The 72,089-nt window shown below is 41.3% G+C and overlaps 1 protein-coding gene across 2 annotated transcripts; it reads right to left on the bottom strand.

The window, feature by feature from the left end:
- Positions 1-23,380: 23,380 nt before the first annotated feature.
- On the bottom strand, positions 23,381-63,687 carry LOC126416742 (dynein regulatory complex subunit 6-like). 2 transcript variants are annotated; one of them, XM_050084576.1, is made up of 3 exons: positions 63,607-63,687; positions 25,436-25,611; positions 23,381-25,284 (listed from the first exon to the last, which is right to left on the bottom strand). In XM_050084576.1, the coding sequence occupies exon 3, from the start codon at positions 25,261-25,263 to the stop codon at positions 23,953-23,955; it is 1,311 nt and encodes a 436-aa protein (XP_049940533.1). In that variant the 5' UTR covers positions 25,264-25,284; positions 25,436-25,611; positions 63,607-63,687; the 3' UTR covers positions 23,381-23,952. The 2 variants fall into 2 exon arrangements, with proteins under 2 accessions (XP_049940533.1, XP_049940532.1); XM_050084575.1 differs by lacking the exon at positions 63,607-63,687 and adding an exon at positions 63,389-63,594.
- Positions 63,688-72,089: the final 8,402 nt, after the last annotated feature.

The raw sequence follows: 72,089 nt of genomic DNA, 5'->3' as shown, positions 1-72,089 counted from the left end.
CCACTATGCCTCAGTACACGCGCACTCTTGTGTTTACATCGCGGCAGGCTGACCTGTATGAATGGTTGCAGAGGTGCTAGGGGCAAGCAGGCTGCAAGGGGAATTTGTACACCTCTGGTAGGTATATGTGGGGAGATAATGGAAGCTGACTGATAATTGGTTGTATAATTGGAAAAGTTAATTGGAAAGAATAGTTGAAAGAAATGTGAAGGTAATTTATGAATATATATATACAATCATGGGTGACCTTTAACTGATACCAATATCAACAGACCGTCAATATCAATACATTCAAGGTCAATAAATATAATTTATATTACATATGGTTTCATATTAATTCCATTGTGTTTAGTCATGATTGTGACAGTGTTGATGCAGGATTGCTCTTCTGGATTTCATTTGGATTCTTTTTATCAGCTCCGAACCTCTTGATGCAGGATCTCAGTGTAGAGTCAAATGATGAACAGATAGGAATGGATGTCTTAAATGTCGAAATAAATTTTGCTTTCTTAATAACTCTTTATGTCCTCCCCTCGTGGTCTCGCGGTAGCGTTCCCGGGCACGGGGTGCCGGGTTCGATTCCCGGCGGGGTCAGGGATATTTCCTGCCTCGAGATGACTGGTTGTTGTTATGTCATCTTCATCATCATTCATCCCCATTACGGTCGGAGGAAGGCAACGGCAAACCACCTCCATTAGGACCTTGCCTAGTAAGGCGGTGCGGGTCTCCCGCATCGTTTCCCTACGCTCTGTAAAGAAGCATGGGACTTCATTTCGTTTCAATAACTCTTTATAACACTTTTAATGTAGAGTTGAAATGCAGATTTTTAACAATGATACAAGCATACACCTATATGCTACCACTTGTCAAAACAAAAGGGTGATGTTACAGGAATTAATAAATTGAAGAGTGTGTTTCTTGTTTTGTTTCATACAGATTAAAAGATTATCCTTGCCACAAAATAAGTCATTAATTATCCTTGTCGGTGTCTATAATCCATTTAGTTTACATATAAGAAAAAAAAAACGAAAAACTAATGTGATTCAACACAGATTCCTCTATGAGATTTTGATAAAGTGTGAATTTGTGAAACTGGCACGAATCAATATTGATAATTTGAATAACATTAAGGTACAAGATGACAGACTAGAGACGCTAAATGTAATGTTTTATATAAAAAACTAATAAGACAAGTAGGTGTCCACTTTTCACAATTTAAACCTACAACAATGATCAAAACTAAGACACCACACAAACATTTAAACAAAATGTTCTAGAATTCAGTCTAAGGTGTGCCACGTTATGTACATGACATTTAATGCGTTCTAGTAGATTTTATTTACTAAGTCTAAACAGTTGATGTCCTTGTGGATGCTGATTATGGACCTATTCTTACATTCAAGTTTCTCATTATTATTTTGGAGAAAAAATATTGGCAATAACACTGGATATTAATAAATAGAAGTATATCTTGTGAAGCAGTTCTCAAAATGCTAGATGCTTTGAAGAAGTCTGCAGAGTGTTCTAGAAATGACTCCACTTATAATTCAGTATTCTGAAAATTCTCTGTAAGTTGAATTTCACCAAAAAGGTTATGCTGTAATTGTCTCATTAGTAAATTAAAATATGGCGAACAAACTTGTTTCATTATTTTTAAATTACCTGTAGAATAATAGCATAAACTGCATATGTAGCTGAACTAAAGCAGTCTTTCAATTCTAGGCAGTAGATTTTCCAGCTACGATTATGATGTATCTGTAGAGTCAAAAACTTAACCCTTTTTTGTATTTCATTGTTTGAGAAATCCATTTTTGTTTCTTATTTATGGCCATGAGGAGTACTGAACAGTATATACTGACTCTTCTATAATATGATGATAAAGTATTTTCCTTGAACCAAATCGTTGAAATATTGTGACAACATGATGCCATGACTCGGGTGATAACTTGAGAAGATTTCATCGATGCATGTGATTCGATTATTTGATTTCTGAATTGTATGATGTTATTATATATTTGAAAATTTCCTTTTTAATGTAAATATTTGTAATTATGAGAGAGAAAACCTTTCAAAACTTTGTTTTAAATAAAGGCAGAAAGAAATAGTATATTTCAAGAGGTTATCAGGCTACTTTAATCCTACTTAATTAGAGATTTTGGAAGAAGTTTTTTCAAGCAGGATACACACAGAATTGGTGTATGGATGTATTAAGATATAAGAAGATGACAGAAATTGACTGATATTATAGATGTAAATCACCAAGAGGGATGTATTAGAGAAGTATGTGGAACAGCAGTGTGAACATACATCATGCCACGAAAGACAGTCATAACCAATGATCATGTCCTCATCATCCTGTTATGTGCAGAAGGTTTGTCAATCAGAGAAGTTTCTCAGACATGAGCAGTAGAGTCAAAGTGATGTGGTGCGACATAGAACTGGTTCCAGTTGTCAGGTAATGCTGAGGACTTACATGACACCTGTTGTCCACATTCTACAGGTGCACAAAATGATCGATATCTATGACTTTCGAGTGAGAGGTTCAGAGGACTGAGAGCGCCAGAACTGAATCCGGCTTTTGAAGAGGCTACAGGTTAGCGTGCATCGCATCAAACTGTTAGGAGATGACAGCAAGATGCGTATCTCCATTCACGACGAACATTGAGAGCCTCGTGTTGTGCACAACAACATTATATTAGAGATGGGCAAAAAATCATGTAGAATGGATGCCCCGCGATTGGTATTGGGTGCTTTTTATGGACAAAACTCGGATCTCTTTGAACGCCGGTAATCACAGACATGTCTGAAGACAACTCAGTAATACTGTCGCAGAAGAAACTCTGTCGTACTGGCACTGTGGTGTAGCAGTTGTTATGCTAGACTGTTGCATAGAGAGTCGTGAGTTCAAAACCCACCTCAACTAAAAAATTTTAATTTCTATATTCGGTTCGAGGACGTTCTAAGAGTATCCACAAATACCAAGAGTCATGGTACTGGAATGTTCTGTAACTGTACATATACTGTATGTGCTCTGGCCAGAGGCAGTTCGCTCTGCGCTCTTGTATGGGCAAGTGCTGAATAAACCTTCGTTAAGTGAAGTTAGTGTTTGTCATTCATCTAATTACACCTTCTTCTGTGTGACATTATTCTGGTGGAGGCACCAGGTCTTGGAACTTGTGATAAAGCACATTAAAAATGGTTCAAATGGCTCTGAGCACTATGGGACTTAACATCTGAGGTCATCAGTCCCCTAGACTTAGAACTGCTTAAACCTAACTAACCTAAGGACATCACACATATCCATGCCCGAGACAGGATTCGAACCTGTGACCGTAGCAGCATCGCGGTTCCGGACTGAAGCGCCTAGAACCGCTCGAGCGTACATTATCGACGACGCAGTGGCTCCCATCAGGCCACGACAGAGCCGCCATTTACGTGGTGAGAAACGTGAGTTCAAACCATATCCAACAGGACGACTTGCCAAGTGTGCACCACGTCTTCAAGAGTATGAGATTACCATAGTGTACAAAAGTGTAAGAAAACACCAAGATGCCGACTGTCTCTCAAGAAACCCTGTGGGAGACCATCAAGACTTTGATGTAGATAATGACTATTTCGCTGCACTCCAGGATCTCTTTGCTGAGCAGAAGGACGCCAAGATATCTCAAATTATGCTTGCCTTAAATCGGTCAGAGGATGTGAAAGGACAATTTAAGGTAGATAATGGATTACTTTGCAAGAAAAGCTTTGATCCGTTTGGAAAGATGTGGCTACCAGTGATTCCTAAACACATGCACTTACAAGGGAACCTCCCCATCGCACCCCCCTCAGATTTAGTTATAAGTTGGCACAATGGATAGGTCTTGAAAAACTGAACACAGATCAAGCGAGAAAACAGGAACAAGTTGTGTGGAACTATGAAAAAAATCAAAATATACAAACTGAGTAGTCCATGAGCAAGATAGGCAACATAAAGGACAGGCTAAGCTTAGGAGCACCGTGGTTAGCGTGAGCAGCTGTGGAACGAGAGGTCCCTGGTTCAAGTATTCCCTCGAGTGAAAAGTTTACTTTCTTTATTTTCGCAAAGTTATGATCTGTCTGTTCGTTCATTGACTGTTCACTGTATACGTTTAGTATCTGTGTTTTGCGACCGCACCCTAAAACCGTGCGAGTAGTAGATGAAAGGACGTGTCTCTCCAATGGGAACCGAAAACATTTGGTCGCAAGGTCATAGGTCAACCGCTTCCTCCACAGGAAAACACGTCTGATATATTCTATACGACACTGGTGACGGCATGTGCGTCACATGACAGGAATATGTTGTCGACCTACCAAACTTGTACACTTGGCGAATGGGTAAAAAGATTCTTCTACCTTGCCCGATTTAGGTTTTCTTGTGAATGTGATAATCATTCCCAAAAAAGTGATGAAAACATAAGAGTTTGTCAAATAAACTGCAACAACGGACGGACGGATAGTAATTGTCTGAAAATAAAAAAATTAAATTATACGCTGGAGGGAAGACTTGAACCACGGACCTCTCACTCTGCAGCTGCTCACACTAACCACGGGACCATGACGCTCTGCACCTCATAATATTCTTGATGTTGCTTATATTGCACATGGACTACTAAGTTTGTATATTTTGCTTATTTTTTCATAGTTCCACACAACTTCTTCCTGTTTTCTCGATTGATCTGTGTTCAGTTTTTCAAGGCCTATCAACTGTGCCAACTTATAACTTAATATGAGGGGGGTACGATGGGAAGGTTCCCTTGTCAGATCTTCTACAGAAATTCCATGACACACCTGAGGCCGGACATTTAGGATTTATTAAGACATACGATAGAAACCGCAAGGGATTTTTCTGGCCAGGTTTATTTAGGAGTGTCCGTTGCACTGTCGAGTGTGCCAGAGGAGAAAGGCAGTTCTTCAGAAACCATCTGCCTGACTCATACCAATTCCACCAGCCAAAACGCCTTTCCAGCATGTTGGGATTGGCCTCCCCGGATGATTACCAACGTAGCTAGTGGCAAAAGATGGATTATTGTTTGCACTGATTATCTGACAAGCTTTGCTATTACAAAAGCCGTCAAACAGTTGAAGCACTCGAGGTAGCCAAATTCATCGTGGACGACATTGTATTAAAATACGGTGACCCAAGATCGTTAATTACAGATCGAGGGAAAGTTTTTCAATCGAAACTTGTGACCGAGATAAACCGTCGGTGCAACATTACTGATCACGTGACGACTGCCTAAGATTCACAAACTAACGGGCTTACTGAACGCCTTAATAAGACCTTGGCGGACATGCTATCAAGTTCATCAACATTGAGCAGAGCAACTGGGATGAGGTGCTACCTTTCGTGACGTTTGCCTACAACACTGCCAAATAAGACACCACAGGATTTACGCCATTTTTCCTGGTGCATTGGCGTGAAGCGACTACTACTACGGACACTGTGTTTCCGTTACATCCTGATGATGTGGACGACGAGTACATCGGCCAGGTGTTAACCAGAGATGAGGAAGCTCTGCAGATCGATCGAGTCCGCACGCTGCAGGCTCAAGAAAACGATCGCCGAAGGTATGACGTGAGCCACCGCTCTGTTGTCTACCAGCCTGGTGACCTAGTCTGGATCTTCACTCCTGTTCAGAAGGTTGGCCTCTCTGAGAAGCTCCTCAGGCGCCACTTTGGACCTTATAAGTTTGTCAGACAGTTGTCTGATGTTGAAGATTTCGACCCTGACAAAAGACGACGAAAGATCAGAGATATGGTCCACATCCTTCGAATTAAGCCCCATAAGGATCCTGCAACCCAGGGTAAATTCAAAGCCCCATCGACATGGCAACAAGCGGAAAAGTGATGAAGAGCGTAGTGACAAAGGAAGTTCTAAGAAGATCACCGCCAGGGCGAACATCAGTCATCGGGAGTTGGAGTATGCAGGACCGATGACCCGTTCCCGGAGAAGGAGAACGTAACACCGAGACGCTGTTCTCTTAAGGAGGGACAGTGAGATGACAGTGTGTAAGGATATGGCACATTAACATATGACACCACTCCTACATGCTTCTTTCACTGCTGTGTTGGCTGTTTCATTTCCCTGTATCCCGACACATCCAGGTACTCAGCAAAATATCACCTCGTTATCTCGGTGTGGTATCTGCTATAAGCTGTCATGGAGGATCTAAATCAACTGGTTTACTGGATACTGAGTAAGTCACAACAGACAAGAAACTTTGTACTGTGATGCCTTTGAATCCACTGCAGTACAATCATAATGCTGTGTAAATTTGCACCATAATTTGTAAATTGTTTCAGAAGCCTACTTTGATTGATTGATTTTTATTGTTGTAGAGACCTCAGAGATCATCTGAGGCATTACAAAAAAGTCAATATTACATAGTATAAATGTTACACAAATAATTACAAATACAAGAAAAATATTACACAATATAAATGTTACACAAATAATTATGGTACCCTCACACAAAAACAAAACAGAGAAACTTCTGGTACAAATTGATATTGCATAGTAAATTTAGCCAGTTACAGACTTACTCATATATAGAAGCATATAAAAACTGATCACAAAAACCCTATCTGAGAAAACAGCTGAGCAACTGGGTGCAGCCGGCCAGTGTGGCTGAGCAGTTCTAGGCGCTTCAGTCTGGAACAGTGCGACCGCTATGGTCGCAGGTTCGAATCCTGCCTTGGGCATGGATGTGTGTGATGTCCTTAGATTAGTTAGATTTAAGTAGTTCAAAGTTCTAGGGGACGTATGAACTCAGATGTTAAGTCCCATAGTAATCAGAGCCATTTGAACTGGGTGCATACTCTTGCTGGCCTCCATTTATACAATAAAACCTTGGCACATACTTAAAACTGAAGAAACTAATTTAAAAAAAAATGTAATCCACAGTACAAATTTTCTTGTTCTGCACCAAACATAAAATCACTTTGGGATTAAGAAGATGCCAAGGCAGCAATTTGTTCCATTCCAGACTGCATATTTGGAGGTCTGATATATGTGATGGTTATAATTAAACTTTTAGTATTTGAGAGGGCCCCCACAACAAGTGAGTGATATTGGGACCATGATACTTTGTGGAAACATGTGTAAGGACACACAGAAGAGAAATAATGAATAAATCATTGAAAGACACACATTTTAATTTCCACACGGTAGGGTAACATTTACTAATTGTGTAACACATTAATGTTCCAGATTACAAATGTTGCTCAATGTGATGATCATGTGCTTTTGCAACAGTCTGGAATTGCACTAGAGATTGCTCTACTTCTGCCTGAAACGACTATGGAACACGGAATGTTCAGCTGTCGTGACACAGCTCGTGCAGTGCTTTAAGATTGAACGTTGTGTACAGTGTTCTCAGCCATGGCAGCAATAGTGACTTCTCCAACAATTTGTGGTGGAATGGGCCAACAGCATGTCCCAGAAGCAATTCTCAAATTGACAGTTAAGTCAAACTACCGAACTGTGTTCTTCAACTCTGGTGTGGAAAGAGTGCCTCTCTGTATATCTTTAATGTGTCGATACTCATGAAGAGCAGCAGCTCTACTGCTGTTGTTTTTACAAAACAGCTTTATGAGTGAAGCCCTGCTTACCTTGTCCAGACCCTTGTTGACTGTCTGCAACTGCAATGCATACTGATGCTCATGTTTCAGCCCTATGTCACCGTTTCAGTACCAGTGCCTAATGGCAAGTCATGACACAACACTACTAACAATGCAAATCCTGCGGTGCACAGTCTGAACATCATTCCTATACAGCTGGGTACCCATCAGGTAAGTAGCTTTCCATCTAAACTTGTTCAAGTACAAAAAGTTTACTTATAACCACCCTGTATCCAGACCTGTGATGCAGTTGGCAGCGCAGATGCCAAAGGGCTTGACTGCATGGGGCCAATTCCTTAACAGCTGCTCAAAGCTGGGATGAACCACTGCATCAAATGCCCATCACTGAGGCAATGCTAAGATTTTCAGGGCCTGTAAAGTCAGGAGGAGGTTCCACTGAATCGGTAGTAGTTGTTCACATGGACTGAACTGGGCTGGGCAGATAGACTCCAGCTGATTTCTGAATTACCTCACGTCAGACAGTGTCTAACATCTTGAGGTAGGAAACATGTGCCGATCCATAAACCATGGTGCTGTAATCTAACCGTGATCTGATGTACGCCCTATAACACTGCAGGAATTGATACCTGTCACCTCCATATGTCTTTCTGCTAAGCCATTTCAAAATATTCAATAATTTGATGCTATCTGTACACAGCTTTTTGAGGTCTAGGGGCCAGATTAATTTTGCAACAAATAGTGGTCTCATAAAGTTCAAACTGTCCTTAAAATTTAAAATACTGTCCCCCATTGTGAGCTCTGGTTGGTCAAAACTTTGATGAGCATGATTAAAACTGACCCAGGTAGTCTTCTCTAGTGAAAATCTAAAACCAGTTTTATTGGCCCTGGTTACCAGCCTCCTTATGGTCAGCTGTAGTTTCCTCATTGTCACTGTAAAATCAGAGGAAAAGTAGATCATCTCAAAGTCATCCAGAAACAGAGGACTTTAGGGAGAGATTCTTACTGTAGAGGAAATATTAATATCTATGACAAACAGAGTGACAGTGAGTACACTGCCTTGGGGGTTCCCATTCTCCTGAACAAAGCAATCAGATAAGGTCTCAGCAATAAGATGGCAAAAGTGCCTATCTCCAATGAAGGCTCCAATAAGAAGCGTCCCCATTTATGAAGTTGGCGATGGATGTTGTACCTCCCAAGTGGTGGTGTGTGCCTTTTCAAGGTCAAAAAAATGCATTGACTAAATGGTTTTGATGTAAAAAAAGACTTCTGAATCACAATCTACTGTAGAAGTAACTTGTCAAGGTTGGAACGGTAGTACCTGAAACCACACTGGGAACAGTACAGATGACCTCAGCATCCGAAGAGCCAGACAAAGCAGTGGTTGACCATGTACTCGAGGATCTTACCCATGCAGATAGTAAGGGCTACACACTGTTAACTCTTAGGGTTGGTACAATCCTTGCCTGGTTTCCTTAAGGAAATAATATTGCCTCCTTCTGAGTGGTGCGATACTGTCCATCACATCAGAATTGATTGAAATAAAACAGGAGCTTGTCTTGGGTTTCACAGCACATGCAACAGAGCCTGGCATAATGAATCTGATCTAGTCGTGATATGGAAAGAGCTGATTCCAATTACCACACAGAGAATGTATGTGTGTAGGTCTCCTAATTACATGAGAAGAAGCGTAGTCATCTCCACAGGGCTATGAAATGTCAAACTCAGGAGATTGTCCAGATAATGCAGTGGCAGTAAAGTGTTCAGGTACAACCTCAGCTACATCGCTGGGCGTGTCCACCAAGATCCCATTACTCAACACGGTCATATGAGGAGGTGTACCACTCTTGCCTGAAATTGTCCTCATTGATTCCCAAACTCGTGTAGTGTTATTGGACCAATTAACTGAAGATTCAAACTCCTTCCAGAAGCTTCTCTTCCATTCTTTTACCACTCACCTTAATTGTGATCTTGGAGTCCTCAAGGTACACATATTTTCTGCAGCTGGATGGTGTTTGAAGTTCCTCAAAGCTGTGCACTGGCTCCAACTGCCAAGTGCTGTTCTTTGTTCCACCGATGAACAGACCATTGTCTGAGGTGGCTGTTGGACTGGGGAATAGTATTGGTGGCAACTAAATGGATGACACAAGTGATATGGTCCACCATCTCCATGGCAACCAATTTTCCCCCTTGTAGCACCCATCTTTGTGGTCTCCTGTTGATCACTGACCCAGTCAGCAGGTGGATCCATACCAGAATGTGGCCACAGGAATGTGTATCTGTGGCCACTTCCCACTGAACAGACTGTAAAAACTACAGATCATAAAAAAGGTCAATTGCTACAGGTGAACCTGTAGCTGTAGTTAAGTGTGTCACCCAACCAATTAAAGGTAGGTCCTCCCTGAATGGTGGAGGCCTCCAATAATTTGACCCCCAGGGCGTGTGATAGACGAGCCCCATAGCACATTGTGTGCAGTGAAATCACTGAGGGAGAATGGGCAGGGAAGTGCCTTTAAAAGCTCTGTCAGTGGATCTGTATTCAGCGGATCTTGAGGTGCAATGTATAAAGAACGTACTGATCGTAGCAGTCGAGAGAAATTCCACTGCAACTGCTTTTATAGCCATGGTAAGAGGGACAGGAGAGGAGTGTCATCTGTCATCAACAAAAACAGCCACTCCACAGCAGCCATTCACTCCATCAGCACATAGCACACCTTGCGGCTACGGTTATTCTAATTTTTTTCATCAATAAAAAATAGAGCCATGTGCCTTCCTTGCTGTCCACTCAGTGAAGCAAGGGCCCTACTTGCAGTAATATTGTCCTTCGTTTAGGGATGGCAGTCTGTTAATGCAGGTGTGTCAATGACTTTAAAATGTGTTATTTATAAGCACATGCAGAACAGTCTCTCCTGGACCAGAAGCTGCATTTCTTCCACATGTGATTAGTAGCCATTTAAGTTCCACTGCAATAGACATGTCCCTGTAGGATTCATTGATCAGTAATGTTTGTCCTTGCCCTTCTGCCTTGTAGTCAAGTCAGTGAAGGAAATTTTTTTTTATATAGTGATAGGAGACAGTGTCATGAACAACATACTAAAAATGCCTACCTGTGGGGTATGAGAATTGGGGTGGGGGGCATTTATATGCCACTTTTTTATGTTTTTCTTGAATAGCTCAAAAACCATAGCTTCTATCGAAAATATCTCACAGTACAAAAGTAAAGTACATTAAATTTTCTACAAAAAAGGCACAATTCATCTTTTCTCTAGCACTAATAGTTTCCACGTTACAGGGGATGGAAAAATCGCAAATTATTAATAATAGTTTTTTAATGTTATAAAATTGATTTTTAACGACCACTAAACTTATGAAAACAGAAAATTTACATTAGTTATTACAAAATAATATCTTATATTTAAAGGGTACATTTCAAAAATCAACATTTGTATCATCATCATCTTGCTGTTTGAGTAACAGTGCATCATTCGTACACGTTCCATGGCACGTGCCACAAACCATGGAATGTGTGATGTCCTCTTTTCAGCATTCAAATTGTGTGCTGACAACAACACAGTCCCCAGACTTCACTGCCTTTAAATGAGATAATGTCCTCGGAACTTATTCCTCAGGGCATCCACCTTTTCTAGGTATAGGTACTGAGCCTGTAAAGAACTTTTTATAGCAATCCTGTTGATATCTTGCATCTGCATTATGTAGATCTCCAGCAGAGTACACTGGCCTTTGGGTGGTGTCTCCTCATTCATCCTTCCTCTCCTCTGCATGAACTGTTATTGCATAATCGTAACTGAGGATCAAACACTGTAAACATTTCACCACCATTTTTGGGGTGTCTTCCACACAAAACAGAAAGCTAATTTTAAAATCAAATTTCGCTTCAGTTGAACGCAAATGTTTGACTCTAGCTGATGTTGAAGGCTGTTCCTCCGAAATAGCTTCTCTTAGAAATCTTTTAATTGACTTAGCTCCGGTACACTCTTTTCTGTAAAATGCATGAACAAAATGTTTTTTTGTTCATGAAACTATCAACTTTCCCATCTTTTCTCAAATAAATGGCATTTAGCGATCCACGTATTCCTTCCTCACTGACATTGCATGGGTCACTTGAGGGGTGGCAGGTAAATATCCAATGGTTCATACTTCGTTATGTCGTTATGAAAAGACACTTAAATTTTCTGTGTGTGCTTTCATACCTTCGCCATTTACAAGAGCCTGAAAATTATTTTTTGCGGTCAGTCAGAAAGCAATGGAGAAAATACTGAGCATAATTTCCAGTCTGCAAATCCACATTACTTTGTGCTCACTGAAAGAAAATGTTCCTACTTGCTATTTATTCAGCAGGATCAGGAACTATGACGATAAATAAAAGCTTTTGAGTTTTAACTGTTTGATGTATTCTGTAAAAGTTCAATGCACAAAGTTTAATACTATTCGTATTGGAAACAGCACTATTAACAGTTCAGAGGTGACCCCCGCAGACAGTACCAAGTAAAATGGTCTATCAATCTGATTCCTATTCACCAAAAGTTAATTGCTAGCCTTAAAAGTGGAAAATAATCTTGCCACTTGCCACATGGTTTCACCAACATAACAAGTGGCACATAAAAGGTTTCTTCCATGAAATTTAAGTGATCCAGGATGGTGTACAGCTCTTGTGTTGCGAGTGCACTTCCTACTTTAACTGAAAGTCGGCCTGTCCGCAGCTCATGGTCGCGTTCTCGCTTCCTGAGCATGGGGTCCCGGGTACGATTCTACGATTCCCGGTGGGGTCAGGGATTTTCACCTGCTTTGAGATGACTGTGTTGTTGTCCTCATGAAAGTGGCAAGACTGGGCTGAGCAAAGGTTGGGAATTTGTATGGGTGCTGATAACCGTGCAGTTGAGTGCCCCACAAACCAAATATCATCATCAAGTCTGCCTAGCTCTGACATCATCCGAGTCACTAAGCACACAGACATTTGACTGATATGAAGATTGATCTCTCTTCCCAACTGCCTCTCTTGCCATATTTATATAGGGGCGCAGTGGTCTGCCAAGCAGAACATCTGCTATCAACCATCCTAGGTAGAGGTAGCAGGATCTACATGGTGCCATTCTTGGACACACATTAATTAATAGCTCTGTTGTTTAAAAATTTACAGTCTTCTTAATTATTATATACACAGAGTTAAGTTTGATTTAGTTACTGAAAAACTTTTAGCTCTACTGCATTTAAACTTTGCGGGCTAGACTTCTTGAACAAAACTGGCTATAGAAAATGACCTCTGAACTGATTCTTTACTACTGCTTGTAACCCCTGTTATTTACAATACAGTCTTGAAACTTGGTACAGTTGTATTATTGCTTGAATGTAATCCAAGTGCCGTAATTAGAACTTTCTATTAAAAATACAAATGGTACTTAATGTATGATGAATAAGGACTTTTTTTATACCAAATTTGGTTTTTAGTAAATAACTTGAAAACTAATAGAGATAGCTTATTGGTGTGACATATTTAATGTTTTTACATCAAACTGAGTCTAAAGACCAATTCATCTTTTTGAGTGTAATATTTAATGCCTTCAGTTTTAAAAATGACACTTTTGAGCAAAATATTGTTCTTACCAATTTGAGACTTGTAACTTCTAATTGTGATATACATTTGCATATTCCAAATAATTTTTAGCTTTGTAGTCATGTTATTCAGTACCACTTATTTTTTTTTTCTTAAAATCATACATTTTGCCTGACATATTCACTTGATCATTCTGAGACTTTACGATGTTAGCATTTATATAGTTAGGCATACACTGACGGCACACTCGCTCACCTCTGTACATCTTACAATGATATAGCACTGGTTTCACTTCACACTGAGAACATCTCTCACACAGATTAAACATTTCTCAGCGATTATTTATTCATATTTTACATAAAAATTCTCTTAATTGTGGCAAATAAGTGCTCACTTCGTAAACTGGAAGTCACTCACTATTTAAACATGAGCACAGTGAAGTTACTTTGCCTGCTCACATACGAGAACTGGACAGGAAATGCTGGATAGTGTGTAGTCAACTATTCTGTGTGTAAACTGAAGAGCGAGTAGTTCTCATGGTTGGGGAACTGACCTCTATGACAACAATCAATTTTCCTACTAGCAGTACAAGGCAGTGTGCAGAGATTTATGTAGATTCTCTTCGTATGTGTAGCTTTATTACTAGCTAATACCTATATTCCACCTGGCATTAAAGCATTTTGTGGAAAATAAACACTCTCCAGGTGTGTTTGTGCCTTTTGTCATCAATAATTTGCAAAGTGTGTTATGAAAGGGTCAGTATGATTGTGGAACAGTGTGCAGTTGTTTTCAGTGACGTAGCGTGTAGAGAGAGTGGGGACTCACTTGCTCACCCTTCATTTCGCACACACAAAAAAAAAGTCAAGTAAGTGACCTCAAGCTGGTGACCTGCTTTCCTTCACACTTCTACCTTCCATCCCACTCCCTCCCACTGCCACCAATCAGTTCACTAGAACACGATTTATCCCTCAATATGGCTCTGCTGTGCTTAGATATGGCACAAAAATTTAATATTTGGTCTTAACCCACTTCATTTAACAAACATTATTTTTATACCACAGCAGAATATTGTCAAATGATCTTTCATAAAACCCAAAAAATATGTAAAAGCCATTAGTGGCATCACAGTTAGTGCCCAGTCTCATGAATAAGACAGTGATTAAAATTGAGGGTAGCAAAGCACGTTCCTTCACAAAGGAAAACACGGAGGAATTACCTCAGTTTAATTCTCTTACCACTGGAAAGACAAATGAAACGGATGTTAGTGTTGTATCACATATTGATTCCACCCCACTCATGTCACACAGTTGGTAGAGGCAACACAAGTTTCCATCAGATACCGATAGCGATCATATGGAATCTGGCAGACCCAATGGAGCATGCCCACTCAGCCTTGCCTCCAGCAGCTCCGTACCACAAACAGCTTCTGCTGTCGTGATGTAGGACAGCCGGTGGCAGCCATACAGCCACTCATACTTGGACCCTCTTCGCTACATGAAGCTACACCATTGTTCGAGCTTTGGTTCCGAGAGCTTCAGCCTTTTTGCTATTGTATTAACTGGACTCTATTTCTTGCTGCATTATTTGTAATGAGTTTTTGTACATTTGGAAAGATACAAGTTAAGTAAATCTTCTGTTAACTGTATTAACTTGTTTGCTAATTATTTCTGCTCCTGTCCAGCTTTCCTATGGCAACAGTTGCCACACCACTCTGTAGGCCACCTCTCCTTACTGTTGTGTCCAAAGTCGTACACGACATACCTGGTAATGAGCAGTCATTCCTGTGTGTAGCAGCCTTCAAGTTGACTGCTTCCTGTTCTGTCACCTTTTTGATTGGTTTTTGCTGTTACTGATTGTCTTCTGTGACCTCAGTATTTACCTTGATTTTGCTCTTTATGTTATAGGGTCCATGGTTGCTGCTTTTGCACCCCTTCCCTGTGTTTATTTGTCTTGTAATTTTGTGCTATGCTTAGTCACTACGGTTACTAAGCCGCACTCACTCAATTTCAGAGTCAACAAATGGCACAACTGATTGCAGTGATGAATCGCTTCTTGGTGATGCAGATGACTTCACACAAGATGCTGGACACAATGGCAGCTCCACCACCTGCATATGTACTGCCATTTCTTGAGATTGACAAGACAAAGGAAGACTGGACAAAGTACCTTGCACAGTTCAACACACACATCGCAGTGCATCACATACAAAGTACTGACAAACATTCTTATTTCCTGGGCATGGCAGGAGTGACTGTGTATAGCTTGTGTGTGATTTTGTTGCCCATGTCACAATGAAGGACAATGGACAGCCAAGTTTTATTAAAGATTGTCCTGTCCGTTAGGCTCTCCGAGAACAGGTGGCTCAGGAGTTTACTGCTCTGAAATACAGTGGGGTTGTAGCACTCATTACTACCAGTCAGTGGACTTCCCCTCTTGCTGTTATAAAAAAGCCGTCCAGCTGACTCTCGCTGTGTTCCTATTTTAAAAAAATTGTGAATATTCAGTCAGTACTTGACAACTGTCCCTTGCCGTGCACAGAGAGCTGATGGGTAAACTAGGTGCTGGTTGTTATTTTTCCAAAAGTTAAACTGCGCAATGCTTACTTGCAGATCCTTGTGGATAAGCAGTTGCAAGAGGTTTTTGTCAATTATACTCATCTGATCCCCTTCGAATTTTTAAAATTGCCATTTGGCACTGCTTCCACACACACAATATTTCAGCATTTTTTGCAGCAGCTGACTGCAAAAGTTCTTTTTTTGCTCAAATTATTTAGATGACATCGTCATCTCTGGTCCCACTCCTTATGAATACATTATCAGTCATCACACTCTGTTTCAAGTATTGTCTGCAGCTGGTCTCAAATGTAACAGAGACAAATGTGCGATCTTTCAGACTGAACCTGAGTACTTAGGAAATGTCATCAATAGATATGGTGTTAACCCATTGCAATCACATTTGCCTACTATCTGTGACCTACCACCCCATGCAATGTGCAGGAATTAGTCTGTGTTAAGGAATCTCACGTTTTACATCCAATTTATTCCTAGTACCAATCAAATTGCAGCTGCCTTGCATCACTTGCACAGGAAGAATGTTCCTTTTGTTTGGTCACAAGAGAACAGTGTCAGTCTGCTTTCCACAAGTTGGAAGATGCCTTGCTTAGTGATTGATGATTTATTCATTTTGATCCACCCAAACCTGTGGTCTTGGCTGTGGCTGCTTCATATTAAGGCATCAGTGCAGTTTTGTCGCATACATTTGGTGCTGTTGACAAAGCTCAATGTAATTATTTGCAAATTGGAAAGGAGGCTTTCACTATTGGCTTAAAGTGTCACTAAGTTTCAGCAGTATCTTTTTGGCAGAAAATTTTACTTGGTGACTAACCATAAACATCTACAATCTTTGTTTAGCCCTTCTCATTCAGTCCCAATTTGCCCAGTACAGAATCTGCAGTGGTGGGCTCTTCTTTTGTCAAATTTCCTCTGTGAATTGTGTATTGGCTCACTTCGAAGCATACTCACTTCTAAGCATACCAACACAGATGCTCTTTCTCGTCCCCTGGTGGCTCAGATTATGGATTTGATGAGGCTCTGCTTTTTGTTGCTGAACTGATGCACAAGACACTGATGCTTTGCATTGCTTTCTACTTAATTGCTGGAATACTTGCCCAGGCCACAGCAGCTGATCCTGATTTGCAGATTCTGTTGCACTACATCTGCAGCGGTGGGCCACATTCAACCATTGCCACATCGCTGCAGCTCACTAGGGTTGTCATTTTGCTTCACGCCAATAATGACCACTCATATGTTGTGGCTCTCCACCCTGAAGTGCTTCGTTTACTACACCAAGGTCACTGCAGACTCGTCCGCACCAAGCGGTTGGCGCGACGTCAGATGGTCTAGAAGCACAAATTGAACAGTTGAATCTCAGTGTCAAGCCTATGCTGAACATCAGTTAGCCCTGCCACATCAATTCTTTCAAGGGAACCTCCCCATCGCACCCCCCTCAGATTTAGTTATAACTTGGCACAGTGGATAGGCCTTGATAAACTGAACACAGATCAATTGAGAAAACAGGAAGAAGTTGTGTGGAACTAAGAAAAAATAAGCAAAATATACAAACTGAGTAGTCCATGGGGGACATAGGCAACATCAAGGAGGACGTGAGCTCAGGAGTGCTGTGGTCCCGTGGTAGCGTGAGCAGCTGTAGAAGTAGAGGTCCTTGGTTCAAGTCTTCCCCCTGGTGAAAATTTTACTTTCTTTATTTTTGCATAGTTATTATCTGTCCGTTAGTTCATTGACGTCTCTGTTCACTGTAATAAGTTTAGTGTCTGTGTTTTGCGACCGCATCGCAAAACCGTGCGATTAGTAGACGAAAGGACGTGCCTCTCCAATAGGAACCGAAAACATTTGATCGCAAGGTCATAGATCAACCGATTCCTCCACAGGAAAACACATCTGATATATTCTATACGACACTGGTGACGGCATGTGTGTCACATGACAGGAATATGTTGTCGACCTACCTAACTTGTACACTTGGCGAATGGGTAAAAAGATTCTTCTACCTTGCCCGATTTAGGTTTTCTTGTGGATGTGATAATCACTCCCAAAAAAGTGATGAAAACATAAGAGTTTGTCACATAAACTGAAAATAAAAAATTAAACTTTTCACTCGATGGAAGATTTGAACCAAGGACCTTTTGTCCCACAGCTCCTCACTTTACCACCAGACCACGGCGCTTCTGAGTTCCCAGTGTCCTAGATGTTGCTTATCTTCCCATGAACTACTCAGTTTGTATATTTTGCTTATTTTTTCATAGTTCCACACAACTTCTTCCTGTTTTCTCAATTGATCTGTGTTCAGTTTTTCAAGGCCTATCCACTGTGCCAACTTATAACTTGATCTGAGGGGGGTGCGATGGGGAGGTTCCCTTGTTTCTATGGCCCAAACCTCAGGCACCTTGGCAACATTTGCATTTTGATTTGAAATGTCTTTACTGGTATATACGTTAGCTTGTTGTTGTTGTTGCTTTCAGCAAATTTCCCTTCACATTTCCTGTGCACTCTAATATGGCTCATTCACAATACAGTCCTTGTTGATCTTTTGCCTCGAGGGATTGCCTGACGTGATTGTGACTGACAATGGACCTCAATTTGTTGCCACTGAGTGAACAGTTTGCGCTCTCTCGGCTCTTGTCCAGGTTAACTATTTCTGTTCCTGTCCAGATTTCCTACAATGACAGTTGCCACACCACACTGTAGCCCACTTCTGTTTATCATTGTGTACAAAGTTGCACAGAACAATTAGTGTCTCTGGCACTGAGAAACAGCTGAAGTAGTTACAACTGAACAATGCTATATGGTCCGATGGAAACCCTATCAGATTCTATACTGAGTTTGTAGTTGAGTTAGTCCCTCTTCTAACTGTAATCTATTGTAGAGTACTATCAAAATACTGCACCCAGTAGTTTGAAGAGAGCACAGGTCACACGTGTCTACAAGAATAATAGAAGTGATCCACAAAACTACCATCCAATACCCTTGACATCAATTTGTTCTGGAATCTTTGAACATATTCTGAGCTCAAGCATAATGCCAACCAGCATGGATTCTAAAAAAAATATATTTAATCATGTGAAACCCAACTCTCACTTTTCTCACATGACGTACTGAAAGCTTTGGATCAGGGCAGACAGGTAAATGATGTACGTCTTCATTTACAAAAAGGATTTGACTTAGTACCACATCTATATTTTCAAAAGCATGATCATATGGGTATCAAGCAAAATTTGTGGCTGGGTTTAGGATTTTTTGATAGGGAGGATGCAGCATGCTATCTGGGAGGGAGAGTCATTGTCAAGACGTAGAAGTAAATTTGGGTATGCCCCAAGGAAGTGTTTTGGGACCCTTGCTGTTCATGTTGTCTGTTTATGACCTTGAAGACAATATTAATAGTAAGCTCAAGACTTTTTGGAGATGATGCAGTTATCCGTAATGAAGTACTGCCTGAAAGAAGCTGCATAAATATTCAGTCTGATCTTGATAAGATTCCAAAATGGTGCAAAGATTGGCAACTTGATTTAAATGTTCAGAAATGTAAAGTTGTGCACTTGTGCAATGAAGCACTGTAGCATCCTGTAACTATAATATCAGTGAGTCACAGCTGGAATCAGCCAAGTCACACACATATCTGGGTGTAACGCTCTGTAGGGATCTGAAATGGAATGATCACAATAGCTCAATTGTGGGTAAAGCAAGTGGGGTAGACATCAGTTTATTGGATGAATACTAGAATACTTGGGAAATACAATCAGTCTACAAAGGAGATTGTTACAAATCACCCTTGTGACCCATTCTAGAATATTGTTCAACTGCATGGGATCCATACCAAATAGCACTAATGGGACATTTAACCTATACAAAAAAAAGGGCAGCACAAATTGTCATAGGTTTGTTTGACCCATGGTAGAGTGTCACACACATGCTGAAGAAACGGAATTTTCAGGCTATTGAAGATGGGTATAAACTATCCTGAGAAAGCCTACTTATGAAGTTTCAAGAACCAGCTTTAAACAATGACTCTCAGAATATACTACCATCCCCTACATATCGCTTACATAGGAATCAGAAGGGCAGGATAACATTAATTACAGCTGGCACAGAGACATTTAAAAAATCATTCTTCCCATGTGTGAAGGGAAGTGGAGAAACCCTAATAAATGGTGCAATGGAACATACCCTTTGCCATGAACTTCACAGTGGTTTGCAGAATATAGCTGTAGGTGTAAAATTAGTCTTGTGTGTTTCTTTCACTTTAAATCACTCTGTACATGTACTCCAAGATATTTAATGAATGTGACTGCTTTCAGTGCTTGTTCAGCAATTGTGTACTCATAATAATGGATTTTTTTACCTATTTATGTGGAATACATTACAATTGTTTATATTTGGGGTCAACTGCCAATCCTCGCACCAAACATCCACCCTCTGGATATCTTTCTGCATGTTGGGCAACTATTCTCCAGTATAACACCATCCACCAACAGCCTTATGTAGATTCCGACGTTATCCACTATGTCGTTTACATATACTGTGAGGTGGCGCAGTGGTTAGCACACTGGACTCGCATTCGGGAGGACGACGGTTCAATCCCGTCTCCGGCCATCCTGATTTAGGTTTTCCGTGATTTCCCTAAATCGCTTCAGGCAAATGCCGGGATGTTTCCTTTGAAAGGGCACGGCCGATTTCCTTCTCCATCCTTCCCTCTCCCGAGCTTGCGCTCCGTCTCTAATGACCTCGTTGTCGACGGGACGTTAAACTCTAGTATCCTCCTCCTCCTCCTCCTCCTCCTCCTCCTATACTGTGAACAGTAGAAGTCCTATAGTGCTCCCTTGGAGTGTGCCTGAAATTAATTTTACATCTAAAGATTTCTCTCCCATATGAAAGAGGTACTGTGTCCTATTGGCAGGAACTCTTCAATCCTATCACAAAGCTGATCTGATACTATGTACAGCTGTCTTCTTCATTAGGCGGCAGTGTGGAACTGTTTTGAACTTCTGAACACTTTGTGTTCTCTGCCTTGTGGCTCCCCACCCTGAAGTGCTTCGTTTACTACACCAAGGTCACTGCAGAGTCGTTCGCACCACAAGCAGTTGGCGCCGCGATGTCAGATGATCTAGAAGCGCAAATTGAACAGTTGAATCTCAGTGTCAAGCCTATGCTGAACGTGTGTACGTGTGTGTGTGTGTGATAGAGAGAGAGAGAGAGAGAGAGAGAGAGAGAGAGAGAGAGAGAGAGAGAGGCCTTGTTGGCCAAAGGCCAACATTCCGACAGTCTTTTCGTTGTGCCTTTCTGCAACTCAGCACCTCTGCTATATCGTGAGTAGGAACTATTGTTTACATTATATTGTTACATTCCATCCCAGTTTTTTCCATTGTTCATTGTTTGTTATAAAATTCACCTTTTTGTTTTTAGATCATTACATCACCAAAATCCACACACACTGCTCTAGAGTCTTGCTATATTTACAGCTTCCATTTCAACACTGCGTTATCCAAATGTTACCTTTATAAAAGAAAGTATCAATTTACAACTTTTCATTCAAAACCTACTGTCAAATCTGACACAGATTAAAGTAGAACTTCAACCGCTTCATTTTGGATGACTTGTCTTGGCACTTATTTTTTCCAAATCACTTTTCTCTCCCATCGGAAAAATCTAGGTGAAATTTCCCACAATACACATGTTTCAGCAGATGGTGCCACAGCTATGACATGTATTATTATGTGACACTGCTGCCTATCATGTTTCAATGCCTGTCGATTTGTGAACACTTCCTGTGCTCAGAGGATGACCTTGTCTAATGATTACATAATGGTCCAATAGCTACAATCTGAATCAGTTACAATGGAGGTTATTGATCATGCGTCTGCACCACTCCCCTTGTCCTAAGTAAAGTGTACCCTTCATACAAGCGAATATAGTGTTCTAGAGCAAACACATCTGTGTTCATATTCCTATCTTTGATTGTCTTCAACTATAGGGTTGCCTGTCGCAACTTTATGTATAAAATGATATGTGTAAACACTACAAAGGAATGTACACAGTTGTATGTAAACAAATATGTATTGCAATTTTTATGGATCGTATGACCATGGGCCAATGGAGTTAGATGGTAGGAGTAACTATACATTTTACTTTTTTTATAGTTTTTTTTGTTTTTGTCTGTACAAGTCTGGTTAAAGATTTTGTTATTTGTTAGTGTGCAAAGTAAAAAGCTAACACTTTATAGTTGGAATATGTAAACATTGTACTTATTTTGTTTGTTAATGTAAGAGACAACAGAACATCCTTTTTCTTACAAATGACTACAATTTAGTATCCCAGAAACCTATATCAAATATTGTTGTGGATAAAATACAGGGTGTACATAAAGTCTGGGAACACTTTCAATTATTTATTACACAAGAACCAAACATTATACAGATATCATATATGAATCATTTTGAACAGAAACCCTGAAAGTTGTTTTTCATGTATACTGCCACTGTGTAATTTGCCGGTAGTCAGCACTAATTGCACACATGGCGAGTTCAGGTGCGGAGCGAGCTTTCTGTGTTGGGAGTTCGACAAAAACAAGTGTACTACAGCTGTTCAACAGATGTTTAGAACCAAGTGTGGTAAGAAGCCACCAACAAGGAAGGCCATTTACTACTGGCACAACAAATTCGTTATGACAGGTTGCTTGTGCCCGGCAAAGGGAAGTGGATGTCTCAGTGTGAGTGACGTGCATGTGGAGCTCATACGAGAGACATTGCAGCAATGGCTGATGCCTCAAATGCAGTCGACTCTCCATCTTTCAGTAGGATGTGGGTCCACTCCATTTTCGTCGTGAAGTTTGTGGATACCTGAACACAGAAGTGCCACATCGATGGATCGATCGTGCTACAGAAGGGGACAGCTGTTTCATGAAATAGCCTCCCCAATCACCAGATCTCACTCCATATGACTTTTTTCTGTGGGGACACATTAAAAATCTGGTGTATGTACCGCCTCTACCACATGATGTAGCAGAGCTCTGGGAGAGAATATGGGAAACGATTGCCACAGTCGACGAGGTCATGCTGGGAAGGGTATGGCAAGAATTCGATTACTGTATTGACACCTGCCGGGTCACTCACTCGTGGTTCGCGTATTGAATATTTGTATGTGAAAAAACTTCAGAGTTTGTCTTCAAAATGCAGTTTGTATGACATCTGTACAATGTTTAGTTCTTGAGAAATAAATAATTGAAAGTATTCCCGGACTTTATGTACACCCTGTATTATGAAAAAGCCTGCCAAAAAGAATTGCCTGCTTGAACATTCCTGAGATTGAAGAAATTAGGATCATCAAGAAAAGGTAGGTACACACACACACACACACACACACACACACACACACACACAGAATAGATACTATTTTTCAACCTTCATCTTTTATGGATAATTCCTATTCAACAGTCTCACCAACTAAATGCGTATTTCTGAAGTACAAGAATTTGTACTTAACAACCATGTGTTTTTGAATATTTCCTTGATGTTCTGCTTTTTTATCTTAGTTACTTTTGTTAAAGCCAGTAGTTTAAAAATGATGCAAACAATCTACAGAAATAATGCACCAATACAAAATCAGAGGTAAGGGGAAAAAATTAACTTGAACATTTCTTTGATGGTATAAATATATACTTTCATTAGTGATTTGTTTCGTCTTTCTGATACATATTATGAATATTTTATTTGTTCACCACTATGCTCAACAAGAAATACAAACAACTTCACTAGATGATTTTACAACTCATATTTGTAAAAGAGAAGTGCATGTTTGGTAGGCTGTCAAGAACGCACATTTGTTGTCTTCCTTTATGGTAACATTCACAAATAATTTCGTACTCAGTTGACAAAATTATGCCTGCTACAAAAAGTCTCAGATTTCATATGAAGAAATCAATCTTACTTTTTGACACTCATATTATTGTCCTCCAAGCAGTTTGTACATCATGTAAGCAGCCTCCTCTGCTTCCTTTTCACAATAACAATAAAAAAACTGGGGCAGTTTTCAATCACATGAACATGGCATTGTAAATATTTAGTTATCACAGTGAAGCTGCTAAAGCTTTTCTTTCTGAGTGCTTTCCAATTACAAATCTTGATACAAACTTCTCAATCACATTTGAGGTAAATGAACTGGTAATGAAAAATTCACAAGCAGTCACATTAATTAACTCATATTATTTCACAATTAACTGTATGACATGTGTATTTTCAACTTAGAGTTCTTCTGACTTTGAATTTTTTCTAGTGAACCAAAATCCATTTCATGAGCATTATTCAAAATGCTCAGATACATGAGCTCATTAAGATGTGAAGATAAATTTAAAATACTTGTGTAACTCACAGAACAGTTATTGAGTTTCAGTATAACAAGTTGTTTACAATTGAGAACATAATTTATACCTTCATCTGTAATATCATTTCTAGAAATATTCAAATGTTTCAGTCTTGGCAACTGTGGTAAGTACTGCATTCCCTCATCAGTAATATTACAACCTTTGACATTAAGTTGCTGCAGTTTATGACACCTACAGATGAACTTCAAGCCTTCATCTGTCAAACTTTTGCACATGGCTACACACAATCTCTGAAGGTTACGACAACTCTGAGACAGAATTTCTGCACAACTATCATCAAGTCTGCTGTTTGTCAAGTCAATCTCAACAATTCTTGGATAATGTATTCGCCGAAAAGTCCATTTTATAGCGGAAGGCGATATATGAGATGCATTTGGTATTTGTAAAATTTGCAGTTCTGGTAAGAGCACAATATTTTGGAAACACTCCTCAGTCAACTGTGAACAGTCATAAAACCTTAGTTTTATTAGCTTCTGACAAATTTTGATTGGGGTAAGAGAAGTAGCAGTAAATCCAAACCCATAACCATCTAGCACAAGTCCTTTCAACTGACTCCCCTTTTTTGCAATAAAATACAGTATGCTATCATCTCTTACTTCAATTCCATCCAATCGCAAATACTCTAATGACTTACAGCCATCTGCTAAATGGCGCATTAAAGTTGAACCAGTATAGAATGTATGCAGCAATGATAAATACCGAACTTTATCAAACTTACTTAGTATGTAACCAAAATCTTCTGAATCAATATCCATGCTTCTTAATGTCAGGTATTCAATATTCGGCAGAGAAGCCAACAACATTTTCAGCATAACCACTGTTACTGGTCTTGTATCATAAAACTGAAGGCTTTTTATTTTCGGGCAACATTCACACAGTGTTTCAATGACAGAATGTTCAACATTAGCTACTAAAATAACTGAATGCAAGTATGGGGCGGCTCTTAGAACTGTTACAATTTTTTTAACAGATGTACTCCTTTCAGGAAAAAATGCAAGGTTCTGCCAGAGATTTGGGTGTCTAGCCAGAGACCTCCAGCGTGAGTTCACATGCTGTATGTTCAGCACCAGATCTTCCACTGAGCATCGTGAAAATATTTCCAGTAGTATCTCATTTGGCACATCATCCAAACTGATTGACATTATAAATGGAATTGTTAGGACCTGTATGAAGAAAACATGAACAGTTTATTTATACACTTCCTTCATTTATTCTCAGTCAAATACAACAAAGTAATTGATTGCAAATTTTGTAACTAAAAAAAAAAAACACACACACACACACACACACACACACACACACACACACACTAACCTTTATTTTAAATATCTGCCAATATTTTGCAACCCTCCAGAGTTACCATCTTGAAGTATTTTGTTTACGTGCAAAGAGACATGAGATTATGGATTTATACACTTTATCAGCACCAGTTAGCCCATGTCTCAAAAATGTTTTATGAGAATTCTTGTTTGAAATATGCCATTCAGATTCTGAAAAAAAGAAAAGACACACACTATTAAGAATACAAACTTAACTTGTATGGTTGGTACTCCACAGCTTGTAAGTATTTGTTAAAAGAAATCTTGCTGTACACCATGAGCTCCACATAAAAATATTTTTACATGCAGCTCACAGTGTACAGCAAGTGTACAGCAAGACGTCTTAACACCAACTGAACTATTGCAGCAACACATCAAAATTTCAAATGGAAATGAGAGCCAAAGCCCATGCATTATTAGATTACAAATTCAATGTGGCATAAATTTAAGCAATGCATTACATATCTTGTTTGCAACCTGGCATTTTATTCACTGGAACAATTCAAAATGTGTCTACAATTATTTTTTTTGCCAATGTGAAATTAATTTGGCTGTGTGTATGTGTTTGTGTGTGGGGGGTGGGGGGGGGGAGGGGGGGGGATGCTTAAAGAGACCATACTATTAGGGCATCGGTCCCTTTGTCCTCGAACAGACAGGTCTGTGCGACTGTAGATCACAATGGAGCCTACCATGCAAAACCCAGGGGAAGAAAACCCCAAGGTCTACCACTGTCTGCAAAGCTGAGGTAAAGGGGGCAAAAAGAAGAAAGGGAGACAGAGGAAGCAAGGCAAGCAAGGTGCTCCACCTAGGGAGCAGCCGGGAGCCCCTGAAAGCAGAGTGCAATGAAGGGACATACAGCTCCCAGCCCCCGTCACTTACCACAGGTACTCTACTCTGAGACTGCCTTTGAAAGACTGGCAACATGGACAGAGCAAGAGAAGCACAGAGGACCTCCACAAATTCGTAGTCTCCTTTATCACCCACACTTTGTTTTGTTAAGTCAGAGTGAGCCATTCCATATTCCAAGTACCTAAAACTTAATCTAATACTGATTGGAGGTCTGTTTCCAGAATACCAATCCCAAGAGTCAGTTTACTGGTAACCAGTTTGGCCAGGCTACCAGTGAATTCATTCCCCGAAATCCCGACATGGCCCAGGGTCCAGACGAAGGGCCCTGAGCGTTCACTTTGTTCAAGGGCATACAGGAAATTCTGGATAGCAATGACCAAGGGATGGTGAGGGTAGCAATCATTGAGAGCTTGCAAACTGCTCAAGGAGTCACTGCAGATGCGAAAGGACCCACCAATGCAAGAATGGATATACAGCCATCTGGCAAGGAGAGCAGTATCTTCCGTACGAGTACAAGCAAAGCCTACATGACCAGCAACCATCGAGCCATCAGTGTAGATAACTTCTGAACCGTGGGATGCTCCAAGGATAGAGAAAAATTGGCAGTGGAGGGTCTTGGGATGGACTGGGTCTTTCAGACCTTGTGATAGGTCAAGAAGAAGCTGTGGTCGAGGGATGCACGACAGAGGTGTATGGGACTGGATCCACAGGAGAAGTGAAAGAGGAAACAACTGAAGTTCAGACAGGATACACCAGATGTGGATTGTGATTGAAACTCTTGATCGGCACTGCCATTGCAGGAGATGGATTACTGTGTTTGGAAAGAAGAGTCAGTAGTTCGGATGCTTAGTGCAGCTATGAATTTGTATAGCACAATTGACAAGCTGCTGTTGTCACCTGATCTGCAATGGAGGGACCCCAGCCTCCATGAGCAAGCTGCTCATAGGGTAGTTCGGAAGGCTCCTGTCACAATTTGAACCCCACAGTGGTGTATCAGATCCAGTATCTGCAATACTCAGGGCGATGCCAAACCGTATGCTAGACACCCATCAGCTAAGTGGGATTGTGTCAGGACTTTGTAAAGCTGCAGAAGGGTAGTGCGATCTGAACCCTAGCTGGTGTTACTCACGTAGCGAAGTGTAAGGTGCAGCCAGCACTTTTGCTTAAGCTGGAGGAAATGGGGAATCCACATCAACTGAAAAATTAAGACCAGTCCTAAGAAGTGATAAATCTCCACTCTGGAAGTGAATGAAGGCCAAGGTGAACACAAGCAACCAAACAAAGCCAAGGTGACAATGGGTTCACACCCATTGGGAAAGTGGCACATAGTATGAAGTTAAGCTGCTGGAGCAACAGCTGTAAGCGAACTCCAGGAGGTAACAGGATCAAAGGAGGAGGAGGAGATTAGTGTTTAACATCCCATCGACGAGGTCATTAGAGATGGAGCGCAAGCTCGGGTGAGAGAAGGATGGGGAAGGAAATCGGCCGTGCCCTTTCAAAGGAACCATCCCGGCATTTGCCTGAAGCGATTTAGGGAAATCACGGAAAACCTAAATTAGGATGGCCAGACGGGATTGAACCGTCGTCCTCCCGAATGCGAGTCCAGTGTGTTAACCACTGCGCCAGATCGCTCGTTAGGATCAAAGGAGTCATCAAAGAAGGATACATAGGATGGGTTGCCAGGCATGGCAAATAAACAGCATGCATATTCACTGAGGAGACCATCACATTGGTATGACAGTGGTAGTAGGGCAGCTTCTGCTTACAGACTCAACCGGGATAGTGTGAAAAGTGCCAGTGCCCAAACACATGCTATGGTGGTGGATGGTATTGAGACTGTGTAAGAGGGAAGAATGTGCAGGCCATTATCAAAACACCCATAATCTAGTTTCGAATGGGCAAGGGACCAGTACAAACGGAGGAGAGGGTCTGATCCATACCCCAGGAAGTACTGCTGAGGACATGCAGGACATTGAGGGACCATTCAGCAGGTGGCCAGGTAAGACATGGGAGGATCAAGAAACTTTCCTATCAAGCACGACCCAACAAATGTTGTAGTTTCAATGAATGGAAGAGCAACAGGTTCAAGACGTAAAGACAGTGGAAGAAATCCATTGCACTGCCAGAAATTCATACAAACCATTTTGTCAGGGGAAAAGTGAAACTACTTCTGAAGTGCTAAAATGTACTACAACAAATAAAACACTACACTGTACAGTGTACTTGCTGTGAGACAGTCTAAGTTCCTGAAATCCATCACCCATGGCCTCTGGCCTGCTGAGGACCTGTACTCCTGGGTCCATGGATATATCATGAAAATCCGATGCATTACACAATACGCAAACAGACCTGGCCTGCAGGCAGATCGGTAAGACTACATCCAAAGGGCAGGTCCTGCACATTAGTGGGAACTGAATGGCTTCAGATCGGCAGGCCTGATCCATTACAGATAACCGCAGAAACGACCTCCGGTTTTGGCCCATTGCAGAAATCCATTCATGTGACCAGCTATTCACGAGTCACATACACCATGTTGATGTAATGAGTCCATGGTGATCAGTCCATGCAACAGATAACTTGTTCAAATACTCTGAGTATCAATAATAATGAGGATAGGTAGCAACTCACTGTAAAGATGATTGCAGAGCCATAGACAAGCACATAGAAAATGCAATCACACTCTCACAACTTAATTTTCAGCCACAGCTTTTGTGAAGAAACGAGAGTGCACATGCACACCCGCACGCAAACACACAAAATCACTCAAACCTTACTGAGGTACACACGACCACTGTATCCGGCTGTTGTGTCTACGGTCTCTGAGAATCAGAATCAGATCCAAACAAACCACTCCTCACACCTCCCTGCCTCTTGTTGCCAGCTGCTAGGCTAGTGGCAAGAAGTGGTGGCAGCACTGACTGCAAGCTGAGGGGAGGGGTAAGGAGGAGGAGAAGCAGTAGGAATGAGGGAGTAGGGAAGTGACGCACATACCTCAGCTGCACCCAGCCAGCAACTATGCATGACACCTCAGTAAACAAACCATTTCATCTACACATGCCGGTGGAACAGTGACACTTTGGCATACTACAAATTGCTTCCCCGAGGTGTAGCCATCACTGCTTACAATTATTATCAAGAACTTAGATGCCTTGCAGATGCAATCCAAGAACAACAACCAGGAAGACTCTAGGATAACGCCCTCCTGCATTCTGGTAGGCTGACAAAAGATACGATACTAAGTTGGCTTGAGAAGCTATTTTGTAACCAACTTATTCACGTGATCATGCACCATCGGATTTTCACCTTTTCCACTCTGCCTAACACATTTCGAGGAACTTCCTCTCTGGATGACAATGCACTAAGATCATCATTTGATGAGTTCTCCACCTCAAAACAATGTGATTTCTAAATTCATGGAATCAAAAAGTTACCCAGCAATGGCAGACTTGTAAACAGTGAAAGAGAATATAATGCAAGGTAACGAAAGTCATGGGATACCTACTAGTATCGTGTTGAATCTCCTTTTGTCCAGCGTAGCTCCGAAGTGCAGCATCTCTATGGAGTCAATCCATACCAAGTAGTCCAGCGCTGGTTGCTTGACCATCTCAGAAAAATTTTATATTTGGTGGGTGAATTCCCCAATGTTTAGTAGTCACAAAAATATTTAAAAAATATTCATTGTTTATTATTTTGAAATGGCAGGTATATTTGTTCCAGGCTGCATACGTTTTTTTGTATTTGCAAGCATCTACATTTTTTACAATTATTCAGTAGTGGATTGTCCTAAGCCTTTCAGATAAAATGCATTTATTTCATCACACACTGATCTACAAATTAACGTCATCATCACTTAGCCGAATGTATTCTTTAATATATTTTTAATAGTTCACTGTTATCAGCCACAAATTAAAAAAACTCAATTTTTGAACAGTAGTTTTCCAAAGAAAGATTACTTTCTCAGCTTTAATATTTTTTCTGTTATTACACTGTATAGTATAGTTACTTTTTATAGATTATAAATGGTGAGCAGCTTACACTTAAGAAAATACACTATTTTTAAAAATGGATTTTTAAAAATTTTTCCATTTTGCGGTCTGCAATATCCTTGTTGGGGGACAAGATAAAAATCGTAAAATTTCACAGTCAATAGACCTTTATGATATCAAACTTCAGTAAAAATTTCAACTTTCAGATTCAATTGGAAGTGATGGAAAAAGATTACAAACACGAGTCAAAATACGTTTTTTAACATCTGCGATATCTGGTAGGCTAATCAAATAAAGTATACCAATTGCATAATGTAACACATCACATTACACTAGCTAATGATTATTTATCAAAAAAATGCTGTGATAATTGTTTCAGCAGGCTAACAAATGCATCTGCAAGCCTATACAAGTCTGATTGTTGTCTTCCCCCTTACACCAACAACTGTCTACGCACACTTATTTAGCTAGAAGTTCTTGAAGTGTGCAGTTGAAAAATGGTGTCCGTTGGTGTTATTATTAATGAAGGTTGTCATAAAAGTGTGTATGGAGTGTATCCTAAAGACATTACTTTAATTGAAGATTACAGTGAAGGAGAAGAAGTGTTGTTTTACTTACAAGTTGGCCCAGAGGTCAAATCAACATGCAAGTACCATGAAATGAAATACTTAAAAAAATTTCATCATCATCTTTTTGGTCAGTCTAGCATGGAACCTTTTGAGAAACATAAGAAACCTATAACAAAAGGTCTGTGAGAAATAACATTTGATCATTCTAAAAATAAATTCCCTTTTATCAATCTCATACCAGGAAAATCATTGTGTCAAACATTGTGTCAGACATTTGTAATTCACAAGAGAAAGGTTAGTGAAACTTCAGTTACAGAATTTTGTGACTTATCATTAAAAAAGTAGATACAATTTTTGAAATCCTGGGTATATTGCCTGTTAGTAAAATTAGAAAACTAAGTTAAGATTATAGACCAAGTGCCTTGAATACAAAAATTGAGAAATGGCAGCAACAGTCAATAAGAATTTGGAAGTTTCATTTCAAAATACAATTTGTACTAAAACAGATGGAAGCTCTATAACTTCACCAACTGAATATGATGATTTGATAGAAAAACTAAAACTAAATGCAGTACTTCAAACAAAGAGGATAAAATTATCAGTTTACTGCTGAATTCTTGGAGTCGAGCAAAAGTTAGTAGTGAATTTAATGTGTCAGAACGTCTTGTTAAGTTAACAAGGCAATTAGTAAAAGAACAGGGAATTTTACCAGCATTACAAAAGAAAAGTCCATCTAATTTGGTAGATAAAAACACAATCAATAAAGTTATTAAGTATTATGATGATGACAATAACAGCCGCTTGATGTCTGGCAAAAAAGACTGTTTCTGTGAAAGAAAATGGTTCTAAGATTCAAAGACAAAAAAGGTTAATATTGTGTAATTTAAATGAACTATTCACTGAATTTAAAAAAGAAAATCCTAACATTAAAATTGGAAGATCAAAGTTTGGCGTGTTGAGACCAAGATGGTGTATTGTTGCAGGGGCATCTGGCACCCATAATGTTTGTGTTTGTGTATCATCAGAATGTAAAGTTGACGATAGATGGGGCCAATCTTAGAGTTGACTATAAAGACCTTTTGGAAGTTATGGTATGCAATATTGACAGTTACAATTGTATGATCAAAGGAAAATGTGGAGATTGTCCAGGCAAACAAGCCTACTTGATATGTTTGAAGAATCTGAAGAAGACGATATAAAATACAAACAATGGGTGACAAGACAGAACTGAAATGGTGACAGTCATAAAATCACGAGAAGAGTTTTTTGAAGTGTTGGTGGCTAACCTTGCAACTCTGAAAATGCATCATTTTAGTGCAAAAGCTCAAAGTAAATTTTTGAGAGACAAAAAGCAAATCTTGGCAGCCAATGAATGCTTAGTTCTTGCTGAATTTTTGGAAAACTATTCCTTTGTTGGTCAGGATGACGTACAAGGGCACCACTGGGTAAACAAACAGGCCACTGTTCACACATAAAGATGAAAAACTAATGAGCCACAGCTTTTGTGTCACAAGTGACCACCTTGAACACAACACTGCAGCAGTGCACATTTTTCAACTAAAATTAACAAACTACACTAAACAGCACTACCATTCCATAGAAAAAATTGATTTACTTTTCGAATGGGGCAGCAAGTCAATATAAAAACAAAAAATTTATTAACATCTTCTTTCATAAATAAGATTTTGGGTTTGATGTAGAATGGCACTTTTTCGCTTCATGCCATGGGAAGAATGCTTGTGATGGTGTCGAGGGTACAACAAAGTGAGCAGTCACAAAAGCAAGTCTGCAGCGGACCGATGACAATCATATTATAACACCTCAAGAAATGTTTGAATTCTGTAAAAAACATATCAAAGGAATCACCTACGTTTTTGTACAATGTGAGGAAATTCAAGAAGTTTATGACAGGGTCTTGAAGGAAAGGTACAACACTTGTCAGAAGATTAAAGGCACTATCTTTTCATTGTTTTGTACCCCATTCACACAACTTACTGAAGTTTAAGATCACATCAACTTCGCCTGATAGTGAACTTCATCAGTGTGAAAAACTTGTACAACTGGTTCTTCAAAATAAAGACATAGTGGCTCGTGTTTACAATGAACAGTGGTGGATTGGCGAAGTTGATAATACAGACTGTCAAAACCAAGATGTACAAGTTATATTTTATCACCCTCCAGGACCAAGGACATCATTTTTTTTAAAAAAATCGAGAAGGATCAAGTTTGGATGCCACTTAAAAATGTACTAAGGAAGCTGTCTCCAATGGAATTTACAACTGTGACTGGGCGAACTTATAATCTAACACCCAAACTGAGTGAACAAATTTCTCAAACGTTCAATGAGCGATGTACTAAAAACAAATAACAACAAATCAATATAGTGTAATTAGTAGGCTTATTTTCAATAAAAAGTAAGTAATCATAGATATGATTAAATTATATACTGTAACCGATATACTTTATTCCATGAACCTAGATATCGCAGATGTTAAACGTATTTTTGACTTGTGTTTGCAATGTTTTTTCCATAACTTCGAAATGAATCTCAAAGTTGAAATTTATATACTGAAGTTTGATATCATAAAGGTGTATTAACTGTGAAATTTTCAAATTTTTATCTGGTCCCCAGCAAGATATTGCAGGCCACAAAATGGAAAAAAAAATTTAAAAATCCACTTTTAAAAGAGTATTTTTTAAAGTGTAAGCTGCTGACCATTAATACTCTACAAAAAGTATATAGTGTAATAGCAGAAAAAATATTAAAGCTGAGAAATTAATCTTTCTTTAGAAAACTACTGTTCAAAAATTGAGTTTTCTTAATTTGTGGCTGATAACTTTGAACTATTAAAAATATATTAAAGAATACATTCAGCTAAGTGATAATGATGTTAATTTGTAGCCCAGAGTGTGATGAACTAAGTGCATTTTATCTGAAAGGCTTAGGACAATCCACTACTGAATAATTGTAAAAATGCAGATACTCGCAAATACGAAAAAACGCATGCAGCCTGGAACAAATATAGCCGTCATTTCAACATAATAAACAATAAATTTTTTGTGTTGATTGAGGCTTTCTTGACAGACATGTTGTATATATGGTTCTCGGGTGAGATGTCGGATGTCATAGTGAAAACTCCACAATATTTCATCAGCACAACTGGCCGACACCTTCACTGCTAAGGCATGACTAGAGCCCCCTATTTATACCAGTCTTAGGCAGGAAGTGCGCATGCATGGAGGCGCCAAATTCGATGGCCAATAGTGACGATATCAACCAATAGTTTGAAGGACAGCAGCGCAACCTGCAAGATGAAGCTTCGAGCTATCGGTTGATATTGTCGCTATTGGCCATCGAATTTGGCGCCTCCACGCCATGCGCACTTCCTGCCTAAGACTGGCATAAATAGGGGGCTCTAGACATGCCTTAGCAGTGTGTTCATTGCACCTGAAGATATCGGCCAGTTGCGCAGATGAAATATTGTGGGATGAAATATTGTGGAGTTTTCACTATGACATCCGACGTCTCGCCCAAGAACCATAAATACAATAAATTTTTTTAAATTTATTTTTGTGACTACTAAACATTGGGGAATTCACCCAGCAAATTTAAAATTTTTCTGAGATGGTCAAGCAACAAATTATTTTTTTCTTGGGTCACTTGCTATGGATTGACCCTATGAGGAAAGGACTCTCAGGTTGTTGCAAGTCCCCCACAGATATACTGAGCCATGTTGATGTTGCCCCTAGAGCTGTCCATAAGTCATAGTAAAGTATTGACAGTGCAGGATTTTGTGCATGAACTGTTCTCTTTTTATATCCAATAAATGTTCATTGGGATTCATTTTGGGCAATCGGGATGGCTAAATCATTCGCTTGAACTGCCCAGAATGTACTTTAATCCAATTGCGAACAATTGTGGCCCACTGCCATGGCGCATTATTCTTTGGGAATATGAAGTCCATGAATGGTTGCAAATGGCCCCCAAGTAGCCAAACATGGCCATTTCCAGTCAATGACCAGTTCAGTTAGACCAGAGGACCCAGTCCATTCCATGTAAACACAGCAACCACCAGCTTGCACAGTGTCTTGTTGACAACTTTGATCCATGGCCTGTGAGGTCTGTGCCACATTGTAACCCTATTAGCTCTTACCAACTGAAATCTCATCAGGCCACTTTTTCCAGTCATCTGGGGTCCAACTGATATTGTCACAAGCCTTGGAGAGACAGTGTAGGCAATATCAGGCGGTTTGCAAAGGCACTCATGTTGGTTGTTTGCCGCTATAGCTCATTAACACCAAATTTTGCCCCTCTGTCCTAAAAGATATGTTCATCGTACTTCCCATATTGATCTCTGCAGTTATGTCATGCAGTGTCACTTGTGTGTTAGCACTGACAACTATCTAAATGCCATTGCTCTGAGTCATTAAGGGAAGGCTGTCAGCCATGGGTTGCCTGTGGTGAGAGTTGATGCCTAAAATTTGGTATTCTCAGTAAATTCTTGGCACTGTGGAACTATGAATATTTAATTTCCTAACAATTTCTGATATTGAATGTCCCATGTGTCTAACTCCATCTACCATTCCACATTCGAAGTCTTAATTCCCATTGTGCAGCCATAATCACGTCGGAACCCTTTTCGCATGAATCACTTGAGTACAAATGACAGTTCTGCCAATGCAGTGCCCTTTTATATCTCGTGAACGTGATGCTACTGCCATCTGTATATGAGCAACTTGTCACCTCAGTGTATATTGTATTAGTTAAATTTAGTAGTTTTTATTCATCAGTAATCATACTTCCCAGCACGAATGGGCTCACAGAAGTGCAAGTGCCCCTTCAATGAACAACGGCAAAAAGAATTTCGATTCATCAGATTAGGTCTTTGGACTCAACTGAGATGAGACATGTGTCTTCCTAGTTCCTCATTAAGTTACAGTACACTTTGAGATATAGAACTTCATTTATACTGTGAAAAACACAAGAGAGAAGTCTCTGTAGCAGCATTAGTACAACATTAAAGTCGGTCTTTAAATCTGAGAAACTTTGTGGTTATAAATCTGTGTGTGCATGTACAAAATCCTGAATGTGTTAACTCTTGATGCTTCAGATACTCTATGTGAACGAAAGTATCCGGACACCTGGCTGAAAATGACTTACAAGTTCGTGGCACCCTTCATTGGTAATGCTGGAATTTAATATGGTGTTGGCCCACCCTTAGCCTAGATGACAGCTTCCACTCCCACAGGCATAGGTTCAATCAGGTGCTGGAAGGTTCCTTGGGGAATGACAGCTCATTCTTCATGGAGTGCTACATTGAGGAGAGGTATCAATGTTGGTTGGTTAGGCCTGGCACGAAGCTGGCATACCAAAGCATCCCAAAGGTGTTCTATAGGATTCAGGTCAGTCCCCTGTGCAGGTCAGGGATGTTACTGTCGTGTAACCACTCTGCCACAGGCCATGCATTATGCACAGTGCTCGATCATGCTGAAAGATGCAGTCACCTTCCCCAAATTGCTCTTCAACAGTGGGAAGCAAGATGATGTATAAAAGATCAATGTAGGCCTGTGCTGTGATAGTGCCACACAAAACAACAAGGGATGCAAGCCCCCATTCATGAAAAATACGACCACACCATAACACCACCGACTCCAAATTTCACTGTTGGCACTACACACACCGGCAGATGATGTTCCCCGGGTATTTGCCATACCCACACCCTGCCATGGGATCGCCACATTGTGTACCATGACTTGTCACTCCACACAACATTTTTCCACTGTTCAGTCGTCCAATGTTTACGCTCCTTACATCAAGCAAGGCGTCGTTTGGCATTTACCGGTGTGATGTGTGGCTTATGAGCAGCCGTTCGAGCATGAAATCCAAGTTTTCTCACCTCCCACCTAAATGTCACAGTGCTTGCAATGGATCCTTATATAGTTTGGAATTCCTGTGTGATGGTCTGGATAGATGTCTGCCTATTACACATTACGACCCTCTTCAACTGTTGGCAGTCTGTCAGTCAACAGACAAGGTCGGCCTTTATGGTTTTTTGCTGTATGTGTCCCTTCACGTTTCCACTTCGTCACTAACACACTGGAAACAGTAGACCTACGGATGTTTAGGAGTGAGAAAATCTTACATACAGATGTATGACCCAAGTGACACGCAATCACCTGACCACATTCGAAGTCCGTGAGTTCCAAAGAGTGCCCCATTCTGCTCTCTCACAATGTCTAAGGACTACTGAAGTCACTTATATGGAGTACCTGGCAGTAGGTGGCAGCACAAGGCACCTAATATGTGTTTCTAGGGGTGTCCAGATACTTTTGATCACAGTGTATGCCGTGATGTGATTTGAAAAATTTGACATTTATTTCACTTTTGACATAGATACGAACACAAAGATTATGATGTTTCCTCTCCTTGTTAGCCATTTCAGTTACAAAACTGGTGTAAAAATAGGAATATTACCAATTAAAATCATTGCCTGTGGATGCACCTACTACTGTACAGACTATTTAACAGATGCCTCAGAGAAATTGTTTGGAAGAAAAAGTTGTTGGACTGTGTGTTGATAATACTAACTGCAGATTTGGAAGTGCTAAAAGGAAAGGTCAGGACAATGATTTTGCAAATTATAAGTGCACCTCTGCCATGGACTGACAGGAGTTGGGTGTGCTGCTCATATATTGCATAATACTGTTTGAACAGCTACAGATTTTGATGTAGACGTAGAAATAGTAGTTTCCAAAATATTTCTATACTTCAGATTATACACTGATAGCTGAAACTCTAAAGGGCTTTTGCAACTTTCTGGATTTTGGGTTATGTTGAAACAAGGAGGCTAGAACAGTTGCCTGCTGTTGAACGAGTCACTGAAATGTTTAAACCACTAAAATCATACTTTCAATCCAAAAAGGAATGCCTAGTGTTCCTTTAAAACCTCTTTCAAAACTTTTCTGAAGTATGGTTCACAGGCAAACATCATTTCACGAATCACTGAAAAAAGTTGGAGGACAAACAGTCACTATCTGAAGTGACTAATCGTACTAGTAAGTCAAAAACTACCTTGGAGTCCAAACTTCAAGACCAATTTCTTTCCTTGTGTTAGAATAATTGTTGAAAAGCTTTAAACAGAGGAGGGTCTGCTTCCAGCAGAGGTAAAAAGGTTGAATGGTGCTGCACTATATTCCTATGAAACTGGGGTATCCTACTTAAAAAAAAAAAAGGATGGAAGAAAGTTTCAAAGATTGAACAAATACCTTTTGAGAACTGTGTCATGGGTTCAGTATACAGAAAGTGAAACTTACGATTAGTATGTCTTTATCAAACAGTTTGTGCCCATGAAAAAAAATCAGTGAATGCACTGTAAACAACATTTTGCCAGTTATTTCCCATTTCGGCCAGAATCATGTGCAATTTTCAAATTTACTCAAGTTAGTGGACCATCTATGCTGCTACTGAAAGGGTATTTTCCCCACATGAATAATGCATGGATCACTGACAACACACACAGCTGTGCAAAATATGAAAGCAATATTAGTGACTGGGGTGAACTACAATGAAACCTATATTGATTTTTTTTTTCCACATGCTGTTTAAGAATACACACAAGCTGAAGAATTCACAGCATTGATAAATGCAGTTGGCCTGGCCTTGGTAACAAATTACAATGATATTTTGTATTTAACATATTTAATTAAGATTTTTTTGTGCTATCATAACCTGCAATTTGTCTCAAATTTGGGTCTAGAATATATTGACACCTTACTATATCCCATGCTGTCTATTTTGTTACCTGTAGTGAACTGTAATATCAACATCAGTGCTGTACCTGAATGACAAATATTTTTCTTTTCGTCTTACAGAATACCTTTATTCCTTGAGTAACCCATTTTTTTTTGTAGCCTTTGGTCTAATCTGGATTGCTTTTTGGATAAAACTGCTTCCAAATGAGGTGAGGATGTTCTTCATAAATGTGTTTTATTTTTCATGTATGTCATGAGCACTGTATACATCATTCCAGTTCATGCCATTGAGTTACCTGGAATAATTTCTTGCTTACTAATTATCCCCCTGAACTCAGAGTTAGTAGATTCTGTATCCTGATCAATATTACCATTTAAATGGCGAAGTGTGTGTCATAGGTTGGCTGTTTGGTTGGTTTAAAAGAAGGGGGGGGGGGGGGGGCACCAAACTGCTACATCATCAGTCCCTTGTCCCGATTAAAATAATTCCACAAGGATGGGAGTAAAATAATCAAGACATACAAAACACATCTGGAAGAAAGGAGAAAACCACAAGAATGACAGAAGGGCAACAAACACTAAAATGCACAAAATCGGAGAAGTAAACTACAGAGAGATGCAAGAAACGTGAAGAAGAGAGCAAAACAAGAGAGCAGATTACCATGGCTGGCTGACCATGAGAATAAAAAGAAGCCAGCCACTCTGCAACACATTAAAACCTCCACCCTAAAAGCACTACGGTGGAGGACACAGAGGGACAAATGGCATGCATGAAAACTTTTACAGAATGATAAAACCCACCATCACATATAAAACGTAAAATTAAATTAGCCAATGAGGCGTTGTCAGCTAAAATTAATGACAAGAAGTCCGGTAACTGAATAGTCCTTCGCAGGGCAGCCACAGAAGGACAGCTCACCAAGATACGGGCCACTGTCAGCCGGGCGCTGCACCGACATTGAGGAAGGTCATCATGGCACAGGAGGTAGCCGCGTGTCACCCAAGCATGGCCAATGCGGAGCCGACAGAACAACAGAATCCCTGCGAAAGGCCTGCGTGGAGGTCTTCCACACAGGATCATTGTGAAAGTGTTACAGAGATGATAGATAAACTCCAGTGGAGGACCTTGCAAGAGAGATGCTCAGTAGCTCGGTACAGGCTTTTGTTGAAGTTTCGAGGACATACCTTCACTGAGGAGTCAAGCAGTATATTGCTCCCTCCTACGTATATCTTGAAGGAGACCACGAGGATAAAATCAGACTGATTAGAGCCCGCACAGAGGCATACTGGCAATATTTCTTTCCACAAACAATACGAGACGGGAATAGAAGGGACAACCGACAGAGGTACTCAAGGTACCCTCCACCACACACCGTCAGGTGGCTTGCGGAGTATGGATGTAGATGTAGAATGGCACACAGCTTGTTGCGCGTACTGAGGTTATGCCATTCCGTCTCCCGAAGCCGCAAAACCTTGCAGCGTAATACTGAATACAGGTCAGTTTCACAAAAGCCAATCTCCATAAGTGGTTTCTGCATAGCCTGTTTGGCCAGCCTATCGGCAACTTCATTGCTTGGGATTCAGACATGACCTGGGGTCCAGACAAACACCACTGAACGACTGGACCATTCCAGGGCATAGATGGACTCCTGGATGGTCGCTACCAAAGGATGACGAGGGTAGCACAGGTTGATAGCTTGTAGGCTGCTCAAGGAGTCAGTACACAGGAGAATTGACTTGCCTGGGAATAAGCGCATGTGCTCAAGAGCACGAGATATGGCTGCCAGCTCTGCAGTGAAAACACTGCAGCCATCTGGCACGGAGTGCTGTTCTGTGTGTCCTCTATGAACATAGGCAAAGCCAACGTGACCATCAGCTGTTGAGCCATCAGTGTAAACCACTTCATAGCCCCAGTGCATGTCGAGAATCGAGAGGAAGTGACAGCGGAGAGTCTCAGGGTTAACTGAGTCCTTAGGGCCATGTGAAAGATCCAGGCGAAGCCACGGCCTAAGTGTACACCATGCAGGTGTTCGTGAATGAACCTGAAGTATAGGTGGTAAATGCATGACTCCAGTTTGGGGAGGAGAGATCGCAAATGAACTGAAACTGTAAGCCCTGACCTGGGGTGCTGATGCAGGAGATGAACCGCCACGGGCGGGAAAAGGAGGGAGTAATTCGGATGCGCAGGAGAACTACAAATGTGTGCAACATAGCTGGAGAGCAATTGTGCACACCTAATTCGCAATGGAGGGACTCGGCATCCACCAGGACGTTGGTCACCAGACTCATCCATCCTAAAAGCTCCCATCACTAGACGAACGCCACATTGGTGCACTGGGTCGAGTAAACGCAATGCTGAGGGTGCCGCCAAACCATAAACCAAACTCCCATAATCAAGGCAGGATTGAACAAGGGCTCTGTAGAGCTGCAGCAGCGTAGAGCGATCTGCACCCCAGTTAGTGGTGTTCACGCAGCAGAGGGCATTGAGGTGCTGCCAGCACTTCCACTTAAGTTGATGCAGGTGAGGAAACAAAGTCATTCGGGCAACAAAAACCAGTCTTAAGAATCGATATGTCTCCACTACAGTGAGTGGATCATCATTAAGGTAAAGTTCTGGTCCCAGATGAATGGTATGACGCCAACAGAAGTGCATGACACACAACTTTGCATCTGAAAACTGGAAGCAGTGGGCTAGAGCCAATGACTGTGCCCTGTACATAGCTCCCTGTAGGCGCTGCGCAACAACACCAATACTGGTGGAGCAGTACGAAATGCATAAGTCATCTGCATACAGAGAAGGTGAAATGGACGGCCCTACAGCTGCTGCTAGACCATTTATGGCCACTAAAAAATAGACACAGACTCAATACGGAGCCCTCCAGGATCCCATTCTCTTGAGTATGGGGGGAACTATGGGAGGCACCAACTTGGACACGGAAAGTACGAAGCGACAGGAAATTTTGGATAAAAATCGGAAGCGGGCCTCGGATACCCCATTCGTAAAATGTGGCAAGAATATGATGTCACCAGGTGGTGTCATACGCTTTTCGTGAATCAAAAAAGATGGCAACCATGTGTTGGCATCGGGAAAACGCAGTTCGGATGACAGACTCAAGGGACACAAGATTATCAGTGGTAGAGTGACTCTGGTGGAAGCTGCCCTTACATGGAGCCAGTAGGCCACGTTGACTCCAGGACCCAACCCAACTGCCGACACACCATACATTCCAGCAGCTTACAAAGAACGTTGGTGAGGGTGATGGGCCGATAGCTATCCACATCAAGCGGTTTTTTTACTGGGTTTAAGCACCAGAATGATGGTGCTCTCCCACCATTGTGATGGAAAGATGCCATTGCACCAGATCTGGTTGAAGATGATGATGAGATGTTGCTTGTAGTCAGATGAGAGATGTTTAATCATCTGACTGAGGATCCGATCTGGCCCAGGAGCCGTGTCAGGGCAATGTGCAAGGGCACTGAGGAGCTGCCACTATGTAAATGTGGCATTATAGGATTCACTGTACCATGCAGCGAACTTGAGACTGATTTCCGTCTACCATTTGAGGGTGCGAAAGGCTAGGAGGGTAGTTCTCTGGCGCAGGGGCTCTAGCATAGTGCTCAGCGAAGCGCTCAGAAATCGTGTTTGCGTCCATAGATAACACACCACTGATGTTGGTGCCAGCGACATCTGTTGTGTCTGGTACCCAAAAAGACGTCTGACCTTCGTCCAGACTTGGGAAGGTGAAGCGTAGCACCCACAGTCAAGACATCTCCCTCCAAGGGAGCGAAGTTAATCAAGCGTCGAAAACCAGTCCTAGGAATTGATATGTCTCCACTTCAGTGAGTGGATCATCATTAAGGTAAAGTGTGGGTTCCGGATGCACAGTATGACGCCGACAGAAGTGCATGACACACGACTTTGCGGCTGAAAACTGGAAGCCGTGGGCCAGAGCCCATGACTGCGCCTTGTGGATAGCTCCCTGGAGGCACCGCTTAGCAACAACAGTACGAGGCACCGCTCAGCAACAACAGTACTGGAGCAGCAGTACAAAATGCAGAAGTCGTCTGCATACAGAGAAAGTGAGACAGAGGGCCCGACAGTTGCTGCTAGACCGTTAATGGCCACTAAAAATAGACACATTCAATACAGAGCCCTGAGGGACTCCATTCTCCTGGATATGGATGGAACTATGGGAGTCACCAACTTGGACACAGAAAGTACAGAGCGACAGGAAGTTTTGGATAAAAATCGGGAGTGGTCCCCGGACTGGCAAGGATATGACGTTGCCAAGTCGTGTCATATGCTTTACGTAAGTCAAAAGGCAGCAATCAGGTGTTGTCATATGGAAAAGGCTGTTCGGATGGCAGACTCGATGGACACAAGATTATCAATGGTAGAGCAACCCTGGCAGAAGCTGCCCTAACATGGAGCCAGCAAGCAATGTGACTCCAGGACCCGACCCAACCCAACTGCTGACATACCATACATTCCAGCAGCTTACACAGAATGTTGGTGGGGCTGATGGCCCGATAGCTATCCACATCAAATGGGTTTTTAACAGGTTTGAGCACCAGAATGATGGTGCTCTCCCGCCATTCCGACGGAAAGACATCATCGCACCATCAATGGTAGAGCAACCCTGGCAGAAGCTGCCCTAACATGGAGCCAGCAAGCAATGTGACTCCAGGACCCGACCCAACCCAACTGCTGACATACCATACATTCCAGCAGCTTACACAGAATGTTGGTGGGGCTGATGGCCCGATAGCTATCCACATCAAATGGGTTTTTAACAGGTTTGAGCACCAGAATGATGGTGCTCTCCCGCCATTCCGACGGAAAGACATCATCGCACCAGATCTGGTTGAAGATGACGAGAAGATGTCGCTTGTAGTCGGATGAGAGATGTTTAATCATCTGGCTGTGGATGCAATCAGGCCCAGGAGCTGTGTTGGGGCAATGTGCAAGGGCACTGAAGAGCTCCCACTCTGTAAATGGGTCGTTATAGGATTCACTGAAGCGTGTAGTGAATGAGAGGATGTTCCCTTCCAGCCACCGTTTGAGTGTGTGAAATGCTGGGGGGTAATTCTCTGACCCAGAGGCTGGAGCAAAGTGCTCAGCAATCATGTTTGCGTCGGTACATAACTCGACATTTATGGAAACACCGGGACAGCTGTTGGGGCCTGGTACCCAAAAAGACGTTTAATCTTCGCCCAGACTTGGGAAGGTGACATGTGGCACCCAATGGTGGAGACGTATCTCTCCCAACACTCCTCCTTCCATTGTTTGATCAGATAGCGAACACGAGCACGGAGCAGTTTAAAGGCTATGCTATGAAGTGCTCCAGGTAAGGGTGCCAATTTTGCCGCTGTATAGCTCACCAATGCTCCTTAATTGCTTCAGCGACTTCCGGCGACCACCAACGGACTGCCTTACGCCTCGGGCAGCCTAAAGAGTGAGGGATCGCGGTTTCTGCCGCAGAAACTATTGTGCTAGTCACCTGCTCAATCATCACATCGATGTTACCGTGTGGGGGAGATTCAGCGGTGACAGCAGAGGTGAAAGTTCCCATCTGCCTTGTTCAAAGCCCATCTGGGCAGGTGTCCATGTGCCTGATGCTGGGGCAGTGACAGGAAGATGGGGAAGTGGTCACTGCCACACGGGTCGTCATTTGCTCCCCAGTTGATAGATGGGAGAAGTCCTGGGCTACAAATGGATAAATCAATGGCCGAGTAACTACCACGAGCCACACTGAAATGTGTGGCAGCCCCAGTATTTAAGAGGCAGAGGTCGAACTGGGACAGGTAAGTTTCGACATATCTACCTTGGCCAGTAAGCACGGTGCCACCCCAGAAGGGGATATGGGTGTTAAAATCTCCCCAAAGTACGAAAGGTTTAGGGAGTTTATCAATCAGTGCAGCTAATACATTCATGGGTACTGCACCATATGGAGGAAGATATACATTGCAGACAGTTATTTCCTGTGACATCCTTATTCTGACAGCCACAGCTTCAAGAGGGGTTTGAAGGGTCACAGTTTCACTACAGACCGAGTTTAGGACATAAACGCAAACTCCACCTGACACTCGATTATAGTCACTATGGTTCCTGTAGTATCCCCTATAGCCACGAGGAGAGCGGTCCGCAATGCCGGAAACCAGGTTCCCTGGAGAGCAACGCAGAAGGCAGGTGTGAAGCTTAACAGTTGCCATAGCTCAGCCAGGCGGTGGAAAAAACTGCCACAATTCCACTGGAGGATGATGTCATCGTGAGACTGGGAAGGCATGGAACATTCAGTGAGGTAGTTCACACCTCAGAGTCACCTGCTGTCACCGACTTATTGCCAGAGCAGTCTATATCTATTGTGTCTGTGGGTCCGTCGGGATCTAGGTCCTCAGTGGACACCAGAATCTCCACCTCATCCACAGACGCAGAGCTTGTTGGTAGTGGTGGTGTGGGTGCCACCGCAATTTCCTTGGTCGTAGGGACCTTCTTTTTTGACTTCTCTCGCTGCTCCTTGGGTTTCTCTGGCTGCGAGGGTTTCACTGATTCAGTCTCCGGGACTTAAGATGATCGTGAAGCCCTAAGACCAGCTGCTTTTGGCACTTCAGCCACTGGCGGGTGTCATCTTTCCCATTAGCAGAAACCTGGGAAGGGAGTGACCCAAGGGACCCCTTTCTAGTGAAAGGAACTGAAGAAGACTTACACTTCACTGGCTGAGAAGCGGGGACTGGTGTCCCTGATGGTTGGGGGGCAGTGCTCCCTAGGTAGTTGATGTGGGAGCAACAGGGGGGGAAGTGCCCCTCACCATCGAGGGAGCAGGTGTAGCCTTCTGGCTCTGAGAGCCGATTAGAATTCGCAGAACTGATGGGACTAGAACTGTTCTCATAGCGGTGGTGTATAAGGAGGTCGTAGCCACAGGATGTAGGCACTCAAACTTCCTCCTAGCCTCATTGTAGGTCAGTCAGTCCAGGGTCTTATATTCCATGATTTTCCTCTCTTTCTGTAAAATCCTGCAGTCTGGTGAGCAAGGTGAATGATGCTCTCCACAGTTGACACAGATGGGAGGCAGGGCACATGGATTATTGGGATGTGATGGATGTGCACAATCTCGACATAGTACAGCGGGAAGACATATGGCCGAAGTTCCAGCACTTAAAGCACCGCATCGGGAGAGGGATATACAGCTTGAAATCACAGCATTGGTCCATCACCTTGACCTTCTCGGGTAAGGTGTCACCCTTGAAGGCCAAGATAAAGGCACCGGTGACAATCTGATTATCCCTCGGACCCAGATGGACACGCTGCACAAAATGAGCACCTTGCCACTCTAAATGCACTGCAAAAGAAGGTCCCTCTGGAAGATAATTCCTTGGACCATATGTAAGCTCTTATGTGGCATGTTGGTGACAGAAACATCCCCCAACTTGTTACAAGTGAGTAAAGTCCGCGATTGGGCAGAGGATGCTGTTTTGATCAAGATTGACCCAGATCCCATTTTGGACAAGTCCTCCACCTCCCCAAACTTGTCCTCTAAATGCTCAACAAGAAAATGAGACTTCGTCGTGAAAGATTCCCCATCAGCTCTCGAACATACAAGGTACCGGGGCGAACAAGATCCACTGCCATCCTTAGCCTGATGTTCCTCACATGGTGCGTCCAGGAGGGGAACGATTTGGGTCATATTTCTGTGCGTTGAATTGAGCTTGTGAACACTTAGCGACTGCTGGTGTTTCACCAGCAGCAGGAGATGATTGACTACGCTTCATCGCGTGTCATCCGCCATTATGTTCCACCCACCCCGACCACGGGCCCTCCCCACGGGTGCCATCCAGCCGCAGCAGAGGCCACCTGGCACGATGGCCACTGCCAAGAGTCCCGATGCCCCAGGGTGACAGCCATCTACTCCTTGGCATACTTGGGAAGTTAATAGCGCAGGCATCAGCAGAGTGATCCCTGTGCGGTCAGGGGGCTACAACCAACAGGGCTGGATATCAGGTGCAAACAAGCTAAGAGACAGTGTGTATACGTGGATGAGGGAAAAAAAATTCCCAGATTTTTCCCAGTTAAAAATACACTTTCTCCCATATGAAAATACATTTTTTCTGTGTTAAGTGACACTATACTTTTCCTCATAACTGTAAAACTTATCAATTCTTTCAATGGTTGTGACGTAGAATTGCCCGGCACTTTAGAAAATGAAACTCAGGAGAAAAACAAACACGTTTTGGAATGATGTCTTACAAGTAGCAACATGTACACTGCATATTTTCGTGGTACGAAAGTATAAATTCGAATTCCACCAAACACTGCATGTTACTTTCTGAACCACTGATATCAAGATGGCGTTGCGCTTTTGTAAGCCAGACGTAGCTCATGTCAAGTGACCCTGCCAGCTGATTACAGCTGATATTTCGATCATAGGACGTGTGATGTAGTCAGCCAATAGCAACATCACTGTTAAGTAGCGTGATCATACAAATAGGAAAATGGTAATGGTTTAAATTAATATACACAGTGTTGCTACAAGAAAAGAAAAGCTTTCACATATAATATTGGTCTCTAAGATGCAAGAGAAGCTAAGCTTTCACACATAATGTTCATCTTTTTTTGCACGTGTTACACTTTAAGGTACATCAAATAAATGTGCCAGTAAAATTTTTAACGATGACATAAATGTCTGATCATTTTGGCTCGAAATTATTCTAAATGGTCATCCTCAAAGAGCTGACTTTTGAATGAGAGTCAAATACTCTGCGGTTCAAGAAATTCATCGTACATTCTAACACAGAGTTCATCTTGTGTAAAAGCAAATTTAGTTTGAAAGTAACACTTTTCAAACAACCATATTTTTCTGCAACCTATTAGAAATAGGTTCATTTCAGCAGTTGCCAGAGAGCGCCAGATAACAGGCATCACTGCACTTGCACAGCTACGATGACACAAGAAGCCCATATGTTTGTACATGTAAAACATTAAAAGATCTTGCATTAGGTCATAAAAGAAACAAGACATCAGAGGATACTCAAAGAGCATGGTAATTTTGAGAACCATACTAAAATGCATAATTTGGCTTAAAGTGCACATTCGTAAGTCCAGATTCGGATGTAAATTTTCTTGGAGTACCATTACTGTATTATCTCATGTTTGGTTCTTTATTATGGCATAATGCCATACGTGCTAGAGGATGAAAACATGCAATCAAAATGCAGCAAACAGTTGAAACTAGCCAACAGTGCGGAATTAAACACTTCTTTTAAAATAAATTAACTGCCTCAACAGTAAAGGTTAATTAAAGCCAAATTTCTTTAACAAACTGTCAAAAATAACTTCATTGTTCTGCAAGCCGATTAATGCTTGACTGTCAGAAAGGTGGAAATAAAACAAAATCTGAAACGAATAACATACTGTAGCCTTCCGTAATTATGTGAATGTATTTTAATTCACTTGATACCTCCCAGTTACAGAAATCCATTTTGTTTTCATTTGACGTGAGAGTATTTAATGAAGAGGGAACAGCAAAATCACTTAACATAAACATGGGTCACATGGAGACTACCACCTCCCCACTACAACTCTGACCACTCTGTGCATCAGGTCCAGATCTACGATATTTCCAAACCAGAGCTCCCCCTCTCTCGAGTATTTGAGGTCCGATGCCAAAAAAAACCCGACTTTTCAAAAATATCTTCCTTTTGCATCTTTCTGAAGAATCCGATACATAAAACATATGTTTGAGGGAACATAAGACATGTTATTTGGTTGTAAGTGTGCCAAAGTGCAGTGCCACGCCTCTTCACACAGCATTCTTCCATCGCATGTCTCTGTATATCGCACTGTGGAATTAAAATGTGTAATATTTCGTAAAGGGTGCTATCAACCTATAATCAGGACAGTGGAAATTAAAATGTCCTGTGGTGCCTCTCCTGCTCCCAGTTGGCTGGTTTGACATCCTGCCCCTACCTTTACAAAATTACACCTCACAATTAACACTGGAAGGGATTATATGTAACCAGCAGAACAAGAACTCTTCAGAAAAATTTGCAGTTTTTACTGCCTATTAGATAAAAACGCGCTGTTTTGTGTGACGTAAAATTAAATATTGGATACATAAAACCAGTAAAGATTACAGACAAGCAAGACAGTACACATTTCTTCAATCCTTAAGTCCTAGCATTTTTTTTTCCCTCTCTAAACTTGCCACAGCTTTATATGGCGTTCTTTCCTTTCTGGGAAAGGACCTATTACCTCATCAAAGTTCGTCAACGATTCGCTACATGAAAAAACAAAATGTTGTTGTCTAATACTAGAAAAGCTGTTAATACAAACAGTCCCCAAGACTGGTGTGGTTTCTCAATCTGATGATTACATGTATTTTGTCACTGTCTGCTAGATAAAACGAAATATGCCTGAATAATATTGCAGCAATTGTTACACACACCAAATAAACTTGACTGTTTTGGCACAAATGGTTATTTTTATAACACAGCAGAATATAATTCGCGAAGTACCAATATCAAACACCTATTAGGCCAAATACAGGATAAAAGTTTTATGTTAGGAAATAGCTTCACATTTCATTCATACTCTCTAGCTTCTAAAGCACGAGATTGAAAAGTAGCAGTACGAAATTTTTATATAAATTTGGAATTGTCATTCTTCCATAATTTGTGAGAGTCCCCGTTTCTTCCCCTTCTTCATTCTAACAAACAATACTGTCATCACTAATTCTGTAACTATTCCTGCCAGTGTCATTACTTATTCTCTGGTTAACTTCACTAACCCTGCCACAATTACCGGTTTAGTTATTCCGAGTTTATTCTCCAGTTAGGTGTTATTACGTGTTCATACAAAGCATTTTCCGCACTACTCCCAGAATAGAATTTTAGCCATTGCTAGCCAGAGACTGTGTAACTGGCCCTTAGTACTGTAGCGGTCTGGCCAAAAATCTTCTGTCAAAATTTCATTTTCTTGGATACATGAAGAAGATAATATGCAATCTTTGTTACCTGTTATTCCTGTTCGTTGTTTATTTCCACTCTGGTAGTTTAAATCTATGGATTTCGCTAGTAATTGTAACGACACTGATACACATAAACAGCGATTGTCATTCACCCGCTCGGCTTATTTAGCACAGCTCGTATAGCCACAGCCCCTTTTGTCTGAAGGAAAGTTTATTTCTAGATGTGATGGGGGTTCCCCTGGCAGAGACATCACATACACTATGCACGCATTCAAAAATCAACTTTTTATTCATTCAGAAATCAACTTAGAATTTGTTCAAAAATCAACAGGGATGCGTTTCAAAATCGTATTAATAATTGATAGACCAATGTGCGCTGGATGCTAGGCGCTTTGTGAAACAAGGTCTTTTCCTCAATACTATGAATCTGGTGCCCTCCCCCCCCCCCCCCCCCACTTAAATTGCCACCTGGGGCAGATACCCCAGCTTGCCCCCGCCCCCTAGCTCTGGGCCTGTTGCACATACGTGAATCTGCCCGCTTCGGCACACCGGTAAAAATTTTCCAGACCGCATCTGGCTGCCTACTGCTAGTGCTTATACAGCTAATTGCCACACTTCTGCAGCCAGAAGCAGGAGAAGGTACTACTCATATGCGACTCAACTCCGCATGCACAGAACTGATGGAAAGCGTTTCCACTACTGAATCAGGGTCTAGACCTGAGCTAGTAGTGGGAAGTGTAACCGAGAAGCTAGACCAGATTAAGATCAAAGGCCTGTCTGGGGCCCAAAGGAAAAAGGAAGGGAAAGAATGGCTTCCAAAAAACAAGTGGAGGGAAGTAAAAGGACTAGAACCTAAGAATCCCAAGAGAAAACTGTCTCAGGTTGAAGGGGACACGCAGACCCCCACAATGTCAAAGACAGGTAGTAAGCGGTTAAGGAACGAATCAAAGACTCCCTCCTCCCTGGATAAGTGAGTCCAGAAAAAAACCAAGGCAAGAAATAGGGTAACAGACCTGTAGTACTGTAGTCTCAGTTTTTAGGATGGCAGTTATCCAGGAAGGTTATCCACTGGTGGCCATCACCTCACAGCAGGAGGAACTAGTTCAGATGGCCCTCTTTGAAAAGATTGGGGGGGGGGGGGGGGGGGACACTGGCCCAGGTCCCAACTTCAGGAGGGTCTATCTAGATCGTGGTGCACTCATTTTTGTCTGTGAGGGGGTGCACACAGTAGAGTGGCTCAAGGACAAGGTGCCCATGATATCCCCATGGGGAGATGTGAAGCTGCTGGTCAAGATGGCAGCGGAGCTTCTTAAGACCGCAAAGATATCATTATGTGTACCTAAGATCCTTAAGGAAGTCTCTCCCAAGCCTCTGTTCGGGGAAAATAGGGGCCCAGAACCCAAAAGTCTTGACAGAAGACTGGAGAGTGGTTAACCAGAAGGTTGCTCCGGAAGACAAACCCTGGTGGTAGAGGTTGGTGAGAAGTCCCTGAAGGTGATGAGGGAGCAGGACCTGAAACTATTGATACTTAATCAGCATGGTTTCAGAAAACATTGTTCTTGTGCAACGCAGCTAGCTCTTTATTCGCACCGAGCAAGGTGGCGCAGTGGTTAGACACTGGACTCGCATTCGGGAGGACGACGGTTCAATCCTGCGTCCGGCCATCCTGATTTAGGTTTTCCGTGATTTCCCTAAATCGCTCCAGGCAAATGCGGGGATGGTTCCTTTCAAAGGGCACGGCCGACTTCCTTCCCCGTCCTTCCCTAACCCGATGAGACCAATGACCTCGCTGTCTGGTCTCCTTCCCCAAAACAACCAACCAACCAACCAATCTTTATTCGCACGAAGTAATGGCCACTATCAACAGGGGATTTCAAGTTGATTCCGTATTTCTAGATTTCCGGAAAGCTTTTGACACCGTTCCTCACAAGCGACTTCTAATCAAGCTGCGGGCCTATGGGGTATCGTCTCAGTTGTGCGACTGGATTCGTGATTTCCTGTCAGGAAGGTCGCAGTACGTAGTAATAGACGGCAAATCATCGAGTAAAACTGAAGTGATATTCCCAGGGAAGCGTCCTGGGACCTCTGCTGTTCCTGATCTATATAAATGACCTGGGTGACAATCTGAGCAGCTCTCTTAGGTTGTTCGCAGATGATGCTGCAATTTACCGTCTAGTAAGGTCATCCGAAGACCAGTATCAGTTGCAAAGTGATTTAGAAAAGATTGCTGTATGGTGTGGCAGGTGGCAGTTGACGCTAAATAACGAAAAGTGTGAGGTGATCCATATGAGTTCCAAAAGAAATCCGTTTGAATTCGATTACTCGATAAATAGTACAATTCTCAAGGCTGTCAATTCAACTAAGTACCTGGGTGTTAAAATTACGAACAACTTCAGTTGGAAAGACCACATAGATAATATTGTGGGGAAGGCGAGCCAAAGGTTGCCTTTCATTGGCAGGACACTTAGAAGATGCAACAAGTCCACTAAAGAGACAGCTTACACTACACTCGTTCGTCCTCTGTTAGAATATTGCTGCGCGGTGTGGGATCCTTACCAGGTGGGATTGACGGAGGACATCGAAAGGGTGCAAAAAAGGGCAGCTCATTTTGTATTATCATGGAATAGGGGAGAGAGTGTGGCAGATATGATACGCGAGTTGGGATGGAAGCCATTAAAGCAAAGACGTTTTTCGTAGCGGCGAGATCTATTTACGAAATTTCAGTCACCAACTTTCTCTTCCGAATGCGAAAATATTTTGTTGAGCCCAACCTACATAGGTAGGAATGACCATCAAAATAAAATAAGAGAAATCAGAGCTCGAACAGAAAGGATTAGGTGTTCGTTTTTCCCGTGCACTGTTCGGGAGTGGAATGGTAGAGAGATAGTATGATTGTGGTTCGATGAACCCTTTGCCACGCACTTAAATGTGAATTGCACAGTAAACATGTAGATGTAGATGTAAAACTGTTTTTAGGGTTCTCGCAGGTCACTGTCAGGGTTCTCAAAGACCTCAAAGATGGCAGTAAAACGGAGCCTGGAGGTGCTGCAGATTAATCTGCAGCACATTAAAGGGACCTCTGCTGCCCTGAGCCACTGACTGGGGAGACAGGAAGTGGACGTGGCCCTGATACAAGAGCCCTATTTATACAAAGAGGGTGTATCGGGCCTTGGAGGCACTGGAAGTAAGCTGATCTATGCTAGGAATTTAAGAAACTCAATAACATGCATCTATGTAAGAAATGGCATTTCTTTCCTGCCAATGATGGATTTCTGCTCTAGAGCCTTAGTGACCATTAAAATGCAGCAATGTGAGAAAGATGTCATGAGGGAAATCATTTTGGCCTCAGCATACCTTCCTTACAAAGACAACTCTCCTCCTCCCTTGGAGGTGAGGAAATTGGTAGAGACTTTCCATCAGCAAGGTGATCAACTGCTGGTGGGATGCAACGTGAATGCCCACAATCTAGTGTGGGGCAGCAAGGACACCAACAGTAAAGGTGAGTACCTTCTTGAATTTCTTTTAGCTAACAACTTAGAGGTTCGGAATAGGGGCAATGAACCTACATTCAGGAACAGCAGAATGGAAGAAGTAATTTGGTTCCATCACGATGAATAGCTATGTCAAACAATGGCATGAGGTATTGGAGCCATTCTCATCGGACCACATGTACATTAAATTCAAGGTTGAAATGGGAATCAGACAGACCACGACCAATAGGAATCCCAGGAAAACAGACTGGGAGAAATACAGGAGGAACCTTGACTTAGGCTTCTCGGAAATTAAAACCTCGATAAGGAAGCCAGTAGAATTTGAGGAAGTGACCATAGTGACCTCATATCAGGGCAACTGCTCAATCACCAGGAAGTGCACAAATGGGAGTGTTCCTTGGTGGAATAACAAACTAGAAATGCAAAGAAAACAGGTATGGAGACTGTTTAATATTGTGAGACAAAAAGGACAATGGCTAAATATCGTGAGGCCCTTGTCAATTACAATCTTGCAATAAGACAAGCAAAGGAGGGATCCTGGAAGGCATTCTGTGAGGAAGTGGAGGGCACAGCTGCACAAGCCAGACTTCACAAGATTCTCACTAGAGTACCAACCAATCCAGGAGGTACGTTAAGAAAGGAGGATGGGGAATATACAAAGACACCACATGAGATGCTGGAATTGCTCCTCAAAAGTCACTTTCCTCAATACGCTCTGCCGGACAATACAGACCAGTATGTGACCCCAGAGAGACAATGGTTCTCAGGCACTTGAAGAGGGGACAGGGAATCGGACAAGGAGTGTGTGAACTTCAACAAAATCCAGTGGGTGACGGGAACATTCCAACCATTCAAGTCACCTGGCCCAGATGGAATTTTTCCAGCTCTCCTGCAACAGGTAGGAGGAAAGCTTATAAGAGTCCTATGCAGGCTATTCAGGGTTAGCCTACCAGTAGGAATCATTCCCAATGAAACTTCCTGGCAGATTAAAACTGTGTGCCCGACCGAGACTCGAACTCGGGATCTTTGCCTTTCGCGGGCAAGTGCTCTACCATCTGAGCTACCGAAGCACAACTCACGCCCGGTCTCACAGCTTTACTTCTGCCAGTATCTCGTCTCCTACCTTCCAAACTTTACAGAAGCTCTCCTGCGAACCTTGCAGAACTAGCACTCCTGAAAGAAAGGATATTGTGGAGACATGGCTTAGCCACAGCCCGGGGGATGTTTCCTGAATGAGATTTTCACTCTGCAGCGGAGTGTGCGCTGATATGAAACTTCCTGGCAGATTAAAACTGGAAACATCCCCCAGGCTGTGGCTAAGCCATGTCTCCGCAATATCCTTTCTTTCAGGAGTGCTAGTTCTGCAAGGTTCACAGAGAGAGCTTCTGTAAAGTTTGGAAGGTAGGAGACGAGATACTGGCAGAAGTAAAGCTGTGAGACTGGGCGTGAGTCGTGCTTCAGTAGCTCAGATGGTAGAGCACTTGCCCGCGAAAGGCAAAGGTCCCGAGTTCGAGTCTCGGTCGGGCACACAGTTTTAATCTGCCAGGAAGTTTCATATCAGCGCACACTCCACTGCAGAGTGAAAATCTCATTCTGGAGTAGTGAGATAAAGTAATATCCTTTATTAGAGTATTGGTTCTTACCAGTCAAAGTTACAAAAATTTAACTGAAAACTAAAACAATGAAAAATTCCCGGAATTCTAAAAAATTCCGGTGTTTTTCCCTGTTTTCTCCTGGATGAAAAAATTCTCAGGTTTTTCCCGGATATCCCGGTTGTTCCGGATCATATATACCCTGTAAGAAGTCCATTATAGTCGACAGCGCAGAAAGTGATGCTGCACAGAGGATGGAGGAAAACGCACCGAGGAGGGTGACCTCACCCAACAGCTGGAGAATGAGCGGAGGTGCGGATCCATGTCTATGAAGGATGCTAGAGGTCTCAGCACATGGACACTATGCACTATGTAAGGCGCCCTTCCCAAATTGGCTCGTTCTTCAGGAAAATTGTGAAAAATGGAGATGAAACCCTACAGGGGACCATCACATAAAGGCTGAAACATGTGAGACTCCTTTTAGTCACCTCTTATGACAGGCAGGAATACCTCGGCCCTATTGTAACCCCCAGACCTGCAGGGGGAAAACTGTCTCAGTCAGCGGCCAATGATTATTGGCGTTCATCGGACCTTTATATAAAGATATTATAAAAGGTGTGCTGAGCAGTCAGCTACCTTAGTTGGAAAGTTTATGGAAGGAATTTAGTTGAATGATGATGTTACCAATGTAAATAATGTTTTACTGGAACAGTTTTTTAAGAAAATTTCCAGCAACCACAATTTCTGCCAAATAGTTGCTACAGAGGCCAATATAGTTTTTAAATGATTGATGAACAGATTAAAAGGTCTTCCTGCTGCTCAGTATCCACGTACAATTAAAAAGGATTTGTTATAAAATTCTACTTCAGTACATGTCGTCATATGCTGCTCTATGCAAAATTCATTAATGTCTATGTTCTTAAATGTATAACACTTCCTGACTAACGTAGCAATACCTCCTCCCTCAATTTCTGCTAAGTGAGATGCTAACTTAAATTCTGGAATGCTTGACCTCTTCCTCCATTGGACGGTCTTTTCAAACAATTCTTTCTTTTACATCTTACCAATCATTAAATTAATAACATTTTAATTTCTCTATTGAAACTAATGAGTCAGTTTCTATAATACTGCCAAGCTTGAAACAATTCAATATCTGTATGCAGTAACCCCAGAAATAATACAGAGCAGTTTTCAAGTACACCAAAGTATGTTATTTCTCATTTGTAAAACTGCAGCCACCACAGGATTTTAATTTTTGGAAATATAGTTACAAATATTAGGCCTGAAACAACAAAACACACATTTGTCCAACATTCTCAGGGCACACTGTATATTATATGCAAACAGTAAACAACAAGACAGTTTACATATCTAGAAGTATATAATTAATGTAGAGAAATCAATATCAGACCATGACGGAATATGGTTAAAACTACAGACAAAAAAATTTCACACAGAAATGTGAAAAACTCCATTAGAAACGAGTCAAATGTTAATGCTTTCAAATCAACAAGTAGTCCAGATCCCAGTCCATCTGTGTCTATATTAATAAAGAGTGACAGATTTATAAATATACTTTTGGCATATTTAATAAATATTGTCTTCAACTATTTAATGGACACAAGTGAAACGTAAATGGTTGTGGAAGTACACACAACTGGTTTCAATTCATCCTCTGTAGCTTAGAAATTTTAGTGATCTTACAGCAGATCAAAGGAGAGTTTAACAAAGCAGACTACTTTCAGATAAAGAAAAGATACAAATTGGCCATTATAAAATATAACTACATCATGGACAATTTATACATATGATTTTTACCAGTGGAAAAATTCTCCTATTAGAGCACAAAAAAGGAAATTATGCTGCTGTTTAAAAGACTGACTGAAAAGTGGGGTACAAGTTGTCTCATTCCACCTCCTTCAGCACCTTTAAAAGTTTTCCCCAAAAACTTTGGCATGTGAACATATTCGCACTCAAACATGAAACTCACCCCTAAATGTAACTCAGTCACATTGCTGACACCCTTCCATTTCCACATGCCCATTCTCACTCATTCTGCTCATCTAATTGTCATTATCTAATTATCTAATTGTTACTGGCTCCTGTTTCAAAGCCACAGTCACCTTGTTCTATCCTACCACTACACCCGCCTTTCACTGTCACTGCCTCCCTATGTTCTCTCTTACTGCTAATATCTAATTCATTCATTCCCACTTCTGCTGACCCTTCGTGGTCACTACATCTCACTTCCTGGTTGTCATTTTCATAGCCTGTCTCATTAGCACTGGCTTTCAACCACATCCACTTTCTACTTCTCTTTATTCCTCTCCCACAGCCACTGTATATTATCTTCCAGTACTTACTACTCCCCCCCCCCCCCCTTACCCACTGTCTCCTCCTTTCTCAACTTAAAAATGTGTTAACATGTTCACAAGTCAAAATTTTTGGTAAAATTTCTAAATATGCTGAGGTAGGTATAATAAGGTAGCTGGTAATCCACTTTTCAGAATGAGATTTTCACTCTGCAGCGGAGTGTGTGCTGATATGAACCTTCCTGGAAGATTAAAACTGTGCGCTGGACTGAGACTTGAACTCGGGACCTTTGCCTTTCGTGGGCAAGCGCTTGCCCGAGAAAGGCAAAGGTCCCGAGTTCGAGTCTCGGTCCGGCACGCAGTTTTAATCTGCCAGGAAGGTTCAATCCACTTTTCAGTCAGAGTCTTGAAATAAATGTGAACATTTTCATGGTTTTTTTTATGACCCAATAGGATCATATTCCCCAGTGGTTCCCCTCTTGTCCCTGCTGTAAGAGGGCATGCCAGTGATAGGAAAAGAAATGCTTTGTCAGTAAAATTTTGACCAGATTTCAGGTGCAAAAAATTTTTGCATGTGCTTCAGTATGACAACATGGTGATCACAGAACCCTTCCAATGATAACGGAGCTGTGGCGATGGGGCATGAGTCATGCTTGGGTAGCTCAGACGGTAGAACACTTACCCCGCGAAAGGCAAAGGTCCCGAGTTCAAGTCTCAGTCTGGCACACAGTTTAAATCTGCCAGGAAGTTTCACATCAGTGCACACACTGCTGCAAAGTGGAAACCTCATTCTGGATAACAGAGATACTTTACAGTACATTATCTCCTAACATACATTGTCATAATTTAGAACATAATCCTAAAGTCTTTATGATGGTACTGCTTTACTTTAGAAGTAAGCAGTACTAATACATCCCTGTCATCACATTTAAGAAAGAAGTAAAATTTTTCTGAAATGTAAATGCTGACTGTTACACTTTTCACAGAGAATTTACAGGATGAAAAACAGAATAGTTTACCAAGAACACAAAAGAAATGAGAAATATAATTTTTTCCTGAAATTATTCTTGTAACATTACGAGCCCAGTTTCTTTCACACAAAGTCACAGACATTTACAGTGGAAGTTGAGAAAACGAGCAACCAACATCTGAGATCAGAATATCTTGTGCTAGAAAGAGGGAGAGCTTTATGTAATATGAAGGAATAGCTCTAATGGAGACAAAAATGCGCTGTAAGCAGTACCGCAGAATTTTTCAGTATGTCACCAAGAAGACAAAAACCATAATCTAACACAAAACATTAAAAATTGCAAGAATAAGCAAAGGACAATTAGGAGCATTAAGATGCATAAATGAGTAAACTTGGCAAGGCAAATGATACCAAACTACCAGATGACAGCACCAAAGGTATAGCTAATGTGAAATTAAAATCATTTACTACTAAATTCAATGAATTCTTCCTTACAGTAGATGCAAGCATGGAGACAAAAGATTTCTGTCAAAAAGCAGATGCAATTAACTTACTTAGACAGGTAATGCATACTCCACCACCTGACATCAGATACTTCAATCTCTCAGGAGATACTGATTACAATTGTAACTCAAGGTAGGGCACTATCAAGTCAGAACAAGGTTTAGTATTTTGGCCAACATACAATCACCACCAAAGAGGTTATTACTTTTCAGTGGCCTAAAAATGTTTGTGGTCTCTCTAAATAATTCAGGACTAAAGGAGGCCACTCACTGAATAGCAGACACATTAAGCATTGAGTCATCAAGAAGTACACAAAGAGAATAAAAATTCCGCTAGCTTTCAGAAGAATTTTTTAATGAGCAAGAGTTATACAAGGAACAGTGAATGATTGGTTCCAGCCTTATCTGAAAAACTGGTGCAAAAGGTGGAGTTCACACATCTGCTGCTGATAAATTTTTAGTGATACAATTGTCAGACAAGAAACACATAAACATAGGTGTTCTTCAGACTAGAGTACTGGAGCCAATTCTGTTCTTAATATAGAGGGTCAGTCACATAAGATATAAGTCCCTTTTTATTTCCTGGACAGTTCCAGATATCAAAATGAGGTTTTCTGCAATTGATAGTACGCTGATAGGGGCCTACAACATTTTGTATGGATAATGTTCTGAGCTCTGATATGAACCGGGATGCTGAAAGTATATATATATTTTTTATCTTATACTTTTCATAACTGCATTCAACAGCTCTTGGTAAGACAATTACAGTGATACAGCACTTGGTAGTATTGACATTGAAACCTTCTGCAAAAGAGTCTGAGAAATGAACTAAAACTGGAAAGCAATGCAGCCAGTCAGTTACGCCGTGTAAACAACACTAAGCACAGCTCTCATCAGGCTCCATTGTTACGGCTAATGCAGCAAGACAGGCCTGTGTTATGAAGATAAAGCCTCATTTCCTGTATGACAGATACGGGGTCAGCTACGATTTTTGTATATGGAACTACAGCAAATACTTGTTTCTGACACATCAAATGGGGCTTAGGAAAACTATTTCCTATCTGCATTCATAACTGAATTTTGTGGAAACAACTATGGTTGCATCATGCAATTTTCCAGTACCATTTCAACAGCATTTGTTTGATATTCACCATACAAAAGTAGCTTGTCTAATTTCTCCTCATTGGTGTATATTTCTGCATTCAAGAAATGTTGAAGTAAAAATTGCCAACTGATAGACAACACAGTTCCTGCTAGTTCTAAAGTGAATGCAATTAACAAGTCAAAAGACTTTATACAACAATGTCATCTGGTGGTTTACAATGCAATAGTTGATCTCGGCCGACCTGTTTTTCAATTTTAGAATATTTATCACATTCTTTTGAGAAGAGCTTACGCCTCAAAATTAACAAGAATGAGATCAATGTACTTGCCTTTACTTTGGGATGCTGAAAAAACCATAACATTCCATTTAAAAAAAATCATACTTGCTCCAGTATTCAACCTATACACAAGAGTTAAAATTCTTTATTACACACCATACCAGAGTACGTGTCCCTTAGTGTGCTATCATTTGCCAAAAAACTCGCTTCGGTAACTAAAACCGTTCATGAAATAAAAGGGGTGTTACATCTTATGTGACTCACTCTGTATATCAATGATTTTCCAGACAGTATAAGGCATGATCTCCTTGTTGATGACAGCAACATCTGCAGTCATTGATAAAACGCCAGAGCTCCTATTTGAGGAAACACATGAAACCTTCAAGGCTGTAGAGAATTTGCCATGGTATACTACATTAACATTGAACATAAAGAAAATGAATCTTATACACATCAGCATAAAGGGGGACAACAATTCTGTAACATTAAGCACAGATGATAAATCTGTAGCTTGTGAAACAAACACAAAGTTTTTAGGAATGGAGATTGAATAGCAAGTGATGTGGGATGAACACACAGTACTACTGCCAAAAAGAATTTCGGCAGCGTGTTATGATCTTAGGTTTTCAATATCAGTTTGTAACAGCCAATGTCTTGTGTGGTGACATACCATGCTTAAATACACTCAATTCATAGTTGTGTGTTTCTTTTCTGTGGATCAAAGGGACAAAATATGGACAAATTTTAAACTGCAGAAAAGGTTCACAAGAATAATAATTATAAGTTGTAGTTGGGCTCATTGTAAAGAGCTATTTAAAAAACTGGGCATTCTTACTGCACAAAATGAGTACATCTACCAATCTGTAGTGCATGTCAAGGACATTACCAGGTATTTCACTAACAATTCTATACATTTTCATGGAACAAGAGTGAGTTTGCACTTACAATTACCACAGGAAAAACAAACAAACAAAAAACTCAAAACAGCATTTTTATCAGTAAATGAAACTGAAAAATAAATTTCCATAGGAAATAAAGATTACTAAAATATATCAATTCAATAAGAGTAGCTACAACATTCATCATAAGTAATGCATACCACACAATTAAAGACTAAGAAGGCTGAGAGTAGAGGGTAATAATGAAAGGGGATACCACCACCCTGTGACATTTCAAAACACAATCCTGATTTACGGCTTTCATGAGGAAATCCTGTGTCAAGTCCACAATACTAACGTCTTGCCATTCTCTTGGGTTCAACATCACACTCGTAATGGGGGATACCAACTCAGCACTTCAGATGGTCTGAGGAGCATAGTTGAATGAGCGCAGGTGTGGAGTCAGCTTTTTAAATAGACTGGAGTTAGTGCAAGGGGCACAGCGCAATCTTTACGGTCCAGGAGTCACCGGCAGATGTCACTGTGTGCGACCTTGAACGAAACCACAGGCCTACCGAATGAGGCACTGCAGCTGTTAAGAGACTGACTTCGTATTTGGAAGGATGGAGTTGTTCTGTCTGGTCATCAAGAATTGGATTTTATGGGGTTTTCGCTAAATCACAAACACAGAGATGAATCCTTAATGAAGGCCTTGGGGGGCTACCTGTCCTATCCTTGCACAGCATGTTTGTATTTTGTGTGTTGTATATTTTGAGCAAGTGATTTCCACTGTATTAACATAAAAATTCCTATATACTTATGATATGGTCCTTGGCTGATTAACGCTAAAACATATAACAATCTAACAACCTTATATTTTGGCGGAAAAGTTCAGTTATGTATTACGTACATTAAACTTTGTATTAAACAGTCTGCCATTTTTTGTTTCTCTTTTTCTTTTACTGCAAGTATGTTATTTGACTACTGTATCTATTGGAAACATTTACCTAGTGAAAATTTTGGAAATCATGGGGACTGTGCGGATACTGTTCTGGTTACACTGAATGCTTCAAGAAAATTGGTCATGCAAATAACCAGAGACTCTGCTGCAGACCGTACAATTTGTGGTCCAATCACAGGAGGGGCGATGCATCACTCTCACCCTTACGTCACCCCTCCATACGGTTGAATGACTCTTATAGCTCTGCATTTAAATGTTCTACATAACACTTCATCCAGGACTTTTAATATCGCTTAAAGAGTCGTGACATCACTGAGCCCTGCACTTGGCATAAAATTGTTAGATACCTGGTATTCCTTAACTATGGACTTCTCTACTAATTCAAACATTCCCCCTTCCCCATGACTACTCTTAAGCAGGACTGATTTGGTCTTTTTAATCCTCTGACGACCACTAACTTTGTCTTGCACTTTTACTTCTGTCTTGTCAGTGTATTCCTGAATGCCTTGAGTTGTCTGCACACTTTTGTCTAGTCTCCACAGAAGTGAAGCTGTGTGAAACGTGTAGACAAACTAGTACACTTTCAGCATCTCTTGAACTTGCTGCCCGATTTATTTCATAAGCAACATTCAAATATCTTACAAATCTGGCTTAAGAAAGCATTTCACACAGTTGGGGATTTCACAAGCTGTAGATAGGAAAACCTTACATTATGATTTCCTGAAGAAATATGTCACCTTGCACAACACACTTCTACACACCAGTGTCAACAATATCAGTTTCTTATCAGAAAAAAATCTATACTTACAAAACAGAATAAGCTAAACTTGAAACATACAACTACATGTCCACGATTCAAGTGTGTATTTTTACGCAAATTTTTCAAATATAGATGGTCACTGTTGCTAATCAAAAACACCTAATCTCTAAACATTTTTAATGCTTCCTTCTATTGTGGTTACTAAAATGAGTTAGCTGTTTCTTACAAGTAAAGGAAAGCATGGGCTCTTCAACACTTCGACTGCTGCGGTTACATCAACATTAAGGTCATGAAATGCACGAGCTCAGACTACATTAGTTTTCGACACACAGCTATGACGACTCAATTCCACGTATGAACCTGGCAATCGGCTACTTTTACATGCCTAAACATCAGTCAAAATGATTTGACTTCTTACGTTTACATGCCGAAGCTTAATGGACAATTTTTTGCGCCAATCAACCTAAATACCATGTGGCTTATCTATTTTCTTATATATTTAATTCTTTCTCTTGTCTAATAATACAAATTTATGCAATTATAGCACATTCCACTACACGTGGTTTCCTTAAGTATACAAGTTACTGAACGTGCAGTTTTCTAACAACGTTTTTCTCAATATTACCTTCATTTCAACTGAGGCGTTACTTGAAACGGTAGCCTATCCCTAACTACGTAACTACCAACGAAGGCTTCTTTTATTTCGATACCCAAACGAATACACCAACAATCAACCTTAACTAATTGCGATTCTTTCCAAGGTTAATATACAAAAGCAGTACTTACACAATATGCACATTTACTAATAAACTTTTAAAAAGAATCCAAATTTCTGGTGGATCCAAACATGTGAAAACTAATCTCTTTGCGGCTGTATTTCAATTTTTAAGTCATACAATCTCTAACGATCAAACATGTTTTATCCAGATCACGGACAGTATTAAGAAACCCGTCGGCTTTGGACAATTGTGTTTCTTACCACCCGTGCTTAGGAGATTGCGACCTCTTGAGGCATCTCAGAGCCCAAAATCTAATTAACTGAACACCCTTGGGCGTTCACTAGTGGGCGCTATTAACAAAACAACATCCTTCCCTTCTTTTCAAAATCTACGGCTGGCATATAACCAAAACATTCGACTGACATTTCCTGCAAACGTCAAAGCGCTAAAGATATACGTCATAAGCTCTCAGACATACTTTAAATTCCCGTCAGAGATGCACAGTAGATACCAAGCCTAGTTTACACGACGACACTTACAGGTAACTGTGCTATCGGCCACTGCGCATGCGTGCCGCACTGTTGCGCTACTCGTCGGTGAAACTAAACACTTCAGGCGTGTTCCAACTGTGGCGACAGTAGTTGTATGAGTTTTGAGGTTATGTGAGTTCGTATAGTGTAGACAAACTGAAATGTGCAGTGAAGAACGGGGAATAATGTTCGCTTTTTGGATATCTATACTTTGCATTGGTGCTTGTGGGATTTCAGTGATGCTGATTACAAAAATAAGCAATATTTTGCTGCCCCTGAGACCTTCACGTGCAATCAGAACACAGAAAGTTTGACAATATCTGAGCTGCAGGGCAAAATTTATTGAATTAGAAGCACATATACAACTGAATTAAGAAAAATACAAGCAAATGTAATTCTAGCTGTGGAAATGCTGTCGTCTACAAGAAATGCTCTCATCGTTCGAGTTGGCCGACTTTTTTTTTTAAGGGATCTTGTTGACAGGAGAGAAGGCTACACAAATCAAGAATCTGCATTCTTTATTCAATATTCGCCTATTTAAAACGTCGCAGCAGTGCTCTCCATTCACATATGTTTGACTTTCGAAATATTGGCACTCTACAGATCTATCTTCAAGAGAGTAGTCTGCAAACCATTCTCTTCTTAATGCGGCCTGTTCGAATAATCATTGCCGATAATGTTAGTAATTATTACTGTTAATGTTAATAATTATTAATGTTAATGAAAAAGTGTCATCACCAACTAAATCCGCATCTTATACTATGCCGAGTGTTCTCGATTGTAATGCACGCAATGTGCTATGTAATTTCAGTTCTGGAGAAGTGCTTCATGCATTACAGTATCTTTATTCCTTATCGCAAAATTAACTCTATTTAGAAGAAGCGTGAACAGTTCTGGTAACATTCTAAGATAATTAAAGGAACTTCTTGGGTCTTCCATTACAAATTATTTCAACAAGAGTGCTGAGCAACCGAGCTGTCTTTTCTTCATCCAGTCACGAATCGAAACACGTTTCTTATTTTTTTCTTATGCAGAAATTCCGTGCAGCAGGCTTTAATTCCATCACAACTCGTGCGACGTGCAGCTGCCAAAACTTTCATTTCAGACTTCACACGCTTTGGCAAGACACAAATAACTGCACTTAATCTAACCACATCATCGTCAAACTGGTCTGTGTTGACGATTCAGATGAATCTGGCACTGATATATGGAGAGTTGAACTGCCTGCTTCTGTGCCATAGGACTGTATTACAGCTTTAGACGGATTGTCGAACCTTTGTGACAGTTTCCTTTTCATCATCACTTGAGGTGGCTTATTTGAGATGTCGGACAGTGTGGGTAGTGGATTCACAACATTTTATTATTGTCAACTTGTTCGGTTCTAAGTAGCGAACAAAACTTAACGATATTATAAAGGTAAACAGGGACTTTTTTCATAAGATCATCTCGTCTGATATTCACCACCTCTTCGTCATATTGTGTAGGCGGCGATTCTTTACTGGTATCTTGATTTTCTTCGTCAGCTGGTGGCCACATGTGCACCAGTTTAACTCTCTCATTGGAAACTGTTTATCGCTTGCCATCATCATTTATTTGCAGCGTATGTTCATCTCTCGTGAGTTGTTTATACAGCCCAGTACATGGCGGCTGAAGAGGTGTTCGTACAGCGTCTGTCCTCAGCCACACATGAGGGCAATCGCTAAGCTGCTCATGAACAAATGGCGTGTTGGTGCCATGTCCAGAACTAGGTGTCAGTCATAGCTGTGACATGTGGCTGTGGACTTGTTGTAAGCTGTAAGGCATGTTGCCCACTGTCGCTTCCGTCGGTTCAACGAAAAATTCTGCCAGCAGCCTGAGGTTCTCCCCATAAACCAGTTCAGCCATGGATGCACCTAGGTCTGATTTGCAGGCAGTTTGGAGACCTAGCAGCACCACTGGCAACGCTGTAGTCCAGCTGTCCTTATGGCACATCAATGCTGTCTTTAATGTACCGTGCCACCGCTCAACCATGCCATAGCTCACTGAATGACGGTGCGGTGATGGTGGAATCCACAGAGCTTGGATAATTGTTGGAATAAAGTGGATTCAAATTGTCTTCCTTGGTCGGTTGTGGACATCCAAAACGGGAGTTTCAAGAAGCCAAAAATACTCGAGCTACTGTCTCTGCTGAAATGTCCGGTAGTGGAGAAGCTTCTGCTCATCTTGTATAGGGCCCACAATATCCAAATGAACGTGGAAGAACCGCTTTGTTACTGGAGAAAAATCTCCAACTGCTTTATGTACATGCCATCCAATCTTGTTCCTTTGGCACAGCATGCATGTCATTACCCAACCGCGGCAATCCTTCCTTATACTCGACCAGACAAAACGTTCTGTGAGTATTTTGATAGTTGCTCTGCTACCCGGATGACTGAGTCCGTGTGTGCTGTCGAAGACCTCTTTCCGTAGTTGCCTTTGGATGAAAGGCCTGGGTTTGTTTGTAGCTATGTCGCACCATATCTTCACATTCGCGCCTGCCGGCTGGATTAATTTTAACTGAAGTCTGGTTGTTATGTCCTGTAAGTACTGTTGGAGTTGTGCATCATTAGCTTGTGCTGTGGCTAATTTATCATAGTCTGTGGTTTGTGAAATACCCGAGACCTGCAACAGGAAATCTGCGACTGTGTCTTCGTCTCTCTCGATATGCTTGATATCTGTCGTAAACTGACTGATGTATTCTAAGGGGCGAAATTGACATGGAGAAAAGTTATCCTGCGACTTACAGAATGCAAAGGTTGTTGGTTTATGGTCGGTGTTTAGAGTAAATCCTCTTGCCTCTACATACGAGAGAAAGTACCAGATAGCTTCATATATCGCTAATAGTTCTCTGTCATATGTGCTCCATTTCCTTTATGGGTCTGTAAGTTTCCGTGAGAAAAAACCCAAAGGCTGCCATTTGTCATTTACTTTCTGGTGCAGTACAGCTCCTAACGCATCTCGGCTGGCGTCGACTATTATTGACAGACGTACTTTTGGTACAGGTTCAGTAATGAGTACTACTTTTCGTAAGTCGGCCTTCATGTGTAGAAATGCTCTCTCCATGTCCACGTTCCATTGTAATGTCGTTTGCCATTTGCATTTTTACCTGCGAGAGCGTCTGTCAAGGGCGCTTGTACTAAAGTGCGCGTCATTTATGATGGCGGCCGAGTTTAGGTTCGTTCTGCGCATCTGACGTCACAAAACACAGTCAGCCAATGAACAGCAAACGACGTTGCCAGAGCTCGACTGCTGTACAGATCACGGACGAGTGTCTTCAGTTTTAGAAACGTTCAGTCATAAATAAAGTAACTGAACGAAAGCAATGTCTTGATAGCAGAATTTCTTTTATAGAAAGTTTGGAAAAAGCATTCTTTATACCAATTGCTTCATATTCTATTAATTTAATCAAACCAAACAAGCAATGGTTAAAGTGTTTGGGTGCTAAGCGAAAGGTTCTGAGTTCAAATCTTGTGCAGTGAGTAATATTTTCTTTATTTAAAAACAATATCGGAGTGTCTTACTTCATGAATTTTACTCGTTTGAATGTAATTTTTTGAAATTTCTAGTAGAAACTGAAATCAACCATACAGAAAGTATACGCTATGGACTTATACCTCTGCAAACTCTTCAAAATTTCGTGCTGTGGTTTACTACATTTAATGCTGCACAATAACTGCGTTGATCGTCGAAAGAAAATTAAGTCATTTATGGGGGAAGGTATCAGTCAAGAACATACGTAAAAATCAAATTTTTGGGCCAAATAGTTTTTGTGAAATCGAATGTTAAGTGTGCCAAAGGAGTCAGAACCCCATGTGTCTACACAGGCGAGCAGTGCAGTGATGACAAAATCTCGCACAGCGCGAAATGTGGGGAGCACGTCTTCTGTAGCAGCGAAAGGGTTAATGCGGCCCTGGTGGCTTTACTTCAAACTGCGTGCTCCCCACTAAATGTAAGTTTGCTTGGCACGTGCAACTGGCAACACAGCAATCTCCCGCATCTGGGCGGGCATGCGCGAACCGCCAAGATAAAAGAATTGAACTACAGTGCAGTTCGCGGCAAATATTGTCTATAGAAATTTACCACGCCCAAAAATTTTCTGAGTTGATGGTAAGTGTTGGGGCGGTTCATGTTGTCGATTACTGCTATCTTGTCCTCTCGCTGGCGTATGCCCTCCGCCGGAACTTCATATCCTAGAAACGTCACTTGCCATTATCGCAGTTTGCATTTTGCTTTGTTGACTATTATTCCGTACTGGTTTATGCAAGCGAACACTGCAGACAGTTGCTTCTCGTGTGCTTCTGCCATCGTTGATGAGATTAATATGTCATCAAGATACTCGAAGCTTCCTTTCAACCCACACAATAATTCATCAATAAATCGTTGCCACGTTTGAGCTGCGTTCTTTAACCCGAAAGGCAATCGGACATATTCCAATAAGCCGAAAGGTGTTGTAACTGCTGTTTTCGGTATGTCGTTTTCTGCGACCGGTATCTGGCGATAAGCTTTTTTACAACCGATTATGCTAAAGATCGTTGCCCCAGCTAATTGATTTGTGAAATCGTGAATATTAGGCACTGGGTAACGATCTGGTATAGTACGTGCGTTTAACTTCCTGTAATCACCACATGGTCTCCACAGTCCATCTTTTTTCTTTACCAAATGTATGGGTGATGCCCACAGGCTGTCTGATCTACGTACGACACCTGATGCCAGTAATGCCTCGAATTCTGCTTTTGCTGCCATGAACCGAAAGGGTGCTAACCTGCGTGGTTGTTGATGTATTGGCTGACCGGGCATGGTTTAAATGTAGTGAACAGTTTTGTGAGTTACTGCAGATTTTTCTGCGACCGTGTTATCATTTACGGCATATGACACTGCGTCACAGTTATGCTTGCCAGCGCGATAAGTGTCACGTTCTGTGGTGCCATCTACTGTCTCTTGATTTCGTTTAATCTGTGCATTAGCAAGATCTATGGTAATGTGTCACAAAGAAAGTCTGCACCCAATATCGCCTCTGACACCTCTGCCAGAATGAAGATCCACTGACTGCTTTGTTTGAAACCTAAAGCGACTTCGATTTTAGGTGTGGCATGAGCAACAAACGTATTTGCTGTGGTTAATTGCATCAGTGGAGTGCTATCCGTTCCTTAATAGCCAGTAGAGGGGGGCACACTCACACCGGATCCCGAGTCTATTAGGTAGCAAAGGTTCGGCTTCGCATCTCTTACATAAAGCCATTTGAAGGTAGTAAGAAAATTAGTGATGTTACTTACTCGTTCGTAGTTTGCGTCTGTCTCATGTCGTTGTTACAGGCGCTCTTCTGTGCTACCACGGCCCGCTGCTCCTACTGCTCACCGCCGCTCACGCACATGGCTGCTAACACTTTGTTGCTCTATCCGCAAAGCGTCGGTGGTACCAACATACCTGTCATTTTTTAATTTCGCCGTTGGCCTTGCTGTTTTCATTCAGTAACAATTGTGAGACCTGTTGCTGCAATAATGTCATCTGTCGTGTTAGTTCTTGTATTTGTTTGTTGACGCCCGTATACTGAGTCTTCTGTATTGCTGCTATCACTTCTGACGCTTCTTCCCCGTTAAAGATCGTCATGCAAGCCATTCGTGGATTGCCTATGGTCGTGGACTTTGTCTGCTATCTCCGAGAGGTTCTGCATGTTGTCTTTTCCATGAGTTACTTAGTGCAGCTTCTACCGTGCTTGATAATTGATCTAGGAGTGTCGCATATAACAATTCATCTGCATTGACGATACTGCACAAATGCTTCCAAAATTCCGACGGTGTCCTGTCGTCTACAGCTACTTCTTTAAGCACCTGCCGTATGCGTTGATTTAACAGTTCACGCAACCTGGTGAGTAATAAGTTTTTCAACACCGCTTATGGTCATTCTGATGGAGGTCGGAGTATTACATCTTATGCTGCAGTTGCTGCTCTAGCATCCAGCTCAGTCACCTTTATTGCGAACTTCGTGTGCTCATCATGTATCTTGCTTTGGGCAAACGTGAGTTCAATCATTGCAAACCATAGCTGCAGTTTGTCAGACAGGAACTGCGTTGTTCGAATTTTTACGTGCTGCATGTTTTCCGTCAGGCTGTTGGTTTGTACTGCCGCACGCGTGTTTGACGTTGGAGTAATAGGCATCTCCGATGCTAACTTCAGTGCTTCGAGTTGTTTATGTACCTGTTCTAGACTGAGGCTAATTAATAATTATTTTTGAGAGAGAGAAATGCGTTCGAGAATATTACTTTATTTTTGCATGTCGTTGAACACAGGAACAATATAAAAGCCAAGATATATAAAAAGAGATGGCATAGCGCTAGAACAAAACCAAAGAATAAACACACCGTAAATAATATTCTTCATAGAATAAACGCCAAAGTGTGTCATCAGGCGGTTCCTACAGCATATAGCTCTGAGGGCCCTTAGGAAACCTAAAAAAAAGATAGATGTGGTGTCTTCTTCTTGGTGTTGCTTCACGTTATTGCACTATAGACGTTTCCGTTAGTAAAAACCATTGTACAAACCAAAATAAACAATTACTATTCGCTTTCGCTTTCACGATCGCGCCGAAATCAACAGTTTTATTTACTGGCCGCTTGGCGCGCTGCTGGCGCAGTAGGTAACAAAATCGAGGCGAAGTGTCGTGACTGTTTTGTTAGACTGTAGTAGATGCCACAGGGGTGAAAGCTATATGGGTGAAGAGGCAACAAGCTACGTAGTTCCATTCCAGACCACTAGAGGCGCTAGGGGTCAAACGAAGCTGGAATTGACCAATGAGAGCTGTCTAAACTCCAGTGGTGGTTGTTTTGAAATATTCTATCGTCTTGCTCTGCACTGAAGTCTGGGGTCTAGTGTAGCAGGGGATACAACCCGTCGGCTTTGAACAATGACGTCTCAAGTCGCCAGAGAGCATGTATTACAAAGATGAAAGAGCTGAGGAGAATGTTGAGAAACAAAGGAATGCGAGAGAGATAAACATTGATCTTGTCAAAAGCCGAGAAGCGATTCTTCTTAGTGTTGTAGCTCCCTTCGGTAGCTGATAAGTGTTTTTTGGCTTTAAAAAAAAATCTCACGAGATAGAATAAACTGATCAGTTTATTCTATCTCGTGAGATTTTTTTTTTTAAAAAAAAGCCAAAAAACACTTATCAGCTACTGAAGCATCTGTATCTTAGGATCAGTTTATTCTATCTCGTGAGATTTTTTTTTTAATAAGCCAAAAACACTTATCAGCTATTGAAGCATATTGGTGGAATAAGAAAGTGAAATATGGTTAAATATTGAAATATAGATAAACGATCGCTTTTAGATTCACATTCAATTATTTTAATGATAGCGCTTATTAGAACACAGAACTGCTTTATTATCTATGCCTCGAAGTGAAGACATTACTATCTATGACTAAGGAATGACGTCATTGTTCAGAGCCGACGGGTTGTATCCCCTGCTTCACTAGACCCGAAGTCTGTGGTCCTCGGTTACAGTCGTCTTTGTATTTGTTTCTTATTTACATACTACTCATCTTCATTATAAACAGATTTTTTACTTTAAATTCATAAAGTTCACTGTGAAATTGAAGAGATTTCCTGCTGAAAAATGTCCACAATTAATTGTAAGGTAAGACATTTAATTTTATGAATCTCTCAATTGCTGTTGCTACTATATCTTTGAATTTGAGCCACATCTCGTCTACATTTGCATAGTCAGTTCGGAAGGAATGGAGATTGTCTCTTAGGAAGGCTTCTAGTGACACTTTATCCGCTTTTTTAAATAAAATTATTTTGCGTTTGTTTCTGGTGGATTTGGAAGAAACGGTATTGAGCCTAGCTGCAACGACCTTGTGATCACTAATCCCTGTATCAGTCATGATGCTCTCTATTAGCTCTGGATTGTTTGTGGCTAAGAGGTCAAGTGTGTTTTCGCAACCATTTATAATTCGCGTGGGTTCGTGGACTAACTGCTCGAAATAATTTTCGGAGAATACATTTAGGACAATTTCGGAAGATGTTTTCTGCCTACCACCGGTTTTGAACCAGTATTTTTACCAACATATCGAGGGAAGGTTGAAGTCCCCACCAACTATAACCGTATGAGTGGGGTATTTATTTGTTAGGAGACTCAAATTTTCTCTGAACTGTTCAGCAACTATATCACCGAAGTCTGGGGGTCGGTAGAAGGAGCCAATTATTAACTTAGTTCGGCTGTTAAGTATAACCTCCACCCATACCAATTCGCACGGAGTATCTACTTCGACTTCACTACAAGATAAACCACTACTGACAGACACAAACACTCCACCGCCAATTCTGCCTAATCTATCTTTCCTGAACACCGTCTGAGACTTCGTAAAAATTTCTGCAGAACTTATTTCAGGCTTTAGCCAGCTTTCCGTACCTATAA

Source organism: Schistocerca serialis, chromosome 8, assembly GCF_023864345.2.
Source record: "Schistocerca serialis cubense isolate TAMUIC-IGC-003099 chromosome 8, iqSchSeri2.2, whole genome shotgun sequence".
Taxonomy (NCBI): Eukaryota; Metazoa; Arthropoda; class Insecta; order Orthoptera; family Acrididae; genus Schistocerca; species Schistocerca serialis.
This window is presented reverse-complemented; position numbering and strand designations above follow the sequence as displayed.

Bases quoted from the DNA above. Each gene is read 5' to 3' on its own strand.
- LOC126416742 (XM_050084576.1), bottom strand. From the start codon at position 25,263: ATGTCAATCAGTTTGGATGATGTGCCAAATGAGATACTACTGGAAATA.